This window comes from Bidens hawaiensis, unplaced genomic scaffold (assembly GCF_021521415.1).
Source record: "Bidens hawaiensis isolate Kalapana, Puna unplaced genomic scaffold, B.hawaiensis_p1.1 tig00000055_1, whole genome shotgun sequence".
Taxonomy (NCBI): domain Eukaryota; kingdom Viridiplantae; phylum Streptophyta; class Magnoliopsida; order Asterales; family Asteraceae; genus Bidens; species Bidens hawaiensis.
Window position 1 is genome coordinate 4,802,605 of NW_027491016.1, and position 72,089 is coordinate 4,874,693.

Below are 72,089 nucleotides of genomic sequence, written 5' to 3' on the forward strand. Positions count from 1 at the left end.
TAGGTCAATTAGGGTTCCCAAAGCTTCTTGTACGGCTTACCAAAAACGAGAGATGAAATGGCTATCGCGATCAGAAATAATTGAAACGGGTACGCCGTGTCGGGATACGACTTCATTTATGTAAATGTGAGCAAGTTTTTCGGTTGTGAACGTGGTTCAAATTGGAAGGAAGTGTGCGGATTTTGTTAGTCGATCAACTATCACCCATATTGCATCATTTCCTCGGGAAGTTTTAGGGAGGTGTGTTACAAAATCCATGGTAATTTGTTCCCATTTCCATTGTGGTATTTCCGGTTGGTGCAACATTCCCGAAGGTTTTTGATATTCAGCCTTAACTCTCGCACACGTTAAACATTTACTGACGTACGTGGCTATTTCCTTCTTCATACCGGGCCACCAATAATACTCTTTCAAATCCTTGTACATCTTATCTGTTCCTGGGTGAATGGAATATATGGACTTATGGGCTTCATGATCAAGTCATGTAGATTGCTGAAAGTGGGAATCCAAACTCGATTTTTGTAGTATAGAATTTCGTCAGTTCTTTCTTCAAAATGTTGTTCGGTTCCATGCAAGTTTTCATCTTCCAAGTGATCTCCTTTCAGAGCTTCGTTTTGAGCAATACGAATTTGCTCGGTGAGGCTGGTTTGGACTATCATTCCAAGTGCTCAGACCCGTAGTGGTTTGATCCTGTCTTTTCTACTCAAAGCATCTGACACTATATTAGCCTTGCCCGGGTGGTATCGAATCTCACAGTCATAGTCGTTTAATAGTTCTACCAATCTCCTCTACCTCATGTTTAGTTCTTTCTAATCAAAAATATGTTGTAGGCTCTTGTGGTCGGTGTATACTGTACATTTAGTGCCATACAAATAGTGCCTCCAGATCTTAAGTGCGAAAATAACCGCGCCCAGTTCCAAATCATGGGTGGTATAATTCTTCTCGTGCACCTTTAATTGTCGAGAAGCGTATGCTATGACTTTGTTTCTTTGCATAAGTACACATCCCAACCCTTTCCGGGACGCGTCGCATTAAACAACCAGATCATCAGTTCCCTCTGGAAGACTTAGTATTGGGGCTTGACATAGTTTCTGTTTCAGCAATTGAAAAGCCGCTTCTTGTTCTTCTCCCCAAACATAAGCACGATCTTTTTGAGTCAAAAGAGTTAGAGGTTGGGCTATGCTGGAAAAATTAGCAATAAAGTGTCGGTAATACCCAGCTAAACCTAAAAATTGGCGGATTTCTTTCGGTGACTTTGGAGCTTGCCAATTTTTGATGGCTTCAATCTTACTCAGGTCTACATGGATACCGTGTCGGTTAACAACGTGCCCTAGAAATTGTACTTCTTGTAGCCAAAATTCACACTTTGACAGCTTGGCATACAACTTTTCCTGTCTTAACAGCTCCAAAATAGTTCGTAAATGCTGCTTTTGTTCCTCCTTGGTTTTCGAATATATCAAAATGTAATCAATAAACACGATAACGAATTTTTCGAGATACGGTTTACAAACTCGATTTATAAGATCCATGAAAACTGCGGGAGCATTAGTCAATCCGAACGGCATAACTAAGAATTCGTAGTGGCCATAACGAGTTCAGAAAGCCGTTTTAGACACGTCTTCCTCTTGGATTTTAACTTGATGGTAACCGGATCGAAGGTCAATTTTCGAGAAATAGTTTACCCCTTGGAGTTGGTCAAACAAGTCATATATTCGTGGAAGAGGGTATTGGTTCTTAATGGTAACTTTGTTTAATTCCCGGTAATCGATACACATTCTGAAACTTCCATCTTTCTTCTTTACAAATTATACCGGTGCTCCCCAAGGAGAATAACTGGGACGTATAAAACCCCTATCTAACAACTCCTGTAACTGGTTGGATAGTTCTTGCATTTCAGAGGGCCAGTCGATAAGGTGCCTTAGCTATAGGGGCTGATCCTGGAATTAAGTCTATGCGGAATTCAACCTGTCGATTCGGTGGTAATCCGGGTAAATCGTCAGGAAAGACATCGAGGTATTCACGTACAACGGGAATCTCTTCTATGCTTTTCTCATCAGGGTTCTTTATAGTCACGTTTGCCAAAAATGCCATACAACCTTGGCGTAAACATTTCAACACTTTGAGATGAGACACGAGAGGTAATATCGAACCAGACTTCTCTCCTTGTACTACAATCACCTCACCATTCGAAAAGGGAATTTTAACTGTCTTGTCGTTACACACAATCTCCGCCTTATTCTTGGTTAACCAGTCCATGCCGACAATAACATCAAAACTTCCTAACTCTACCAGGAGTAGGTCAATAAGGAATGGGTGTTCATTAAGAATAATGGAACAGTTTTGGACTATTTGGTTGACAGTTTTAGAGTTACCGTTAGCGAGTTCTATAGCATAAGGATTTGTTAGTTCACTAACTGGCATGTTACCCAAGGATACAAAACTAGTGGAAACAAAGCTTCTATCGGCACCAGTATCAAATAATACAGAAGCATATTGATCAGAAACAACAAATGTACCTGTTACTACGTTCGGGTCTTGTCGGGCTTCTCCAGACCCGATAACAAATGCGCGTCCCCGAGACGCACTTGAAGTCGATGCTTGGTTCGGTCTAGTAACTGCTCTTGGATTCAACTTGGGGCAGTTTCTTCTAATATGTTCTGTACTGCCACATTCATAACAGGCACGGTAGATTGCTGCGGTTGAAGTTTGTTGGATAGGTTGTTGGCGGATTGGCTGAGGTCTGGGTGGCGGTGGACGACGAGGTTGAGTTGTTTGAGTTAGTCGGCTCACAATTTCTGCACCTGCTCTGCAATTAGGGGCATAATGCCTAGTTCGACCACATTTCTGGCATACCGGGAATCTGCATTCTCCCACATGATGGTAATTACATTTATCGCACTTTGGCAAGGGTCCCTTATAACTGTCTTGCTTCGTATCGGAACCAGTTATCGCATAATTTCTTATTGTCGGACATGCACGTTTGCTTGATTGTCCTCCTTGTGCTCTCGTCCCGTAGTCAGTTCGTTTCATACCCATTGATTCTCCGGTCATTCTCAATACTCCGCTTCTTACCAAGTAAAAGGTCACAATTCCGGCTTGAGTCACAGCATTTTCAAATAATGTGTGCCCCACGGAGTTCACCAAGCTCCTCACTTCCGGAGCTAAACCCCAAATATAACGTTCAACTCGTTTATCTTCAGGAGTTACTAACCATGGTACTAAGCGGGCCAATTCATTGAAGCGGTTCGTGTATCCCAAATGATCCGCTCCTTTCATTTCCAAACTCCAAAGTTCGTGTTCTAACCTTTGTATTTCGTTCTTTGGGCAGAAATGTTCCAGCATCAGTGTTTTGAGTTCAGCCCATGTCATGTGATTCACCGTATCTTGGCCTTTTATCTGTACCGTAGTGTTCCACCACATTAATGCGTGATCAGTAAATGTAGAGGCAACATACTTGACTATGTTTTCCGGTGGACAATTACTAATATTGAGGACAGATTCAGTCTTTTCGATCCACTTGATTAACCCGTTTGGCCCTTCAGTGCCCTTGAAATCAATCGGTTTACAGGCCACAAAGTTTTAGATCGAATATTCCCTTCGAGGGGGATTAGGGTTGTTATTGTTATTGTTTGGGTTCAGTGGAGGATTATTGTTGTTGACATTATTTGCATCAGGTGGGGGATTATTTGCATTGGTAGGGGCATTTGTATTAGGTGGGGGATTGTTATTTGTAACTGTTTCATTGTTGGTTGGGGGAGCATTATTGATTTGTTGCTGGTTTGTTTGTATATTGGCATTAACACCAGCAGTTACTTGTGTCACAATAAGCGGAATTACTGCCTGCATTTGCCGAGCAATCATCTCGGCTATTTCTGCCTCAGTCATAGGGTTTGCTTTATTTGGGGCCATTCTATAATGATAAACAATATAAGCCAATTAGTACTAATTCCAGTCTACGGCACTGTGTAATAATAATCACAATAAATGTTGTACAGGTAAATCAGATAACATACTGACATTTCACAAATTGTTCTGCACATTGATATCAAAAGTACATAGACTTAGCCTGATAAAGGCCAGTGGTTGCATGTATATATCAAAATCTGTCACTAAGTGACGGTTAGACTTAACCCTATAAGGGTCAGTGCTTATAATAATGTACAAAATTGTGCTCCACGTTAACATAACATACTGCTATATACATACATGGAGTATCAAAAGATCATGTACACATAATTGTAATATTCCGCATCTATCCATACAGACGATAGGCTAACCACAAACATAAAAATAACAGCACCGTCATCACCTAGTAACAGTTCCACAGCCGAACTGTCACCCTATCCAAACACCAATGGTGGTAGGCATCTAACTGCTACAAGTTCAGTACTATCTGATGTAACGTCGATAAGCACTGGTCACGTCCCTCATTTCCTGGTTAATGTTAGCTATGGCTATCGAGTGGTCTATCACACGGTCAGTCAGGACAGCCATCCAGGAGTTGTTTCCTGCGTTTGGGAGGTCAGGGCGAGGAGTAGGTATACTCAATGAACGGGAAGATGAAGTATCTACCCTAGGGCGTGAAGGTCCTCCCCGGTCGTGGGTAGATCTGAATGGAATCGAAGTAGGGTCAATCGGGGTTACCCGAATACGAGCAGTATGTCGGACTCGCGCAGTAGCTGAAGTCGTCGGCGACAGGTGTATAGGTGGAGTGGGTGATCGGGCTACTCTAGCAGGTGAACGATATTGACTATTAACTTCGTTTTGATCCCTGGGTGGGTAACTATCACATCTGTAGCCGGACAGATCAGGCACATTCCTAGGTAGCTCTCTACAGATAACTTCTTCTTCCACCTCTTCCTCGTCCTCCTCTGGTTCCTCTTCTGGATCCTCCTCTGATTCTTCCTCAGGATCCTCCTCAACAGAGATTACCGGTTCTTCTTTCGGTACGTACTCGTTATTCCTTGACATGACTCTACACAAAGGTTAGTTATAAGAATAATATCTATTGATATCGCTAACTATTGTCGAGGAGATTAATTAATTAAACCAAATTTAATATTAATTATATTAGAATATAATATTAGTTTTATTAAAATTTAATTATTATTATTATTATTATTTAAATCAATATTGAATATAATTGAATATAATATTCATAGTAAAATTCACCATCATCAACAGTATCGTACGTACACATATTCATACATCTTGTTCCAAATAAGCACGTATGAGTGTTACATATATATATACTTTCACATTACCTTTTATACACATATGTTGCCACTTTTACCTAACCACACGTTCCGTGACTTCTCCCCGAATTTCCTCGTACAACCAAGTCTGTTATTATGTTCCGGACCACAATAACTCACTTGCCCTATAAGTTCATCCTGGCATCCATCAGTATATAATATTAATTTATTATTTAAATATTTCCCAGAGTTAATCGAGCCTACGGTTATATCTTAGGTACCCTAAGGGATAACCTAATCATTTATAACCAATGGCTCTGATACCAACTTCTGTCACACCCCGACTAGCATAATGCGGAAGCATAAAACGGGAATGTAACAGACACCTCTGGTATCAACACATTGTTTATAAAGAAACATTACAAACTAATTTACAATATATTACATTTCTTTGTTCTATCATTGTTTTACAGTCTATGCGATACAAACAAAACTGGTTCGTTAACTATACGTTCTTAAGACTAACACCCTTACCTCTATTCACATAGCATCAACCACACACCTTGGGCAAGTAACAGATCACCAAATCATTCCGATTTAGGTACACCTGAAAAGCAGTTTAAAACGGGTCAACTACTAGAGTTGGTGAGTTTCACGAGTTTCAAGAAATCAATAATGAGTATTCACAAGTCAACACTTGTAATCATGAAATAAGTATTTATGTATGTATGTATGTATGTAAATGATGTAATTATGCTAAGCTACAGTAAAGCCTTGACTGTATGTGCTGCGTGCATCCATTTCCCACGCTCAATCAACCACTGTGGCCCCTTTCCGCCCACAACATGCCCCAGTAGCTATGTCTAACACTACATAGCCTGTTTGTATAAATATGGTCATGTGCAAATGGCGCTATGTGACACGGCAACCAGGCCGATTCCGTTTGGGTTTGTCAAACCAATAGTACTATTCACAAGCCACCGGCTCGAAGTTAATCACTGTGATCGTGGGGACTTTCGTGTGTTAGCACTTAGATAATTCACATCAATACATGTTTCAGGTATGTATATGTAATCAAACATGCTTTTCACTCCAAAAGTTCGTAAAACAGTTTTAAAGTGGGGTCATGAAACTCACGGTTTAGTAGATATTCAGTACTGTATCTGCTCGTGGTTTGTTCGGTCCGCTATCAGTAGTTCCTATAATCAATATTATAATAATATTAATATTTTAATATTATTATAATCTCAATACTAATCTGGGCTGTATAACTAATCTGGGTGTAGCTGGAACGCCCAGAAAGTGGCAATAGGCTTAGGTTGTGATGTTGTTCAATGTCTAATACTTAAAACCGACCTTGGCTCAGATTCCCGTTTTCCCAGCTGGGCCAAGTTGTTCGTTTACGCGTTCAGAAAACAGTTATGGGAAAATAAGCTTGGGTAAATGTATTGGTTAATAACATGATTAAGTTATAAAGAAAGATCACATATTGGGGTCCCGGATTAGCCACGGGGCCCGTTTCCGTTTATTCAGTTTGATTTAAGAAGAAACGCGCACAATCCACCCGGATTGTCCAGGTTTTTCATAGAAAAATTCGTTTTTACATAATTAGTCCAAAAGTATGATTTTTGATCACTCTTGGTGTTTTGATATTCCCGCAGATTCGCTAGTCGCAAACTGGCCGGTTTTTATAAAAACTGAATTTGTTTAATAATCATATTAGCATAATAAATTAATCGTTAATCATTAAATTATGAAAATTTAACCACTTATCAATTAAAATATGTAAATTTTAATAAAAATATTTCTAGAATTTAATACTGATTTATTAATTTATAAAAATTCATTTTATCAGCTATATTTCGCCTAAAAATCGTCTGTTTACCCCAAAAAATTTCCAAAATATTCCACAAAAATTCATAAATGCTCAAATAATGTCCCAAATAAACCTGTATAAGTTCGTGCAATATTCTTTTCGGCAGGAATTCGGCTATAAAAATTCACACGAACGCATATAAACAAAACATCTTTAAACTTCTCCAAATGATCCCAAAATTCATATGTGATCAAAATACATAAAATCTGAGTTCCCAGAAAAATTTCATAATTTTTGAAGTATTTTAGCTATTTTTCCCAAATAAACGTCCCAATTCGGTAATACATTCGCCAAATATTCTCGGATGGTTGAAAAATTACCAAATTTAAACAGGGACTCATTGACATGGTCCCTGATGTCCCTAAAAAATTTCAAGTCCTAAAAATATGCACATAACAACCTTAACCTAAATAGCCCGTAAGCGAGTGTTTCGGCATTACCTTAGCGGGTTTGGCTCGTTTCCGACTTTTTAATCAAGTTTTCAGGTTCTTGTGCTTCTAAGCAAGCTAGGTACAAGTCCTATATCATAAACCAAGCAATTTTTCATCAACATAACAACCCTTAACTTAGGGTTTCGGCTAGTGCACAAAAACAAACTTTTGAACCGTAAAAACGTCGTTTCAACCCTTTAATCCGTGTTTATGGTCAAAAAAAACTATCAAAACAGGTTCCTTAACGTGTTTATGATCAAAAAATGTTTATGGACCATTTTTAGGATTTTTACACTGTTAGGAATGATTTTTAGCAATCAAGACATGTTTTTATGGTATTAATTAAGGTTAAACAAGTACAAAAGCTACTTATTTAAGCTCCTTACCTTAGGGTTTGAAGGATTTCTGGAAATTCAGCTTGCAGCTGCTTGGACCTCAACTTTTATAAACCAAAATGAATAACCAAGCTTGTGGGATAAGCTTTATAAAAAAATGGGGGGTGGGTTGGGCTGGCCGATCGGAACCCCTTTATGGCCCATGATGGGCTTTTTTGGCCCAATAATCTGGTTTCTCAAGCCCAAATACGAAAATCCCAGTCCAAATTTAATTCGGGTTCGGTTTTTGGCGCGAAAAACTTATCGGGTTCGTTAAACAGCGCGAAAACGAGTGTTTTTCGGCTAGTTTTGTGTAAAATTATAAAAACATACTATATGTTTGTAAAAATCAAAAATATTTTCACGGATCGCTTAAAACATTTCAAATAAGTGTTTGGTAAGTCTATTTCGGCTTAACGGATGATACAATGCTTGGTTTGTAACTATCTTTCGCGTTTAAATCTATAGCGGGTAGTTAAACGAGCATATTTTCGCCTAACTTGTTTGCTATCAAACTAAGACCATATTTCTAATATTTTAGCTTGTATAGATCGTATATCACTTATAGATGGCCCCCCGAGATATCTGGGTCATAACCCGACCCGTTCGGTTAATCGTTCGTTTGTTACGCAAAAGGCGATTATTTGCTTAATCGGTAAATACGTACCGAGGTATACCTTGTTTTGGCTCAAATGTCACACATACATATGGCGCACTCTGTTCTTCATCTGGAGATACAACTTCAAATTTCCAATCAAAGACTTTGCCAAAGGTAAGCTCGATCAGTATTAGATTGAAATTGGTTGATTTTATGAACAAATACAAATTTTTCCTTTGCTGTTGAAAGACCAAAGTCACCATATGACTTTTTATTAAACAAGAGTTATCTTCTTTTGCTGTTTGAATACCTTGACGCAATAGTTTTTTATATAAAGATGTTTTATTAAACAACAATTAACTGTTTCACAGCCACCGTCTTTTTAACAACCAATATTTGAAGATGAAGTTTAAATATAATTTATTAATATTAGTTTTATTTTTATTTATTTTGTATGTACAATATAGACATGATACTTCAAAGTAAACATGGATTATACAGTTTAAATATATGTACTTATTTTATTCATAGTGAGTATTGGACAATAATTTTTTCTGTCCAATTTCTATAATTTGAAAAACATGAAAATATTAATATTTTAATGTTTATTTATTTTGTTACAGATGTCTGAAACATATGATGCGGCTGAAGAACAAAGGATTGATCATGACAGCAATGATGATGAGACTCCACCAACTCAGCCAACTATGAAGAAACCTAAAATTTATCAAACAAGATCCAAAGTGTGGAATGATTTTGAAAAGTACAAAGATGCAAACGGGGTTCAAAGAGCAAGATGTATGCATTGTAATCATTCATACAAGTGTGCGTAAAAAACTCAAGGTACGAGTAATCTTAGCAACCATTTAACAAAATGTGAACCGTACAAAGCTAAAAACAGTGGTGGTCAAACACAAATTGTATTTGGGGCTGAAAATAAAATGACCACATGGAAGTTTGATCAAAAAACCATTAGGAATGGCCTGGCCTATATGATAATAGTCGATGAATTACCATTTAGTTTTGTGGAAAGGAAGGGTTTTAGGTATTTTATGAGCCTATGTCAACCATCCTTTAAAGTTCCTTGTAGAAGTACAATTACAAAAGACATATATCATATGTTTCAAGAAGAAAAAACAAAAGTCCGTGATTTTATTAAAAAGAATGTTGGTAGGATTTGTTTGACTACAGACACATGGACTTCTAATCAACAATCCAGTTTCATGTGTATCACCGCCCACTTCATAGATAATGAGTGGAAATTAAGGAGCAAAGTCTTGACATTTTGTACCCAAGAGAATCATCGTGGTGTAGATATTGGGAAAACGGTTGAAAATTGTTTTAATGAATGGGGAATAGAAAATATTTTAATGGTTTCGGTTGATAATGATAGCGCAAATGATGCCGCAATAGACTTTTTGAAAGGGTATTCCAAAATTCCAATAAGTGCCTTTTAAATGCTAAATGGACACACATTAGGTGTGTTGCACATACTATAAACCTAGTGGTCCAGGAAGGAATTAAACTGGTTAGCAAGTCGGTTGATAAAGTTAGGTGGGCGGTTAAGTGGATTAGGCAGTCACCATCAAGGATTGACAAATTCGACAAGTTTGCTAAGATTGTTAATGTCGATACAACGAAACACCTAGTTTTAGACGTAGCAACTAAATGGAACTCCACGTACCTTATGTTGGAAGTTGCACAGACTTATGAGAAAACCTTTGAGAGATATGATATTGAGGAGTCTGTCTTTAGAATCGAACTTGAAAAGGCGGGTTATAGGGAACTTACAGCTGAAGATTGGCAAAGTTGTAAAGATTTATGCCATTTTTTGAAACCATTTTATGACATTACTTTGAGAGTCTCGGGGACACATTATGTAACGTCAAACTCGTGCATTGAAGAGATCTATAACATTCGTGGCATATTAGATGAAGCTATTGGTACTGCTAGTCTATGTCAGATTGCAATGGCAATGAAGGCAAAATTTCAAAAGTATTATGGGAATATACAAAAAATTAACTTATTGTTATACTTTGCGTTGGTTTTAGACCCCAGGAACAAAAAACATTACTTGGATTTACTTTTCGTCGATCGTTATGAAAAAAAGTTGTCGGATGAGAACATAAAATTTGTTATGGATTCTATGCATGAGTTATATAATGAGTATATTAGAATTCATTCCCAAAGTTCTAGTACTGCCGAGTCTTCTGGTCCGTCGGTGTTAGGTAAACGTGATAAACCTGAAGGCATGACACCAAGCCAACCATTCAGAAACAAACTAAGAGAGCAGATGATTACACAAAGAGTTGAACCTATTGGTGAGTTAGACAAATTCTTGAAAGAAGATTTTGAAAAGTATTCGGATAACTTCAATCTTTTAGAATGGTGAAAAGTTAATAGCCCAAGATTCCCGATTCTGTCTTTGATGGCTAGAGACTTATTCGCCATTCCAGTATCAACAGTGGCTTCTGAATCAGTTTTTAGCACAAGTGGGAGGGTTTTGGACCCGTATAGGAGTTCTTTGACTCCTAGGACTGTTGAGAGTTTAATCTGCACTCAAAACTGGCTTCGGGATAGTTCTACTTCAAGCGTGCAACTCTTGACCGAAGAAGATTGGAACACAATTCAAGAAATCGATAAAGGTATTTTCATCACTAAATAGTTTTGTAGTGCTTGTTCATGTTATAATATGCAAGTATGGTAATATACTTACTTTAATTTACTTTTATTGATGTAGAATTGGAAAAGGAGGAGCAGAAAACATGAAGTGGGCAATGTCAATTAGAAGAATGAAGAGTGAAGAATGAACACAGAATTTGATATTTATTTAATGCATTGGATTTTTGTTATTTGATTTTGATACGTTTTAGTTTGGGACATGGTATTTCTATTTAACAATTGCTTGTTATGAATTGAGATTTTGGTTTTCTTATTGTTAAGTACTATTATGTTCATATAAGAGGTGTTGTTTCATATTGCTATTTAGTGAAATTGTACACTATGATGACCAAAAAACCCACTTTTTTTTTTCTAAATCATTCCAGCCCTTTCACAACCTTCACCTAACCCGAAACCCGAATCAAACTGACTCGATCTAACCCGACCCAATAAACCGGAAAACCGTAAAACCCGAAACTAGAATGGTTTGGTTTTCGGTTTATATTTTCACACATGAAAACCCGAAAAACCCGAACCGAAAAACACGAAACCCGACAAAGAAACCCGAAGAACACCCCTATTGAAACCTGCAATAAAGCAACTATGTCGACATGGCAGACAAAAATAGAATACAAGTTACACAAAAATGGTATTGCTTGTCCGCATGAGTTGAAAGAGGAGTTAACCATTACCCCTTTAGAAGCTTAAGCTTCCTCAAGAGAAGCTTTCGACTACCTATAAAAGGAACACTTCAGCCAAATGTATCATTCATTTTCATTCACCCTATTTCTCTCTACAGTCTTATTCTTCACACTCTCTAATCAATCCTTGTATCATATCACTGATTCTCACGCCAGAGGTTGATCGTAGGGACCCCTTCCTATGGTGAGACTAACTGGTCATGTTTTCCTTGATCTTAACAGGTTAGGAAGCTCTATTAGTAACATACTCTTAGACCGCCATACTTCCTTTGTTAGCTATGCCCATTGTAGCAACAAGTGGCACCCACCGTGGGGCTGCCGTTACTTAGAACAAAAATTCCGGTAGTTTCAGTCCTATTGTTCTCAAGTACCATTCTTGTATGGTTGAAAAGTGTAATCCTAACAAGAGTGTTCCTTTGAACGATGATCAACCTCAATATAACTCCTCGCCGGATGAGAATATCAGTTGTAGTTCGTCGGAAACAAGCAGGCTGTTGGTCATGTCTTCGTCACAATCCTTCCAGTTCCAAACACCACCTTTGTCCAGAAGTGGAATCTTCTTTCCAATGGATGATTTTCTACACCCCATAGAGGGGATAGACAAGACGTTAGAGGGTGTTAAACAGAACTTCGTCTAGCGCAGGGAGCTGATGAATAACTATGCTCACGAAGACCGAGCTAAATAGGTGAGAATAAGGTTACACTGCACTGAAGAACCTGATGTTACACTCTCCCCGATGCCCAATCCACCAAGCATGAGCACACATTCCCCATTGAGAAGAAACGTTTAAGGACCAAGTAACTAACCTAGTGGGGAATATGAAAACATGAACTCCCCCCGGGAAAGAGTAAGCTTAACAGCTTCACCCATAACTCCCACGGGAATAGGAGAGTACACCATGGAGCAGTTATTCCAAAGCTCACCTGCTTTCATACCTCCCCCAATGAGTACTTCCTTGCTAGAAGCTCTGATATCCTTACCTTTGGAAAGAAGCATGGTCGCACCATCACTGGTAGGAGCTACATGCTCCATGCCTCAAGCTTACCTACAACCAGGTGTCATGCTACCTGATATGACATATCCTCAGATGGATGCACTCATGATGTCCCAGTATGGCCAACCATGACTGGGAAGCTTACAGTGGAAAGCTTCTCAAGGCTTCCCCACTATGAGCCAACCTGTGGTAACTGAGGCTCCAAGTATCGTTACCACCAGCACAGGTAACTTAACACACTTGGAACCTTACCAACCTTACAAGCCTTCCACCTTGTCATGTTTCTCTGAACAAATAGCAAACTTTGAGCTCCAAACAATGGTTAAGATGCCAGCTAATATAAAGACTTTTGATGGAACAGAAGATCCTGAAAATCACTTTCAGATCTTCATGGGAGCAGCTAGAGAGATGGAATAATGCCGAGTGTTGCCATATGTTCATGCAAACCTTGATAGGACCTGTCAGACTTTGGTTCAACACTCTTCCATCAAGAAATATAGCTTCCTTTGACGATCTATACCAAAGCTTCTTAACCAATTTCACTCAGCAAAAAAAGGTGCACCAAGGACGTTTCGGTCCTACACCAAATCAGGCGAAAGGAGCATGAAGATCTTTGAATCTTCATGGAAAGATACAAAAAAGAATGCTTAAACTATAGTGGTGCTTCAAAAACTATGCGTGTTTCAGGTTACATGAATACCCTCAAAGCAAAGAAGCTTGTGAGAAGGTTCCATGAAAACATTCCCCAAACCATGAAGGAAGCTTTCAAAAGAACTGAAGCTTACCGTCGAGGGAAGGAAGCTTTGGATAACTAGGAAACGAGGAAACATGACCATGGAAATTGGAGATTTCACTCCTCAGAAGGAAATAAGCATCGATTTCAATCCTTTGTTTAGAAGCATCCACAAAAGCACTACGAGCATAAAAGGTCAGACGACAGAAGCCACCCTTCTCGACAACAAAGACCTCAAGAGAAGGATAAGATGATCTTCTCTATGTTAACCAAAACTTTACAAGATATATTGGCAACTAAGGAGGTTGAACAAGACTTTCGTCTCCCTCGTCCATTATCTAAGCCAGCAAGCAAACGTGATGCGGGCAAGTTTTGTGCCTTTCACAATGACATTGGCCATCACACCAATGATTGTTTCTGGCTAAAGATGCGTATTAAAGATGTTGTCCAAAGTGGTGAGCTAGCTCACCTACTTAAGGATCCTAAAGAAGGTAAATGAGGTAGAAAGAAAGTGTTTGGAGTAAACATGGTTCAAGTGTGTAGCAAAAGGCAACGAACGCTTTCCTGGAACCAGCAAAGCATATGCTTCCCTCCAACCGATCTTCATAACAAAGTCACAACTCCAGTTATTGTGGAAGCTGAGTTAAATGGCTTCCTCATAGGTGGGTCCTATATGGACTGTGGAGCAGTAGCGGAGGTAATGTACGAAAGATGCTTTCTTCAACTTTCTCAAGAAATCAGGAAAGAACTCCAATGCACTAACAATTCTCTCAAAAGCTTCACTGGGGAGAAGGTGATTCCACTTGGGAAGCTCACCTTAGATGTCCGGTTTAGAGATGGAGATCTCTCTCAAGTAGAGAAGCTTACATTCACAGTGGTCAGGTACCCATCTAATTATAAAATATTCATCGAAAGAACCGGAATTGCTACTTTCGATGCAGTAGTATCTACAGCTCATGGTATGATGAAGTTCCCGACCATAGGAGGAATAGCTACTATGGTACCGACACAAAAAGATTTACTCATAGCTGCTACTAAGGAGTCACTGGAGCTTGATGAAGACATGGAGGATAGCTCTGTACAGTCATGTTTAAAGGACACGGATTGAAGTTTAAAGGACACAGATTGAAGTTTAAAAGACACAGATTGAAGGTTCTTCAAAAAAAATTAGCATCAAGGTCCTCAATCTTAGGCTCAGAAGGGTTCAAGGCAAGCTCATGCTTCCGCCACACCGAAGAAAAAGGTAAGATAAAGTCTGAAACGAAGAAAAACTTATCTTTCCAAGCAGATGTAAGACCAACTGTGCTAGAGATCAACCTAGATTCACAGCGGGTTTTCCAATTGTGAACAAGTTCCCATTCTTGGCAAGTTGAAAGAACCTTCGATACATCGGTATGGTGGGCTCATAACCGAGAGAATTAACGACAAACAACCTCAAAATCTAGTATCCTAGCAACACCTACGGGAGCCAGTTGGCCGAGACAAACACCATGATATTCCAAAACATTGAGAAAAAAATTGGAAAAAGGATAACAGATGTTGAATTGATCGAAGTACCGGGTGTAAAGGGCAACTTTACCTTAAGGGCGATTAGAAACAGGGGCTGAAGGTTTGGGTAATTCGGTTTAAGCTCGACCCCTATTCCATATTCCAAGCAAAAACGATCGAGTTCCGCTTGAGTGAGTTTGGAAAACTGGGTAGCCATGTCTGCTTTAGAACCCATGATGGAAGAAATATGAAGAGGAGAAAGTATTATATCTTTTCTTAAATGAAAAAAGATGGTTAAAAAACCGCCAGAATAACAAGTTATAATCGGAGAAATTAAAGGCGAAGAAAGTGGAGAGTCTTCAAATGATGGTTATTAGGGATTTATAAAGAAATTTTTGAATTTCAAATCCCCAAAGTATAGGGACGGGTGGAAGGCTGGGATCAAATTGGGGCCATCTGTTGCCTTAGATAACATAATGACCTCCTGCCATAAGTGTCAAATCAGTTAGGCACAACAAGAAGCAATCGAAAAACTTAAAGTAACAATAATGATCGAAAGGCCACTACGAGAAGCTTCTAGCTTCCACCCTAAGTTTCAAGCGCGAAAACTTTAGGTCACAAGCTTTTAGCTTCCAGACCACACGACAAGGAAACATTTTCCAGCTCTTGGGCTTCAATATATAAGCCCAAAACAGTAAAATGGGTATATACATTGGTTTATGAAGAGGCATGCTGCTAAGCCCAAAAGCATTAAACACCTAGGGGGGACATCAAGAAGAAAACGAGTTGAGTCACAACCATTCATCATCGCAATCTGAATACTTCTGACTTGGGGGCTGATGACGTGGATACCCTTACCCACTCATAAGTTAGGGAAGCTTAGGAGTCAAAAAGCAACAAGCACAAGCTGCTAGACCAGGAAGCTCGAAGCTTCCCCCAACAAGATTCCTAAGTTAACAAGGGAAGCTCCTTGCTACAGTAAACCTCAGAGAAGTCACCTCTGATGTGACACAAAGTTGAAACCTGCAATAAAGCAACTATGTCGACATGGCAGACAAAAGTAGAATACGAGTTACACGAAAATGGTATTGCTTGTCTGCGTGAGCTGAAAGAGGAGTTGATCCTTACCCCTTTAGAAGCTTAAGCTTCCTCAAGTGAAGCTTCCGACTGCCTATAAAAGGAACACTTCAGCCAAAGGTATCATTCATTCTCATTCACCCTATTTCTCTCTACTCTCTTATTCTTCACACTCTCTTATCAATCCTCATGTCATATCACTAATTCTCAGGCCAGAGGTTGATCGTAGGAGACCCCCTCCTACCGTGAGACTAACCTGTTGTGTTTTCTTTGATCTTAGCAGGTTAGGAAGCTCTGTTAGTAACACACTCTTGGACCGCCATACTTCCTTTGTTAGCTATACCCGTTGTAGCAACAGGGTTCCTTGGGTTGGGTTTCGGGTTTCAGGTAAAAGTAACTGCCCTACTTCGTACGGAGTATCTAGGTAATTCTCAGTTTATTGATTGTTAAAAAATGATTTCATATTTATAGAATGATTATGGTCACATTTTCTTCTTTTTTTGTTTTACATTAAACGTCATATGTACTTAATTATTCGTATATGCTTTCATGAAAGTTAAATGTAAATAATTCTACTTGTATGACGATTGTTTCTTTCAATATAATACTTAGTTGTTTGTATTCTTTTTTTTTTTTAATAATGCAACTACAACCATCTAATGTTTTTTGGTTTAGTCGTGTACCATTAGAGCATACGGAGTGGGTGCTTAGGAGTAGGTGAAAAGAGAGGGAAAAAACAAGGCCGGTCAGGATACGAATACCGTCCTCTGGTTTGTCCTGGCTATTTTTTCATGGAAACAAAGGACTACTCCACGCTCTATCCAGGTTTCATTTTTGAGTGGTTTTGTGTTTTGGGAAGAAATGAGAGAAAGTGAGTGATACCATTGACCATGGTGTTTGAGGAAAAATATGAAAAACCAGAATTTTAGAAAAAAAATAATAATAAAATGATTTAACGCTGATGTGACATACAGGATTAAATATGAAGAAAAATGTGATAAGGTGGGAGAAGTGCATATGCGCTTATACCACATAAAATCGTTTACATAAATGTCTAATACAACATAAAGTGTGTGTTTTTTTTTGTTTCTTTCAAAAAGGCGTTTTAAAAAATAAATAAATAAATTATTTATCAAAAAGTCTTGTTAGAAAATATGTATCAAATAGCCCAATGGGTGTAGTTAAATAATTAACTTAAAAAAAAGTGTTTTATATAGTGTGAAGGTGGCGGGTTCAGAGGTTGATCGGGGTGCAAGGGTACTTCGCTGTAAATCCGGTAAGCTTCCTTTCGTTCACTTGGGTCTGCCAACTGGTGCTAATATGTGTAGAAATCGTAATTGGCAACCTATTTTAGACAAATTTGACATGAAACTATCGAAGTGGAAGGCTAAAGCCTTATTGTTTGGTGGGAGATTGGCACTCGTTAAATCGGTTTTGGGCAGTTTAGGTACATATTATTTCTCAATATTCAAAGCACTGGAAAAAGTTCTTAAACAACTCGAAAGCAAAAGAAGACGCTTTTTATGGGTTGGGTCGGAGGAAAAAGAAAAAATTAGTTGGGTGGCTTGGAGTAGAATTATAAGAGATAAAGAAAGGGGTGGCCTAGGAATAGGTAGTTTGAAGGCAATGTACACGGCTTTGCTTGCAAAATGGTTGTCTCGATTCAAATCCGATAATTGTTCCTTATGGGTTAAGACAATTTCGTCTATCCATAGAGGGACTCACAAATGGGAGACGATACCTGTTAAGTCTTCAATTAGCGGAGCTTGGAAACAAATATGTCGGGCAAATATGGATGAAAATAATGGTGTAAGTAGGGTTATGGAAAGACTAACCACAAGTAGGCAAAGGTGATAAAACCCGTTAAATATTTTATTTCCATCTTTGTTCGCGCTAGAAAAACGAAAGGACGTGTTGCTATCGGATAGTTATGAAGTGGTTGAGAATGAAGTATTGTGAAATGGAGATGGAAAAAGAGGCCCGCATCTGCCGAGTTACAATCGGATTTGCAGAACTGCATCAGGTTGATATCTCCTATGGCTGTCTCATTGAATCCGGATTGTTGGCTTTGGATTGATTCTGATGGTAACCGTTCAATTTTTTCGGTTAATTCGTTGCGGTGGGAGCTGGACAATTTGGAGTATGAGGTACATAACTATAAGTTTTGGAATAAGTGGTTAACTGTTTTATTTGGAGATTATTGTTGGATCGGATCGCGACTAGATGTGCCTTAACTATCAGTGGTATTAATGTTGGGAATGCAAGCTGTCCGATCTGTGGTTCGTGTCCGGAGACGGCACAACACCTGTTCGTATATTGCGAAGGTATCAAGGATATTTGGTCAATTATTATGAATTAGGTAAAGCTACCTAAGTGTGCAAACTTTGTATCGGTGGAAGAAATTTTGGAATACCCAAACAAATTTATCAAGTGTAATAACTCGCGTTTGGCGGTTCAATCTATTTTGGCAGTAACGTGTTGGATTATATGGGTGAGTAGGAACGATCTCATTTTTAATAAAGTACCCATTATCATGTCCAAGATGGTGTATGAGATCAAATCGGCCTCGTTTCTTTGGGTCAAACAAAGAAGCAAAAGTTCATGTCTTGAGTGGGATAAGTGGTGCCGGTTCAACTTTGTGAATTTTTCTTTACAAGTTGGTTGTTTTTTATGTCTTTTCGTTTTCTTTGTTTTGGACTACTTGCCTCTTGTAAGTGGTTCTCTTTTAGTTTTTCAATAAAGTTGGCCGTTAAAAAAAAATAATTTCAACCATAATGGATTATTGGAACCAACCAACATGTTTGAGTTTGAATTATTTCTTCCAGCTATTTAACATTTTAACAGTTTTGATTTCACTTGACAACTAGCCTTTGGAGAAATTAATGTTAAAACAGTTTTGGAGATGGGTTGTAGGCCATTGAATAGAGTACCAACCGTTCATTTATTTGGAAAATTTGATGTTGATGTCTGTCTGTAAAGATGATTTGATTGATGTAGAAGTTGGTATATATCCTAAGAAGCTGTAAGCTGAATGATATATATCCTCCTACGTGTATTAGTGATGAAAATAAATATGTTATTTGCTACTTTATTTTATGGCAAGTTAGTGATATATGGAACCATTTGCGTCATGATTTGATATAAAAAACTACGTTACTGAATGATCAGATTGTTAGTTTTTGATAATACTAAGAACTTCTTATCCTATTCATCACCGCTGCCGCTCATTCAGGTACCGGAAATTCTCAAGCCAACCGTGCTCCCTCTCCATTACGCACATTTTTTCTAGTAACAGAACATTCTTTGGTTGCATACAGTAGAAACTCGATTATTTAATAAACTCTCTAAGATAATATTTTTTGTCGGTCCTGACTCGGGGATAGGGTGCTAAATTAATAATTCGCTAAAATTATAAGATAATACATTTTTGATAATTTCTTTAGACCCCATATAAAATATAAATTAATAATTCCTTATATATAACATATTACATGAATGATTTATGAAGGTTTCTTGAAAAATGACTCAATTGTCTTTTGTTTTTTGTTGAAATCAATTTCCTCTTGAATCTCGTCTCTAATTTTTCCTAGCATGGTAAGAACTTATGGTGTTATTTTCTCATAGCTCAACAAGAAATTGTTCAATGTGATTGCCGCTTTAATAGCTTCATTTCGCGAAGGGGCTCCATTGTAGAACTTTCATCATCTTCTTCATCGATATCATCTTTATTAATTCCAATAACGCTTTCAATAATTTCTTCATCAGTCAACAACTGTGCAACTACATTTTCTTCTGGGTGAATCAGAACATTTTACTATAAATTAATAAAATATTAATATATAAATTAATAATTATTAATTTATCGATTAATTAATAACTCTTTTAATTAATAAATTTTGGTGGTCCCAAATGTATTATTTTATAGAGTTTCTACTGTACTTTGGTTGCATATTCCAAATTATAGTAAATAAACTTTTTTAACTATAATATTAAACAAATATATAAGAAAGATATTTATTTTGTAACACATCCGAATGATAACAATCACAAAAGAATATGAATCTATTATGGTGACTATCACATACCATCTGCCGCCATACCATCTGCCGCCGTCACCAACCTATAGTGAGAGTGGTGGGAGCAAAGGTTGTGACAGCAAAGATCAGTAGCGATTGTTGCAACTTTGCGACGCGGTGATGACAATGAGGTGTGGTGGAGGTAAGAGTGATGCTTGCAGCACTGGTAGTGGCAGTAGTAACAATGCTAGAACTGTGGCAATGAGTATGGTGGCAAGAGAAGGGCACCTATGGCGGTGGTGTAAAAATTGGTGGTGGCGACAACAGAGGTGAGGCACAGGCAATGCGATGACAGTAAAATGTTAAAAAGTATGATGATGTGACATCTTGAGTTGCTTGTTGAACATGTTGCTAACAAAGAACACATGCAGCAAACTAAGTAAAAATTTGAATGAATTAACAAAAGGTTTTTCAAATACATAAAGCACATAAAAAGGTAACAAAACCGATCACATCTGAGTTTGTATTCCTGAATCAAAATTGACCTATCATATTACATCGTTCGCTCCCTTCCATTCCATTTCCATTCAAAACCCTGCCAGCAAGCATCTCGTGTTCTATAGAAACCATTTCGTTAGCCTGTCAGCAGACATCGCTGCTCTTTTGTTGGTTGGCTCTAGAACAAGCGCGTACCTAAAATCTGATACAAACCAACATCTTTTATCATACCATTTTCTGTTATTTTTGATCATTTTCATGATGGTTTTAAAAGTTAAACTACTTCGGTTGATACTAAGTCAAATTAAATTAAAAAGCAAACAAAGTCTACCTTCAATCGCTTCTTTGTAGAATCCAAGCATCTCCCGTGCAGTTCCTCTTCTTAAGTACGCCTTCACATTCTGAAAATTAACAAATCCAACTCAAATTGGTATATACAAAACTCTGCAAACTTGGTTTTATGTTCTGAAAGTGATTATATCATATTGCATTACCAAAACTAAATAATAAACGGCCTGCTATTTCGTTTTTTTACAAATGAGAACTTTTACCTTTTTATCAAGATTGATAGCTTTGGTACAGTCTTCTTCAGCTAGCTTGAAACTGAATGCAAATACAAAATGTCAGAAAACTAACAGCTTATCTTTTGCAAAATGCAAAGAGAATAATACCTTCTCAGTTCCAAATATGCTGCAGCTCGGTTATTAAAATAAGTTGCAGTGTTACTATTGAGTTTGATGGCCTCGGTATAAAACACAATCGCCTTCGGCCAATTTTTTACCTTGAAAGCAGCGTTACCCTATTGGTTCACAAAATAAAACCATGAATTATATATCCATATACTATATAAAGAATTAATTACTGATGATATACTAAAAATATCATTGAATATCTATTACACAACAAGTGTGAATCATTCAACAGTGTCGGTTACCTTTTCTTTGGCGGTTTCAGCAGCGGCTTCCTTGCTGATATCATTGGGCGATTTTGACTTTCCAGCTTCATCAGCTAACTTTTGTAGCAGAGATGCATGCATGGTTTGAAGTGTATCCAATAGAAAACGATCACTCCCGTGTTTTGCCAACAATGACACCGAGACAGGGTAATTATCATACAATCCTAATGGTACTACAACCTGCATTAAAGTGACAATACCACAATAATCAACTTATTGAGCTCATCAACTGAACAATTTTCACAACAGCCCCAAATACAACCAATGCCATATACATAACATCAAATTATATCTATTAAAAATCAAAGGCGTGAGTTGGGAGCTTCGAATGCATGAGGCATTTGGTTTTAAGAAAAATAATAAAAATTGTTGGTGCATGATGTCAGTAGTTCAGTATCAAGTGTCTGTAATCGTGTTAGTTGGATTTGTGTTATGTATGTAAGCGAAGTTCTCACAAGTTCGCTTGATATAGGCGAACTTGTGGAACAAGCGAAGTTAGGGACAACTTCGCCTGAACATGCTAGGCGAAGTTGTCGCCTATATAATCAGCTAGGTTACAGCTGAGTTAATTATTCATTGTTAATCGAGTTGTAACGAGTTTACGAGTTTTTGTAATCAGTGATCATTGTATCACGTGTTTCCAGTTGCAATACAACGTGTCTTTGTTTATTGTAACGTGTGTTCGATCGTGTTAGCTCGTATCGTCTTCTACGCTCGTAACGTCTTACGTAGGGATTCCGCACCTACGTAGAACGAGATATTCCGTGTAGATCCGGCTGGGAACCTACAATTGGTATCAGAGCATTTGCTCGTGATTGTGTGGTTCGGGATTATCACGCGCCCCGCGGGACGAGTTTACCGAGTTTTTGTGTCCTACTCACCTCCCACCATCATAAATAACCCATAACACCTTCGCATACCTCGCAAAATCCAGAAATCAAACCTGCAAAATCATCGTGTTCATCAGGCGAAGTTGCCGTCACTGTTTGTAGGGTTTAGGCGAAGATATAAGGTTAAGCAAAGTTATCCACAACTTCGCCTACCTCTCAAGTTCGTTTATCTCAAGCGAAGTTATCCAGAACTTCGCCTACTTCACAAGTTCGCTTATCTCAAGCGAAGTTATCTACAACTTCGCCGAATATTAAACTTTACACGACAGTTTAATAAGGTTAACCTTAAACAATGTATCACGAAGTTGTGGATAACTTCGCTTAACCTTATATCTTCGCCTAAACCCTACAAACAGTGACGGCAACTTCGCCTGATAAACACGATGATTTTGCAGGTTTGATTTCTGGATTTTGCGAGGTATACGAAGGTGTTATGGGTTGTTTATGATGGTAGGAGGTAAGAAGGACACAAAAACTCGGTAAACTCGTCCCGCGAATAGTCAAACGGAACGATTTCTACACCCGCGTGATAATCCCGAACCACACAATCACGAGCAAATGCTCTGATACAAATTGTAGGTTCCCAGCCGGATCTACACGGAATATCTCGTTCTACGTAGGTGCGGAATCCCTACGTAAGACGTTACGAGCGTAGAAGACGATACGAGCTAACACGATCGAACACACGTTACAATAAACAAAGATACAATGATTACTGATTACACAAACTCTCTGACTCGTTACAACTCGATTAACAACGAAATACTCAACTCAGCCATAACATAGCTGATTATATAGGCGACAACTTCGCCTAGCATGTTCAGGCGAAGTTGTTTCTAACTTCGCTTGTTCCACAAGTTCGCCTATATCAAGCGAACTTGTGAGAACTTCGCTTACATACATAACACAAATCCAACTAACACGATTACAGACGCTTGACACTGAACTACTGACATCATGCACCAACAGACTCCCCATTGGCAGTAGCTTCATATCTCTATCTTCAAGCACGTGTCTCGTAATCTTCAACAATCTTGCGTCTTTCATCTTTAAGCATGAACTCCTTCGCGTACACAAACCGAAACAACTCTTTGTTATTTCCTCGCTTCTTCTTTCTAAGCAGGAATATAAAATATCTTCTTCTCATTCAGCACCTGCAGATCAGCTTGAAACAAGTTCACTAGATGCATCGGATCATAAACTCTCAGCAGCTCTTGTTCATCTTCATCCTCTATTACTGCCTCAGCTGTTTCACAATCTACATACCACCATTTCAGATCTTTGAGCACATCCTTGGGCATTTGTTTCATCGGCACTTCTTTCAAACACCGGATCGGCTTATACTTCATGATCATCCAAGGCTTGCCATCTGCTCTCATCCCTCTATCTTTATCTTCAATAAGTTTTTCTTTCTGTGGTTTCAACAGCTCGAACTTCTTCTCTTTTATACTTTCCTTTCAAACAATCTTCCCAATGACTCCAGCCATGTTATCATCACTCCTGTTTATTAATCCCAATCTGGCTAAGTCCTTCACTTCACATTCTGGCAATGTATTCAACGATCTCAACAGCCTTTTGAAGTACTGAACACCATCATACCTCTTAATCACAAAGAGCCTCAACTGTGTTAGGAACAAAGCGGCGCGCGGAAGCGAAACAGCACACACATGCACAACGATAAACACGCATAAACGAAAATATAAACGACACAAGAATTTAACGTGGTTCGGTCCCCGCGAGGGGACCTACGTCCACGGGCTGCAACTAGGTTTTCTTATTAGCTCAGAACAAAGATTACAATTACATGATGGGATATATATAATAAACAATATTAGGGTTAAACATAATTAGGAACCAAAACTGGGCCTCCTAATAAAACCGGCCCAAAGGCCTTCATAACCCAACAATCTCCCACTTGAAGGCCTTGCGATAAATTCCAGCCTGCCATCCAAGTAAATATAACAATCTCATCCATCCAGTAACTCTAGTAATCTTCAGTAATAGAAATCTACCAAGCCTCCAGTTCCAAGAACAAGCTAAAACTTCAACAAAAGAAGTTCTCCAAGCCTCCAGTTCTCTAGGAACAAACTAAGATTTCTACCAATCCACACCCTGGTTGCATCTGCCCTTCTCATCAGTTACCTGAAAGGCCTATTGAAGCTCCCGAGAACTCCAATCCGGTCATCCCAGACCCAGCCATGACAAAACTCGCCAATGACTCATCCTCAATCTTAACCGGCCCTCACTTACTCACACTACCGGCTCCAAAGACTTCCAGAGGATAATCACTCTCCAAAAAATCAGCAGACTATACCAGGAGAGATTTTCACATTCGGATTTCCCAGTCTTCCGAACTCAACGTCCCTTTGGAAACAAACCTAGAACACACCGCGTGCTCCCACTGTTACCAAAACCCGAACATGTTCAGACCTCCGAATACGCTCAAGCTAACATCACTGTGGCTCCAGGCTTCATGTCTGCAAACTGAAACCCCTTAGCTCTACCTGATTCAGCGAGACAAGACTTTATAACTCGAAAGTTGGTTCACTTCTTCCGACGATACAGAGACCGTATCTTCCAAAGTCTTTAACTAAAAGATTCAACAATGCTTCACTGAAGTGAGTAACAAGAAATAAAGCATACCATAATCTTGAACCCAAGAGTCGTCACCGCCTTCACTGAGTCCCAATGCATCAACCCCAGATACATTCTCAAAAGCAGAATTCCAAACCTTTCGACATCGACCCTTAAATGTCTCACCTCTACGCAACCTACCAAGTCGACTATGCCCAGCTCCCACTGTCTCTGTTATCCCAACCCATGCCACACCAACACTCCATGAGATGAACCCCACTCGTACTATCCCGGCAAATAACTTTACCCAACACGAGATTATGAACCTCTCAAATGGTGTACCACTGATCACCACCAAACAAGATATAACTTCACAATTCCAAACGAACAAGAAGTAATAATCACAGTTTCGAACCAGCTAACAGGCAAACAGCTATAACAACAGTAGAACTTTCATGAAATCAAGCGGTACCAAGGGTTCTATGACCGAACACACAATCAGTTAACTCAAACCCTAACCGAAAGATCATCCAAACGAGCAATAGTTTACATGACTTGCCACTAACCTCATTTTTTTTTCACTTATGCCGTCACCAGCACACCCGCTGGTTCCATTTTCTCCAAGTTTATCCATCACCAGTACTATATCCAAGTTCACATGACAAACCAATCAACCAAAATCCATAACCGTCAACATTCCGATCATAACCACCTCGTCTTCAGTTATAACAATAACAAACGAGAACAAATCGAAAACAGTGAACAGACACAACAAGGGCACGGGCCTAAACTTGACGATTGTTCAACAGAACACTGCCAAATAAACCGATTTGCTCTTGCAATAACCGATAAATCAACTAACTGTAAATAAACTATATAAAGTTACCTCAGACTAATCTCTTGCAAACAAATCTGAACCCGAACCTAAATGGTCTTCACAAAACCCGGTTCCCTAATTTACGGTTGATAATAAATAGTCAAACCCTAACTCAGCCTGACAGCCATCAATCTTGACTGTCGATCACTGATGAACACGAACCAGAAATTAACCCTGCGATCTCCAAGAGTTATTCACGGTGACGGACCTACCCAACCCTAATCACCAAAAAACAGATTCTAACCAAAACCTTCTGCGAAATCGTTACCAGTGCAACGAACCGTGTGTCCAACAAGCCAAAGCTCTGATGCCACTTGTTAGGAACAAAGCGGCGCGCGGAAGCGAAACAGCACACACATGCACAACGATAAACACGCATAAACGAAAATATAAACGACACAAGAATTTAACGTGGTTCGGTCCCCGCGAGGGGACCTACGTCCACGGGCTGCAACTAGGTTTTCTTATTAGCTCAGAACAAAGATTACAATTACATGATGGGATATATATAATAAACAATATTAGGGTTAAACATAATTAGGAACCAAAACTGGGCCTCCTAATAAAACCGGCCCAAAGGCCTTCATAACCCAACAAACTGCTCATCATATATCCAGCATATAATCCCCTTTCTCGATTCAGCATAACCTCTAATGTTGTAACTTTTCTTGAACATAGTAGGGACCGCCGGTTTCTTCGTTTTTACAAACCACTGAGCATAGCCTTCTTTCCATCTTGGCTGCTCTTCCCATTCCGTCTCATCACTTCCCATATCTTTACTCATATCTGCCTTATCAACATCCGGAATCTCATGCTCAATATTCTCCTCTACAATCTCACTATCAATAACAATCTCAGCACCAATCTTTTCTATCTCTTCAACTGGTAATACATCATCATCACCTATAAACTCATCATCCATCTCCTCAACATCCACGACCACCACCTCATCACCTGTACCGCCCGCTGCACTTGTTGACTCCCCCTGAGATGTGGAAGTTCCAAGAGCTAGTTCAATTCTTGGCAACTCTCCACCTGCACCTTTCGATGCATTGGGATCATCGTCTCGATCATTACGCTTCTTAGTCCTCAGCTCATCGCCCTTACAGCTCGTCTCCCCCTGAGATGCCAAGAACTCATTCAAAGCATCAACGATTTTGCCATGTTCTATCAGCAGGGACGACTGCAATAGTCGAGATATAAGTTCGCTTAGGGTTTCAGAAGATAAGTTCGCCGGTTTATGAAAATAATGAACAGTTTGACCTTAAAACTTCTTTATATAGGGTCAGAGTTATACCGGCGAAGTTATGGATAACTTCGCCTATGGCAGGCGAAGTTAGGGACAACTTCGCCGATATTTTACAAAACAAACCCCTATAATTTGAACAATTTGCAATTAAGTTTTAAAAAAACATCCTTTAAAGAATTAAATGATACGATCAAGACCAAGTAACCAGGTATAAAATCATACAACTACATAAGTAGAAAAATTTTAACAATAAAGTACACGGGATCAAATTTCAGTCTCGACAGGGACTACCATGTTTTAGAAGAGATCCGAACAGGAATCATACTAATTACGTGACTGTCACACAGATCCGTGTTCAGCTGTATTATGACATAAAGAAACAGGTTGTAAGCAGGTAAATAACTTAAAAAGGTTTTCATCGATTCTGTGATACGGGTTAGGTTCAATTAAGCTCAAAACTTAAATGCGCAACAACTCAAAGATTATGATGCCTCCTATCTATTCTCAAAGCGTATTTGGCTTTCCCCAAGTCACCCCGAGTTGACCTCGACCCGTAGTGTCTGATTAAATAGTAAGTACTCTTCGATCTTTAGACTTTTCATCCCGTTCTCTTTCTTACATCTTGATTGAGAAGTATGAACATTATGAACTCTAGAATGTCTCAATAACACACCTTTTTTTTTAAGTATTTACACAACTTCAGAGTAGTAAACAACTGCAAGTCCCGAATCTGGATCACTGCAGTTTCTTGTCACGCTATCTTCACGGGAATCAGAACACTCACGGGCTCGTGTATGACTGGGTAATCGCTTTTCTGCCTATCATTCGGAAAGATATATATGGAAACATACACAACTCTTAAGGAGTTTCCACGTAAAATCGAGGAGATTTAGTTAGTATCACTTCTACTTTTACGCACCATAAGAAGCTACCATGACATACAATGACTGTTCTAAAGTCTTTTAGGCCTAATAACTTCACTAATTAAGCACACAGAATCAGTATATCTATCACTTTCCAAGGTTGGATCAATTTTCTGTTAAACATAGTAAAGGAACTTCTTACGAAGTAGTAGACTTGAAAAATAATTTCATCTCCCTAAAAAAAAATTTTAAGTTCTATCGCCCCGATCAAATTGAAGTTTTCAGGTAAACGGCTATCCTGAAGATCCAATGGATCAGCTGGACCGACCACATACAAGTATGTGTCCTTCTAACTAAGTATGATCGACTAATTTTCAGCGAAGGAATAAAAACACATCATAAACCGCCCCGGTCACTTTCAGTCGTCTGGTTAATGGCTATCCTCATAGTCTACACGTAAAAATGAGGACCAAACATATCCGAAGATATGTCCTTCAAACTGAGGCAACCGACATAATTCTAAGCGATAGTGACTCGGTTACTCGGGATTGATCATCCCATTCAGCTCAACAAGGTTTTGAAAACGAGTTTTGTCAAACGCTTTAGTAAACAAGTCAGCGAAATTATCTAACGTATCAACCTTTTCGAGCACAATCAATTTCTTCTCAGCACAATCCCGTATAAAATGATGACGGATGTCAATATGTTTAGTTTTGCTATGCTTTACGGGATTGTTAGTTACTGAGATAGCAGCAGTGTTATCAATGCAAATAGGAGTATGAGTGAAATTCAGACCATAATTGCGCAATTGCTGTTGTATCCAAAGAACCTGGGAGCAGCAGTTTGATGCTGCCATGTATTCTGTTTCACAGGTTGAAATGGCGACTGAGGTCTGCTTCTTGCACTGCCATGACACTAATCTGCCTCCAAGAAACTGACAACCACCTGTTGTTGACTTCCGACTCTGATTGCATCCTCCATAATCAGAATCCGTGTAGGCGACCAACTCCAAGTCTCCTCCTCTCGTGTACGACAACCCCAGCTTAGGTTTGCCTTTGAGATAGCGCAATATCCTCTTCGCACCCTTCAAGTGAGATTTCTTTAGGTTTGCCTGAAAGCGTGCACAAAGACAAACTGCAAACATAATATCAGGTCTAAAAGCAGTTAAGTACATTAAAGAACCTATTATTGCCCGATATTGGGTTGGGTCCACGTCTGCATCGTTGTCTGAATCAGCACCCAATTTATGGTTGACGCAGACTGGAGTATCAAATGGAGTGCTGTCCTCCATCTTGAAGCGTTTGAGAACATCATGGACATACTTGGTCTGATGAATGAACATCTCATCTTTCTTCTGATCAACCTGCAGTCCTAAAAAGAAAGTTAGTTCACCCATAGCACTCATTTCAAACCTCTTTTTCATGACGGCCTCAAACTTCTGACACATAGCGACTTTTGATGCAGCAAAGATGATGTCGTCCACGTAGACTTGCACCAGAAGAAAGTCGCTCCCTTTTCTCTTAAAGAACAGTGTGCTATCAATCTTTCCCCTTTCAAACTCATTCTCAAGCAAGTAATCGGATAGTGTTGAGTACCAGGCACGAGGGGCCTGATTTAGCCCATACAGTGCTTTACTTAGCTTGTATACGTGATCAGGAAAGTCTGGGTCAGGAAAACCCGGAGGTTGCTCAACGTACACAACCTCATCGACTTTACCGTTAAGGAACGCACTCTTCACGTCTAACTGAAATACCTTCATCTCCTTGTGTGCAGCAAATGCCAAAAACAATCGAATGGCTTCCAATCTCGCCACAGGAGCAAACACCTCATTGTAGTCAATCCCCTCTTGCTGATTAAAACCTTTTACAACCAGCCTCACCTTGTTCCTGATAATAATCCCTTTCTCATCTCTCTTGCATTTAAAAACCCATTTGGTGCCAATCGCATGCACATTCTTCGGTTTTGCAACCAAGTTCCATACCTCCATCTTTTTGAACTGGGCTAACTCTTCCTACATGGCTTCGACCCACGAGTTGTCCTTGAGAGCCATTTGATAGTTCTTTGGTTCAATCTGGCTGATGAAGCAGATGTACAAGCATTCGTTAATTATGCATGTATCTTTAATGCTTGTGTAAACACAGGTGTGCTCATTCAAGTTGTGGATAACTTCACTTAACCTTACATCTTCGCCTAAACCCTACAAACAGTGACGGCAACTTCGCCTGATGATTTTGCAGGTTTGATTTCTGGATTTTGCGAGGTATGCGAAGGTGTTATGGGTTGTTTATGATGGTGGGAGGTGAGTAGGACACAAAAACTCGGTAAACTCGTCCCGCGAATAGTCAAACGGAACGATTTCTACACCCGCGTGATAATTCCGAACCACACAATCACGAGCAAATGCTCTGATACCAATTGTAGGTTCCCAGCCGGATCTACACGGAATATCTCGTTCTACGTAGGTACGGAATCCCTACGTAAGACGTTACGAGCGTAGAAGACGATACGAGCTAACACGATCGAACACACGTTACAATAAACAAAGACACGTTGTATTGCAACTGGAAACACGTGATACAATGATCACTGATTACAAAAACTCGTAAACTCGATTAACAATGATTAATTAACTCAGCCGTAACCTAGCTGATTATATAGGCGACAACTTCGCCTAGCATGTTCAGGCGACGTTGTCCCTAACTTCGCTTGTTCCACAAGTTCGCCTATATCAAGCGAACTTGTGAGAACTTCGCTTACATACATAACACAAATCCAACTAACATGATTACAGACACTTGACACTGAACTACTGACATCATGTACCAACAGACTCCCCCTTGGCAGTAGCTTCATCTTTCTATCTTCAAACACGTGTCTCGTAATCTTCAACAATCTTGCGTCTTTCATCTTCAAGCATGAACTCCTTCGCGTACACAAACCGAAACAACTCTTTGATATTTCCTCGCTTATTCTTTCCAAGCAGGAATATAAAATATCTTTTTCTCGTTTAGCACCTGCAGATCAGCTTGAGACAAATTCACCAAGTGCATTGGATCATACACTCTCAGCAGCTCTTGTTCATCTTCATTCTCCATCCTTTCTGTGGTTTCAACAGCTCGAACTTCTTCTCTTTTATACTTTCCTTCCAAACAATCTTCCCAATGACTCCAGCCATGTTATCATCACTCCTGTTTATTAACCACAATCTGGCTAAGTCCTTCACTTCACATTCTGGCAATGTATTCAACGATCTCAACAGCCTTTTGAAGTACTGAACACCATCATACCTCTTAATCACAAAGAGCCTCAACTGCTCATCATATATCCAGCATATAATCCCCTTTCTCGATTCAGCATAACCTCTAATGTTGTAACTTTTCTTGAACATAGTAGGGACCGCCGGTTTCTTCGTTTTTACAAACCACTGAGCATAGCCTTCTTTCCATCTTGGCTGTTCTTCCCATTCCGTCTCATCACTTCCCATATCTTTACTCATATCTGCCTTATCAACATCCGGAATCTCATGCTCAATATTCTCCTCTACAATCTCTCCCTCTTCAATCTCACTATCAATAACAATCTCAGCACCAATCTTCTCTATCTCTTCAACTGGTAATACATCATCATCAACTATAAACTCATCATCCATCTCCTCAACATCCACGACCACCACCTCATCACCTGTACCGCCCGCTGCACTTGTTGACTCCCCCTGAGATGTGGAAGTCCCAAGAGCTTGTTCAGTTCTTGGCAACTCTCCACCTGCACTTTCGATGCATTGGGATCATCGTCTCGATCATTTCGCTTCTTAGTCCTCAGCTCATCTCCCCCTGAGATGCCAAGAACTCCTTCAAAGCATCAATGATTTTGCCATGTTCTATCAGCAGGGACGACTGTATCTGATTCTCTGTAACTAGGCGCTGAATAGCATGGGTCTGGATAAGATTCACCCTTGATTGTTTTGCCACGACCCGTTCAAGTGCTGCTATTCGTTCAAAGTCTGATAGGGTTGCATCGAAATCAAACCCATGCTATCAGACTCTGAACGAATAGCAGCACTTGAACGGGTCGTGGCAAAACAATCAAGGGTGAATCTTATCCAGACCCATGCTATTCAGCGCCTAGTTACAGAGAATCAGATACAGTCGTCCCTGCTGATAGAACATGGCAAAATCATTGATGCTTTGAAGGAGTTCTTGGCATCTCAGGGGGAGATGAGCTGAGGACTAAGAAGCGAAATGATCGAGACGATGATCCCAATGCATCGAAAGTGCAGGTGGAGAGTTGCCAAGAACTGAACAAGCTCTTGGGACTTCCACATCTCAGGGGGAGTCAACAAGTGCAGCGGGCGGTACAGGTGATGAGGTGGTGGTCGTGGATGTTGAGGAGATGGATGATGAGTTTATAGGTGATGATGATGTATTACCAGTTGAAGAGATAGAGAAGATTGGTGCTGAGATTGTTATTAATAGTGAGATTGAAGAGGGAGAGATTGTAGAGGAGAATATTGAGCATGAGATTCCGGATGTTGATAAGGCAGATATGAGTAAAGATATGGGAAGTGATGAGACGGAATGGGAAGAACAGCCAAGATGGAAAGAAGGCTATGCTCAGTGGTTTGTAAAAACGAAGAAACCGGCGGTCCCTACTATGTTCAAGAAAAGTTACAACATTAGAGGTTATGTTGAATCGAGAAAGGGGATTATATGCTGGATATATGATGAGCAGTTGAGGCTCTTTGTGATTAAGAGGTATGATGGTGTTCAGTACTTCAAAAGGCTGTTGAGATCGTTGAATACATTGCCAGAATGTGAAGTGAAGGACTTAGCCAGATTGTGGTTAATAAACAGGAGTGATGATAACATGGCTGGAGTCATTGGGAAGATTGTTTGGAAGGAAAGTATAAAAGAGAAGAAGTTCGAGCTGTTGAAACCACAGAAAGGAAAACTTATTGAAGATAAAGATAGAGGGATGAGAGCAAATGGCAAGCCTTGGATGATCATGAAGTATAAGCCGATCCAGTGTTTGAAAGAAGTGCCGATGAAACAAATGCTCAAGGATGTGCTCAAAGATCTGAAGTGGTGGTATGTAGATTGTGAAACAGCTGAGGCAGTAATGGAGGATGAAGATGAACAAGAGCTGCTGAGAGTTTATGATCCGATGCATCTAGTGAACTTGTCTCAAGCTGATTTGCAGGTGCTGAATGAGAAGAAGATATTTTATATTCCTGCTTGGAAAGAAGAAGCGAGGAAATATCAAAGAGTTGTTTCGGTTTGTGTACGCGAAGGAGTTCATGCTTGAAGATGAAAGACGCAAGATTTTTGAAGATTACGAGACACGTGCTTGAAGATAGAGATATGAAGCTACTGCCAAGGGAGTCTGTTGGTGCATGATGTCAGTAGTTCAGTGTCAAGCGTCTGTAATCGTGTTAGTTGGATTTGTGTTATGTATGTAAGCGAAGTTCTCACAAGTTCGCTTGATATAGGCGAACTTGTGAAACAAGCGAAGTTAGGGACAACTTCGCCTGAACATGCTAGGCAAAGTTGTCGCCTATATAATCAGCTATGTTACGGCTGAGTTGAGTATTTCGTTGTTAATCGAGTTGTAACGAGTCAGAGAGTTTGTGTAATCAGTGATCACTGTATCACGTGTTTCCAGTTGCAATATAACGTGTCTTTGTTTATTGTAACGTGTGTTCGATCGTGTTAGCTCGTATCGTCTTCTACGCTCGTAACGTCTTACGTAGGGATTCCGCACCTATGTAGAACGAGATATTCCGTGTAGATCCGGCTGGGAACCTACAAAAATAAGATACTGGAATACATACATTCAGAAAAGACCTCTAGGTGCAACTAAGAGAGCTGTACAAGTAGTTTATGCAGGAACAAATTAAGAAGCTATAAACCCTAGTTAGAAATAAGAACAAAAAAATAAATGAATTGGGACGAGCTTAAACAAGCTCAAGCCTAAAAATAAGCTTGTTTGAAAAATAAGTGAGAGCACGAGCTTCAGTTATCGAGCCTGAGCTGGATAGTGAGCCTAATCGAGTCTATTTTTTATAATATAATTTTATACAACTATTTAACATTTACCTGCCTACCTACATACATACACACATACAATCATACATGCATATCACACACACACACAGACACACACACACATATCTACATGAATAAAATAATTCTTATTATCGACAAGTATATAATAAATAAAATAAGCGAGCCAAGCTTGAACTTAAATACTACTCACGAGCAAAGCTAATAAAGCTCAAAATGAACCGAATTCAAGCTCAAGCTCTTCTAAGTTAAACTATCTAAGCACGACTGCACGAGACTACTAGCCTAGATGAACCTGGGCTCTGCTCAGTTACACCCCTACTAACATGAACACATTCCCTTATCATTTTGACATTGTTTGTGTGTTTGCATATGTGTGTGTGCGTGTGTGTGTGTGTTTGTGTGTGTGTGTGTGTGTGTGTGAGAGAGAGAGAGAGAGAGAGAGAGAGTTTGACCTGACAGCAACCTGATACACTTGCTAAAGCCGTGAGCGAAAATTCAGTCAGAAGATAGTCTTGTGATGAAAGCTCCTTAGCACCAAGTTTAGGAGGAGAACTAGAAACTGTCGGGATCACAAGAACTCCATCATCCTACCCACAAGTATGTATTATCCAACCAATACCAATGCATAACATTAAAATCAGTCAAAAGAGCATCTGTTATTATTATATAAATCAATCACAGTAAGAATGATTCATTCATATAATAAAACAAAGCCAAAATAACCAAGTAGAAGATACCTTCAAAAGGGCATTTAGAGCTGCACGCAACTCATTTTTAACAGCTATGAAACTTTCAATATCCTTGTCCGATAACTCTGGTCTTTCTTGTACTTGAGCTGATATAAGAGGGTCTAAAGTTGGCTTCACCGTATTAATCCAATCAGAGTGATTATGGCTAAATTCATGCCTGCGTTCAAAGATTTCTATCAATAATTTCAATGAATCCGTTTGTTGCATACTTGCATCATTTATGATTCAAATTTACACTTATAAATTGCAAGTTCAGTTCATTATCGCCGTTTTAATTGGCTTTTTTAATACTTTTTGTCAGTTTTGTGTTCTTATGTCATATTTATTAGTTAGTTACTTTTTCCATTTCGAATTTTGTTTGTTATTGTACGTGATATATTTTATTATATGCATATAGCTTTCTAATTCAGCACTATCATTCAACACTTCACTAGAAATAATTAAAATGGAAAATTTCTTTTTTTAGATATAACAGAGGTGGGTGAAGTTGTGTGTGTGGCTCAGATTGGAAGCCTTAAAAACTTTGCTAGAACTAAAATGAATCAAATTGATTTATTCAAAGAATTAGATGAATAGTATAGTTTATGTAATTATATCTGATGCAGTAACTTCTTACACAAAACAACCTAAATCTACATGATTCGTACATAATTTAAGATGTAGTAATACCGACTAATATCAAATATTCAAATCCTAATAAATATTTTTTGTTCTTCAAAACCCATGCAGAACTCTTGCATGCAAAACTAACTCTACAACGCTGACAAAATTGTCAAATGAAAGAAAATGATGAACATAAATTTTTTTTTTTAAATACTAGATGAACTTACAGCTAGAACTAACAAAACCAAAACTTGCAGAGCAGTACTAAATTTACATTACCTCCTTAGTAGGTGCATAATGTTAGCAAGTGACTTTAGAGACGAAAATTTAGCATCACCATTTGACTTGTTATAATCAAGTGTTTTCAGGCTTGGAACTCTCGAAGCAATGTAATCACTCAGTATCTCATGCTTCAAAACTTGCTCTGCACAACCCAAAAATGGTACGTGTATTAAAAATAAGCAAGCTGTGTAACAGATCAAAACAGATTCAAGTCAAAATGTGTAACTTTCTAAGATCAGATTGGGTTGGCCTAAAACAATCCTTTTACCAATTTTCAATAAATAAGTCATGTATTAGATGTGATTCAGACATCGATTATTTTGATGGTTAATTTTTTTTATGTCACCCACTTGAACGATTAACGATCAAAAGCTAACCCGGATTGCTATAATTATTAGATGGAAGAGGAAGAAAAACATATATTGAAGATAATAAAATAAGAGAATGAACATACTTCCAAATAGATTTTCAGTTGACCTGATTACCACCTGGGTCAACCGATTGATAGGAACTTTTGATAGTTGAAAAAAGTCATCAGCAATAATAACATTCCTAGGGTTCCTTTGGCCTGTAAATGATCCTTGTAGCAGCACTTGTCCTACACGATGCAATATACTGGGATCCGTGGCAAACCATCCTGAGAGCAATTTGTGTAAGTTAGAGATAAAATTTACAGATATTAATACATAATAAATAATGTTACAAATGTTGAAAAAGATGTCAAATTTTTAATTTAAATGTTATAAAGACGTATAAAAGTATCCTTTTTGGCCATTTTATCACTAGTTACTTAGGTAGTGTTTGTTATGGAGGAATGGAAGGTGGAATGTAATAAGCCATTCCAAAGGAATGGAAAAAAACATGTTTGGTTACCATGCATGAATGGAATGGATCATTCCAAATGGAATGAAACTCCTTCCATTTTTAGGATTTTCATTCCTTTGGGTATGGGTGTTTTTTTTTTCATTCCTTCAAGGAATGAAAAAGTCAAAAAGTCAACATCATTATTACTATTGTAAAATTATAATTATATTATTATTATTATTATTTTCTAATTATAGTATTATATTATCATTATCGTTTTGTATATTATAATATAACTATTATTATATTAGAACTATTACTACATTATCACTATATTTTATTTTTAAATTAGATGAGTTAACATTTCACAACGCATATACAGTTTAACGATCTCGTTGCAGCACGAGGTCCTAAAAATACTTATTATGAATATTCATTTATTATTAATATTATTTATTTATTTTTTATTATTATTACTAATAAAAATATTAATAATGATAAAGTGATTAATCATTCCATTCTTATATGGAAACCAAACATGACAATGGAATGGTAATGATCCATTTCATTCCTTTCTCCATTCCATTACCACGTCCATTCCATTCCCTCATCTATTCCATTACCCGTACCAAACATACCCTTAAATACTGAATATATTGAAACGGACAAAACATATAAATTTTCAATTCTCACAATACAATTCTAATTTGAAGGTAGCAAAAAAATGTCAGTTTCAAGACATCACCACACATATCATATAACAATTAAAATGTACAGTATGCAGCGTGTGAAAATGAAATATATACGTCTCTGCGTGTGTGCACGCACGTGTGTGGTGTGTATGTATGTATGTATGTGGGAAGGTTCTACACATAAGACATTTTTCTTGCAAGAACAAAAAAAAAAAAATAGATCACACTTTTTCAATCTTTAAAATACAAGAAAATGGTTAAAATGTAATGTTTGTTCATCTCTTTTTAATATTCTAAACAAATACAAATACAAAAACAAAATCCGCTTACTAATAGAGCCTACACAAGTGTAGGTATATTTTCTACGCTTACATAGGAAAACTTTTATAAGCGAAAAAGAAAATACATATAAATTAGCTTTATGGTGTTTTGTGTATTTTTCATAGACATTTATATGTAAGAGGTAGAAGGTTCTAAAAATGAATCATTGATAAAAAATAAAAACAAATAAATGATTTAGGTTTGTTCTTTTTGTCCTCACAACAATTAGTCTTCTGTAATGAGCCTCTCCCTATATGTGTGTGTGTTGTGTGTATAAGAGTGTGGCTATGATAATGACAGGCTCAAGAACATGTTGAAGGTACATATAAACATTATGTGCATATGTAGGAATAATCAGAGAGTTCATACCAACAGTGTCAAAACTTGTCGAGACAGGAATAACGCCCAAATGAGAAACAGCACCATATGATGGACGAAATCCAAAAACACCACCATATCCGGCCGGTTGCCTGATCCCACCAACAGTGTCAACACCTTTAACAAATGGTTAGAGCCAATAAGTGCACGGACCCTTGAAAAATAATACCATAAATCGCTTAAAACAAAATCTTTGTTTCAAATCATACCCAAAGAAAAATCAACAAGTTTTGCAGCAACAGCAACGGCTGCTCCACTACATGACCCTCCTGGTATCCTTGCAGGAGCAACAACATTGGTAGGTGTACCATAATGTCTATTTTCTCCACTTATACTGTAAAACACATGCCACAAAAAATATGGGTTTAAAAACATAAATTCAGATGTAACAAATAGGTAAACAATTCACAATAACTAACCCAAATGACATGTCATCCACCACAGTTTTTCCAACACATGTTGCACCTCCGTCTACAAGAGCTGAAACAACAGCAGATGTTTGTGAAGCGGCTTCATGTGTCCTTTGCCAATCTGGATTACCAAACCCGGTAACAAACCCGTTGATATCAAATCTGCAAAAGATTACAATTTACAATTGCATGAAGAATAAAACTAAAATACTAACATAAGCTTATAATATGACCTGTTGCATCCTATGCCCAAATATTAGCATATTGTTTCTTATAACCACATGAAACTGAAACGACTAAACCGCTAGGAGTCTTTTTTATGAACGAAAAGAAAGAGCTGATGTGGCAGCAAAAGAACTAGCCAATAGGTTGGGCGTTGGGTCAAAACACATGATTGCCAAGGGTAAAAAGTGGTCGATCACATTGACTGGAACACTTTTTGTCTTAAACTTCTAAATTTTTTATATGCCAAATAAAATTTCTAAATTTATGACTATTTCAACAATAATCTTATAATTACACAGCATCTTGACTGGTTTTTAACCTTCACTTTTTGTCAGCCGACTACAAATTTAACATCAGTATCTCCACTGTTCCTACACACTACTGTTCCACATCATGCTTACCATATTTTACCTATAACAGAAATCCAATACAAATAACAAGTCTACATATACAGGTCATGCATCCAATAGAATAACAGTCACTATTCTGTTATTTTTTGTACCTTTGGTTAACCGAACCGAACCATTCATATTTTCATATAACTCCAGCTTTTATACCTCCATTTCATGTTTTATCCCACCATTTCATGTATAAACATATTTCTATTTCATGTATTTATACATTCATTTCATGTTTTTATGCATCCATTTCATGTACTTTTAAGTAAAAATTTAAGCCAAATTTGACTTCGGTTATTAACCGAAAATTAACCGAACTGAACCGAAAACGAAAAAAATATAACCGCATAAACTGAATCGATTAACCAAAAACCGACTGATTAATTTAACTGTGGCAAATTACCAAACCGAACCGTGCTATGTCCATAATTAATATATTTGTATCGATTTTCAAGTTAAAGAAGCAGCACACCAAAATAAACCAAAAAAACTCCACAAAAACCTAATTAGTTAACCAATTCTGATATAAATTCATATTAGGTCTAACACAAAACACTAGTAGGTTTCACAAATATCACCAGAAGCTAGGTTAACGATAACAGTAACAATCAATAAGCAAAAGCTGTTGGTGTCCAGTTAATAATAATAATAATAATAATAATAATAATAAGGCATACAAGTCGGATACGGCAAAGGTGAGGCCGGTGAGCGGATGCGGTGCTTTAGGCGGAGCCGGTTGCGGCGGAGGAAGAATCTGAAGCTTCTCAACGAAGGCTCCGAAATCGGCTTTGACGGCCTTTTTAAGCTTTTTCGTCATCAACAGTATTCCGGCTAGACTCAGGCCAAGCAACACCCACAGATTAGGCGCTGATGCAAATGTCATCTTTGCTTTGCTTCACCAGTAAATAATAAGATAGATAGATGGATGGCGGATTCTACACAAAAACGGTTCAAGTTTCGTGGAGAATTGGTTTAAGTGGTTTAATATAAAAGAGGATAACAGAAGAAGAGGTGAGTAGAGGGTATAATGATAAACGAGAAGGGTTTTAAGCTTTGGGGACTACTTTTGGGGATTGATTCAAGTTAAAATAGAAAAAATATACATATGTGTGAAAATGAGCTACATTTTACTTTTTCTTTTTTAGACCTAGTAGAACTGTCTGGTTGGGTTAGAACGGGCTAGTTTAAAAAAGATTATTTTGATTTGAGTTAGAATCGGTATGGGTTAAAGTAAAATTCTTGTTACTAAAAAATCAATGCAAATCTGGTAAACTGGTAAACATAAGATACGTGGAAGCGTACACTTCTATATAAAGAAAATGATCTACGGTGCGTACGAAGAAATGTTTTTCCGGGGTACTTACTTTTTCTGACCTACTCAATAATTTGGTCATGATCAGTCGCTTGAGAGCTTCAGGCTAGGTTATGGATGAGAGGCTAGGTACGATTTCCGAGTGAATCAAGGGGAGAGCAATGTTTTTTGTGGTCCGTTGAACTAGGTTGTAAGCTGATATCAACTGATGGACTTGCAGGTTAATTTAGCCTGCAACTAGTGGCTAGGGGTGTTCATGGTTTGGTTCGAAACCGTGAAACCGCCCAAATCGTTCATCGGTTTGGTTTCATGGTTGGTTTTTTCATTAACCATCGGTCGGTTGGTTTCAAAAAATTCAAACCGTAGCGAACGGTTTGGTTTACGGTTTACAACGAAAACAAACCGTATAAATCCGGACCAGACCGTGTGGATTAATTATTTTAAATTTATAAATATTTATATTTTATATGCATATATATGTTCAAATTTATTACTATACATAATTAATATAAAGTATATAAGATATGTATTGTTAAACTGAACAATAATGGCTAAAAAAAAGATGGGCTGGGCCCAAATTCATAGGTTTTCTAATTGATAGTTTGTGGCTTCATCTCATGTTTTGTTTATTTCTTAATGACTTGTTTATGCTTGTTAAATTATACAAACATATGACAACATTACTAAAATATATTATGCATTAATTTGGACATCTTGTATAAAAATCCAACAAGCCCAAACCGCGAAACCAAACTGGAACCAAACCGTTACTAACGGTTTGGTTCGGTTCGGTTTAGAAGTTCTACGGTTCGGTTTTGGTTTACAAAAATCAAAAACCGTATCAACGGTTTGGTTCACGGTTTGACCAAAACACCACGAAAACCGGACCGTGAACACCCCTACTAGTGGCGGACCTAGGAAGACAATAGGTTTTGAAAGTTCAAGAGGGACGATTGCAAAATTTTATGGGGGCGCTCGGATTTTAACGTGTGAATAACATTAAATTAAATATTTTTAGGCTATCCACTATGGTGGGGGGCATCGAAGCCCCTCCACCGTGCCACGTCAACGTCACGTCATCGCCACGTAGAAAATGGGGCATCAAAGCCCGCCCCGCTATGGTTTAATGCCCCTTGGGCACCCCCAATATATATATATAGACAAAATAGCAAAATTAGTCCTTTATGTTTGCACGTTTTTCAGTGGTTGTCCTTTCGCAAACTAAATGGCAGAAAACATCCCTTTTGTTAAAAAATTCTATCACGTTAGGTCCTTTGGCTCTAACCCAGTTTAATTTTTCGTTAAATATAGTCATGTGCAGTGCACATGAGGGTATTTTTGTCATTCACAAACTTATTTAATAATAAGAAATAAAAAAAATATTTAAAACCACACAACATGTTAAACCAACTTCATTTTCACTTCAAAATTAGGGTTTTCTCCTCCAGAGATATGTCAGCCGCCAACCCTGTCTCCGACCAAACCGTGACCTCCGACCATAAATGAGAAGGTCGATTGTGTTGTTATATGTACTTCTGGATCTTTTTCTTCATTATCGCTGGAAAACCCAACTAAGGAAGAAAATCTGTGGCGATTTGAAGTTGTAATCGGGTTCTGGTTTCATCGAACGAGGCACCGACGAAATTAAGGATATGAAGAAGATGCTCGGAGTTTTCGTTAACTGCCATCTCTGATTTGGTCACTCATATTCGATTTGGTCTGACTTTGGATGTGATGTGATTTAGGTCAGATCCCCAATTTTATTTTGAGAATGAGCTAAGTTTAAGAACCTTAAAATTCGATATTTAGGTTATCTGAAAAAGTTTGCCTACAATACTGCCGCCACCAACACTCGCAAGTTTAGGGTTTCTTTCTCCGATAGACAGCAGACGGTGAAGTGACGATAATTGTGCTGATGGTGTGTAGTCGCGAAAACGATGATAACGGTGGCTGTGTGTAGTGGCAGATTTGAAAAAGGAAGGGGGGAAAGAAAGAAGAAAGTGGTGGTCGTGGTGTGGTGGTGGGTGGTGCCGGGAAGGAAGGAGAGAGAGAAAGAGAGAGGGTGTGTGTGTATATATATATATTTAATATTATTTGATTTTAATTTTTCAAGAGTAAAATGACCAAGATACCCTCATGTGCTTTGCACATGACTATATTTAACGAAAAAATTTAACTGGGTTAGAGCTAAAGGACCTAACGTGATAGAATTTTTTAACAAAATGGATGTATTATGCCATTTAGTTTGCGAAAGAACAACCACTGAAAACACGTGCAAACATAAAGGACTAGTTTTGCTATTTTGTCACACATATATATATATATAGATGTGTATGTGAGAGAGGAGAGAGAGAGAGCCTCACCGTACCCATAGTCACAACCACCATTCCCCCTTCCGCGCCCCCACTGACGGCGCCCCGCTGCGGTGTTCCACGCCCTCGGCGCCCCGTTTCTCCCCCTTCCGCGCCCCATAGCGAGGAGCCTTAAGGTGCGCGCATCCCCCTTACCTGCAACTTGACAAGTGTCGTGTCTCTGGAGCTTCCATGTGGGGAATAAGATATAATTCATTGCTTTTGCCACCAACTTAGCCCTTACAAATTACTATGGCTGGCAGATGATTATTCTAAAAGTTAAAGCTCCTTGTGTTATGAAGAAGATCCCACTGAAGGTTATGGAACAAGACTTTCATGGTGAATTTCAATGGTGGCATTACGATGAACGTACTGGGGAAGCTGTAACTATGTTGGGGAAAGGAGCTGAAAGAAGTTCATCAGAGATGTGGCTAATTAACTATTCAAAGAAAAATATAGAGACTTTGTATGATTATTAGATCAAATTGAAGAATAGTCAAGACAATGAGTTGGCCTTGCAATTTCAAAGAGTGTTCGTGTTGTTATGCTTTTGGTATTCATGCGGGAAGTGCTTTTGGGTTTTTTTAGTGGTCACAAATCTTTCTCACGCTTCATGCAAGTAACTAAAATTGATGGTAGTAAAATGGGAGATATGACAAAAGGAGTTATGGGAGATGGTTAGAAGCTTAGTTTCTGGTTAGATATTTGGGTCGGGAATTCAAGATTAAAGGATGTTTGCCCCAATTTATACAAACTAGAAACAAAAAAACAAGTTTTATAAAGTGAGCGACAGGTTTTGGAAGCAAGGGTGGTCTTACGTCCGGGAATGAGAATGGTTGAGACAACCTAGATTGGAGCAAGAAAGATGGGAATAGGAGAAATGCTTCCAGATTGTGTGTCCGACTGAGTGGAAAAGGGGGGCGGATCAGTGGCGGTTGCTGGGAAAAAAGGAGGAGGAGTTTTCGCTGAGTTTGATGAAAAGGTTGTCAAGAAAAAAGAAAGATTTTAACAACACTTAAATTATGAGATGGAGTAAATGGGTTCTGGCGAAATGCAATATACATGCATGGAGAGCAAAAATGAATAGACTCCCGACGAATGTGGCCCTCGTTAGAAAGAATATACCAGCAGAGGATAGTCGATGTGTTCTATGCGATTTGGGAGATTAGTCGGCAGATCAAATTACCATAGGTTGTTTGGTCATGGCAGTGGTGTGGGAACATATAATTCGGTGGTGTAAAGTCCCTCCTATATTTAGGTTTATAGTTAGAGATATGTTAGACCTTCATAAGTAAATTAAGATTAGAAAATGTGAGGAGGTGTTTCACGGGATTGTTATTATTACATGCTGGAGAATACTGAAAGCGAAATATGAAAAATTGTTTAAAGATAAATAGGTGAAGATCGAAGATTTAATTGGAAATATAAAGTCGAATGGGTTTCTTTGGTACAAGTATAGATCGAAATATAGGCATATAGATTGGTCGATATGGTGTAAATTTATGTTCTTGTAGTTTCTTGTCCTTTGTTCGGTAGGTGGCTGGGCTCCGACTGTGAAGGCTGCGGTTTTTGGTGTTTTTAGTTTATAAAAGTTTATGGTTCAGAAAAAAAAAAGCCACGCAATCAAAATTTATCTATATTACATTATAATGCATATAAGCGTCCTTTCACCGCTAGTCTTCTCTCTCCTTCAGACGTCGTTATATTTATAAGGTCTCACCGCCTGCCATTTCAGTACTTCTGTTTCAAGTGACCATCATTTTACTCCGATCTCCATTCATATCCATTAACTGCAATTGTTACAACCACCTGGTTCATTATTTGATATTTCTCAATCATCAATTTTGGGGGTAGAGATATGCTTTACATTTCCCTTTCCTCTAATGATGAAATATCTATTTTTGTTGAAGTTGGATTGGCTCGTGGCTGTACTGAAATTGGTTTTCGGTGAGAAATTGGTGTTTGTTGGATGATTTTGATACTTATATGGTGTTTCTATTAGTAATTTTGTGGGTGGTCATCAAATTTTCGTATTGCAAACTTTGATTAGATACATGTTTCAATAATCTTTTGTTGTGACTATAATTAGTTCAACAATCTTTTGTGCATAACACTGCCCATGATGTATGTGGCAGGTGGCAGGGGGTTGATCATTATGGATATGGGTGTGCATTGCATTGCAGGCGTAAGGTTGGTATTGTATTACTTCAATGGTTTCTATTATAATACGTTTCATTCAATCTATTTAAAAAATATAATGAAAAACTTATTGCTTTTAATTTTGATGATATATCATCTTTTATAATCTTCAGTGGATAAAAATGTGTGTATGTGGAAGCGTCGACATCATGAATGACTTAAAGCCTTTACTCATAAAAACTATGGTGAGTGCTGCTGAGTTATATTTTTTTCTCGGCATCCATATAGTTAATTGTGGGTTAATTTGTTTCATCTGTGCATATGTTTTACTTGTAGTGACATGTGTTGACTTCAATCCCGTGGATTAGTGGTTCGATTGATGGCAAAGTACGAATATGGAATGCATAGTTATAAGGTTATTGATTGGTTGATGCTGGTGATATTGCCACTGCTATGTGTTATTATCTAGATGGTAAGGCTTGTTCTACACTAAAGAAATAATCTTTATTATATTTTTTGCTTTGTTTGGTTTTGTTATGTTTGATTAAAACTAAAAAAAGACAATGTTTATTCGATTAATACAGGGAAGCATTGTGGGAACCTTAGATGGAAAATGCAGTTTGTACGATATTATTTGTATGCTTTTATGTTTAACATTAAAAGAGCTCATTCATACAAGTAAATTTCTTCTTGTTTATGTAAGTTGGTGATCTTATTTGCAAATGAACGGCTGCAACTGCCTCAAGTTTTGTCAATGACTAAAAAGAAGCAGCCAAAGAGGATAACTGGATTTCAGATTTTATCAGGCTTGTTTTGTGTATATTAATATGTTGTAATTTTGTAATGTTTCATTTTTCAGTTTTGCCCGATTGACTCCAAGAAAGTCATTGTTACATTAGCTGATTCACAAGTGAGGACTCTTTGTGAGATCAACATTGTAGGCAAATTCAAGGGTTTGCTCTACTTCATTAGTTTGGAACTAAAAACTATGAATCTTAAAACATGACAGTGGTTAGTAGGGCGGTGAAGTGTAAACTGAACGTTGGTTGAACTGTTTGCGAGTTGTTCGGCAGGAAGTTTGCTTACGTTTTGTTTGTTTAATAAATGAACGAACATGAATATGAAGTTTCGTTCGATTAACTAGATGAAAGAACACAAACAGAGGTCCTGTGTGTACAATTGTGTTTGTTCATTTACGCTCGTTCATGCTTGTTTGTTTATCTTTCTTCAGTAGAGGCTTCCAATATTATCAAATTCTTAATATTGATTAAATGAAAAAGGTTATTAAGGATAAGGCATCAATATATACGTTCAATTATATGGTTTGTTTTTATATAAAATTATTATTTGGTTGTATAAATGCCTAAATGTTTAAAAAAAATTAAAAACAGAACTACTCGTATTTTTGCATCCCACATAAAAAATGCGTGGAAGCAAAAGTGAACTGATCCCTTTTAAAATAGTCTCCTTGAATGAAGAAAGGAGTTGTTTGGGCATGAAATACATGTAATAGACGTGTTGGCTGATGAGCCCTCTGTATAGTTATAGTTGTAATAAGAAGCTTAAATCTATGTTTCAAATTTATTTTTCAAACTAATCTATGTTTATGTTAGTTCGTTTATGAAATTAATGAACGAACACAAACAAGAAATTTCGTTTGGTTATGTGTTCATGATAAAAACGAAACAAACAAAAATGAACAAGGCCTTGCTTCGTTCACATTTTAAAAAAGAGTTTAAATAAACCAACTACTCTAGATAATATGATTATACTTGATTAATTAATTACTACCCAAATAATCTTAATATATGGGTTATGACCAAGTTCATATGGAACCTGCCTATCACAACTTTCTTCTACTTTAGTTTGACTTTGGAAATAATAATTTTGCCTTTAATCTCCATTTGAATTATAAATAGATTCGTCAAAGATTATTTTATAGTTAACCTGTCATAAATATATCACGGGTTAAAACTATTAAGGAACCTTGCATGTCATACGTGATACGACTCGTTGTTTTGCGGATTGTTTACCCATAATAAAGCCACCCATTTTGACCTACTATCTCATTCGTGGATGTCCTTGTTATGAATTTCATTTCCTGTCCAATGGAAGGCAAATTAATGGACTACGTAATTTTGTTTAATTAATTTTTTTTGCTAATGCTATATAAATTTAATGTTTTTGTATAGTAAGTATACCAAATATAACTTTGTTATAGCAAATGCTGGTACCATAAGTAACTGAGTTACTACCGACCAAATACCCGTTGTGTCCTGTCACAATGCACGGACTCTTTTACTAGTATAGTTTATTATAAGAAGTTAAACCAGTTAAACCAAGCTAAATTGGATTAATTAATTATTTTGTATTATAAATTTAATAATTAATTAAATAAGCATTAACAAAACTAAATGTAGTGGGCTGGATAAAAACTTGAAATTGAGTCAATTGTGGATATGGGCCGTAAATACCAGCCCAAAAGTGTAAACATGTCACTAGCACCATGCCGGTGGGGAACCATGTACGTGGACCATGATGCAGGGATGCGATGTTTCACGTTGTCGCTTAGAGCCACCTCATCCTATGCATGCTTCATGGGTTCCACATCCCATTTCTTTTCGAATTGTAAATTTTTATAAACAACCAACGCCAACAAAAGACAAAGCAATCCGCAAGCTACCTCCACAACCTGGAGAGTAGCAAACCAAAATACAAAAAACTACATGAAAACAAATATACACCAATTCAACCATCTAACGATCTATATTTAGTTCTATTTTTGAACCAAAGAAAACCGAGCGATTTAATGTCTCCTATGATCTCTTCAGTTTTAATCGTCTTACCTTCGGACACCTTATCATTTATCGCTTTCCAGATTCTCCAACAAGCAATTATAACAATCCCATGAAACGCCTCTTTCTCGACCACTCTGTGCTTGATGGTTTAATGTAGGTCTAATAAGTCTCTGACCGAGAACCCAAAAATGGGAGGAACTTTTCGCGGATGTAAGGCTCGTGTTGGTTGGGATCCAACACAGGGTGACCAAGGAGGATGCTATGAATTGGTTTCAAGTGATAGTGATATATGAGGGTGTCATTCTTAACAAGTCAACAAACTGGAGCTTAGCTAGATTGTTTTGTTAAAATTTGTACTTGTGGGTTTTTATAGTTTTCCCATTAAGGATATTTCGTAGACATTTCACTTTTGTTTTGAATCCCAGTACCATTGTTAGTTTTTTCTTTTTTTCTTTTTTTTTTTTGTTGCAAAACTTGGTAAGTTATATTACTCTCAAGCTTTCCCTATGAAAGATTTCTGATAGTTGACATTGATTCAGTCAAAACAAAATTGACATATTACAATATCATTTAGAACGTGTTATGTAAAGTATACATATGCATACCATTCCTATTGGCAACCCAACCCAACCCAACCCAACCCAACCCAATCTAAAAAACTAGTTTCTCTCTTATCAGCAAACATAACTCAACTTAATCTAAATTTTCACTCTCATTAGAAATTCAATCTCAACCAACATTTTTGTTATATAAATATAATTTATGATTATTTAAAATATATAAAAAACAAAACTTTAAATAATAAGTTACAAAACAATAATATTATATCGGAAAACTAATAAGAAAAAGAAAATACATATTTCCGAAAGAACTTCGTTTTCAATAAAAATTATATCGAAGTGTTTAGAAAATAAATAAATAAATACAGTTGTGTTTTTAGATTTTTTTTAAAGCTAACAATTTAAGTTATTAAATAAAAGCCAATTTCTATATTATATTAATTGTTAACAAAAGAAGGAAAAAAGATTAAAAAAATATGAACTAGTAATTGCATGAACATGGCATAAAAATGGTTCGCAAACTAGTTAAACTAATTTGTAAGAATTAAATATAAAAAATTAACGTTTTATTTTCTTTAATGTCATGTGGCAACCCAATGGTGGGTTGGGTTGCCACTGGGAATGGTATGCAACACCTCCTACTATATCGATTGGGTGGAAAAGTTAAAATGCAAAGGAGACAAATATGAGAAGTATGAAAATGATATGTGGCAAAACAAAAAAAATAAAACAAAAACCCTAAATAAATAAATAAAATCACAACTCAAAATATAAAAAACACGAAAGCATTTTCCCCGTCATTCCCGTTCCAAAAACAACCCGATGAAAATACACAATACCAAGAAAAAAGACACAATAATGAAAATAAACAAAAAACGCAATGATAAATAAAAAAAAAGACACAATAGATCACAAAATATAACACAATGACAATATCAAGAAAAAAAAAAGACAGAATGTCAATGATAAAAAACACAATCAATGACGAAAATAAACAAAAAAGAGAATGATAAATAAAAAGACACAATGATATTTTTGTTCTCAACATTGTGATTTTTTTAGAACGAGGAAGACAGCGGAAACACTTTTGTATCTTTTTTATTAAATTTTGAGTTATATTTTTTTATTAATTTTTCATTATTTCTAAAGTTTTTTTGTGCTACAAATCCTTCTCATTTTTGTCATAATTTGTAGAATAACCTGACCTATGTGTTGAAATGGATACGCATTAATATAATTGTGTTTGTTTTATATGTTGGATTGAGATGAGATCAAATTGAGTCGGACATAAGCTGGTGATGGGATGAAGTTGGTGTTGAACTGGTGCGGCACTTACGGGCTGAAGCTATTTTTAGGAACTAGTGGGCCGCGTTAAAGATTGTTCAAGGCCGCGCTAAAGATGGTTTTAGGAAAAGTTGCAAGAGGGTTCAAGTTTTTCAGTTCATTCATGATCATCAATCTTTCATTTCATTGATTATCAACGTCTTGCCAAATTAGGGTTTCGGTGTTCTTCGTGTTTGATCAATCTTCTCATTGTTGATTGTGTTGGACTTGTTATGCCCAAGACACATATTTTTATTGATGTGGCTAGTACGTCATGATCCAAGTCGGGTCATACCCAATAACAAGCTAGACGAACACCAATAATATTTGTTTATATATGATGTGATCATAACAAATGAATATTAACACTTGAGTTATTTGGAAAGGGGTTTCTAAATAAAATGTACTTGTGAAATAAATAAATCATGTGGATGATTTATGCTTTGAGAAAGAGCATTCCATATTGTTGTTTAAGAGGGTTAAGTAACAATATGTTGAGCATGTTACCTATAATATGTTATTGTTGTGTATGACACAAAACAAGTTGTATAACACAATGCAATACATATTTGGAAAATTGGAAATAATAATAATAAGAAAGGAAGGAGGCCCCCCTCCCTCTTCTTGTATTATTTTATTATTATTCAAGACTTAGTGGGTATATGCAAGTGGGTTGATTGGTTGCCTTGGGAGGTGCATTTCATAACTCTTTCATCTCTCTCTCTCTCTCTCTCACATTTTTTACACAACACACAAGTAACAAACACAAGAGGAAAAATCCTCTCAACTTCTTCTCTCTTTTCTTCTTGGATTCGGCCAAGATCAAAACAAGGAAGAGGAATGTTTTTCAAGTGAAAATCCTAGCCTTGGATCAAAATAAGAAGTGGTGTATTGTCGGAGGCTTGGGGTATGCAAGCTTGAGGACCTTCCCTTTGAAGTTCTTGCCTTCCAACCATCCTCTCCTTCACCCGGATTTGATTCTCTTGAAAGGTAGCTTGACATGCATGAACTTTTAGTGACATGCATGTGTTTGATAGTTTGTATTTCGTATTTGGATCCGGGCTTGGGTTTTGCATGTGTAAAATAGGTTTTATACATATCAAATTAACAAGATTTAAAACTTATTTCCGCTGCGTTTTTGGTAAAATAGGGATTTTCACTTTGATAATCTTGTTAAAACCCAACAATGGCATCAAGTGCCGCTTATACGGATGCATACTTCATTAGACCCAAAAATTTTCGGGTTTATGGTGGGGTTTTACCATATGGCCGAAAATTTTGGGGGTTTTGGTTACCCCATGGTTTTTCAAGGTTATACTTTACATGCATGTGGTAATCTTGAAAAACTAAGTCATTTGGATGATTATTTGTGCTGATTGGACAAAACCCGAAACTTTCGGTTTTGTCAAGTTTGGGCCGAAAGTTTTAGGGAAAGGGGAACCATTTTTGGGTCTTGTGTTATTGCATATTTGGATATGTAATAGATGTTTATAACCTAGCAATGGCCTTGTGTTTGGTTGAATGTTTGTGTTGATTGTTTGTTCATTCAAATGGTTGTTTGTTCATTCGATATGGTTGTAATATTTATTTGGGTTTGTAATCTATTTATTCATTTCAATTGGTTTGTAATAATAAGTAGATTAGATGCATTTCTTTTACTAGAAAAATGTATTAGGATATATTTTTGTAAAGAAAGATTCAAGGAAGGAAGCCCAAATAAAATGATGGAGACCACAACACGGGGGTGAACACTTGGAGCATTTGGATGCGGGATCAAGTGGGAGTTCACCGACACAAGCACATCTTCTTTTGAGTCCCTTAGGAGAGACCTTTTGACACACTTGTCTTCGGTCAACAAGTGTAGTCAACATTAGGAGGCTATGGTTATGAACTTGTGGTTGTGTATGTTTTATGCTTGCATGGTTGGTTTACTCTTGTTTGTGTTATTGCAATGTGGTTTACTAACAGCTTAAAATCAACTAGCATAAAATTGGTTCCTTAGAAATCGTTAGGTAATAAAAATTGGTTTTATTAAAGGCTAATGATTTCATGATAAAATGGGTTTTATTAATAGGAACTTTGAAAATGGGTTTTTCAAATAAGTATCATACATTTGAATGCATGCAAATGAAAGGTACATAAAAAGTTTTCTAATCTAGTATTTAGAAAACTAAAATCCCTTTTTTTGAAAAATAAGTTGAACACCATCCTTTTATACGACACTCGAATCACTTGGGAACTCGGTGTGGGATAAAGGTCACCTAACCGCATTAGAGGAAACTTGTGAGTTTGAGGTGGGTTTGCCATATTTGTGGGATAAAGGTCACCTAAACACTTGTATGTGTAAACTCACACGTGTGTGTAAGTAGGACGACTTAAATTGGAAACCATGTGAATAGGGTCACCGAAGCATGGCGTACAATGGTGTTGATGGGATTAAACATGCCAACTTAACATGAGATGTTTAACCAATCCCATAAAACTAAAAGTTGCAAAGGGTTGCAATCGTCAAACGTTGACTACCTTGTTAATTTAAATAGTGGGATAAAGGTCACCTAACTACTATTTGAATGTAACGTTGGGTTCTAGATTTTAATCATTTATTGTCTTGGAGACATAAAAGGGTATTAACGATTAAAATAATTGATATCGAAAATACTAAAATTGAGCTTTGTTATATTTGTAGATGGCCGCAATCAACAATCCACCTAACGTTATTATTCCACCCGTCAATAACCTATCACTAAGATCTATTCTTGACAAGGATCGTCTAAACTATACCAACTTTTTGGATTGGTATCGAAACTTGAGAATCGTTCTCAAGCAAGAAAAGAAATACTATGTATTAGAAGATCCAATTCCTGATGAACCTAGCATTGACGATGCCGAGACGGGAATAGGTAAAAAGGTTTTGCCCGTTCTCACGATCAATGAGGGAAGAAATAGTAAGAGGCATCACCCGGAACCCAAGGCAAAGGTTGCCAAAGGTAAGGGACAAGTTAAGGGCAAGTTCAAGGGAAAGGTAAAAGCGAAACCACCCAAACCAAAGAAGCTAAAGGTTAGCTCGGAGATCCATGCTTTGGATGTGGGGAGACTAGGCATTGGATGAGGAATTGTCCAACCCATCTCAAAGAGTTGAAAGCTAAGAGGGATGCGGGGCAAACCTCGGGTACAACTTTCATGATTCATATTGATCTTAATCTTATTTCCTCTAACACATGGGTATTGGATACCGGATGTGGAACTCATATTTGCAATTCATTGCAGGGGTGCAAGGGAAATGAAGGATTCAAGAAAGGAGATATTAGTCTCTTCATGGGCAATGGAGCAAAGGTTTTTGTCGAAGCCCGAGGAGACTACACATTGAACCTTCCAAATGGTTTGGAAGTTATTTTGAAAGATGTTTTGTATGCTCCTAGTTTGACTAGGAACATTATCTCCGTTTCTTTGTTAAGACAATGTGGTTTTGATTTAATGTTTGTGGACAATGGAATTTATGTTTTCATGAATAATGTCTTTTATTTTAAAGCAATGCTGTCTAATGGCATTTATGAATTAGTTCATGATAACACATCCTTTGATAACATGTTGTACCAATCAATCACCAAGAAACTCAAAATGGATTTGAGTAAGACTTATCTTTGGCATTGTCGCCTTGGTCACATAAACAAAGATCGCATACATACACTTCAAAAGAATGGTCTTTTGGAATCATGTGAAGATGATACATTTGATAAGTGTGAGTCTTGTTTACTTGGAAAGATGACCGAGGACCCCTTTAGTGGGACAAACGAAGGGGTAAAAGACTTATTGGGTATCATACATTCGGATGTATGTGGTCCTTTTAAGACAATGACAAGGAATGGTGAAAGATACTTCATTACTTTTATCGACGATTATAGTCGTTATGGGTATGTGTACTTGTTAAGACACAAAGATAAAGCCTTTGAAATGTTCAAAGTCTTCCAAAATGAAGTACAAAATTAACTCGATAAAACCATCAAAGTACTTCGTTCGGATAGAGGAGGTAAATACCTTAGTGATGCTTTCCGAGATCATCTTAGGAGTTGTGGAATCATCTCACAACTTACTCCACCCGGAACACCACAACATAATAGTGTGTCCGAAAGGAGGAATCGAACTCTATTGGATATGGTTCGATCTATAATGGCTAGAAGCACATTGCCTCTATCATTTTGGGGTTTCGCTTTGCTCTCCACGGCCCGTATTCTAAATATGGACCCAACCAAGAAAGTGGACAAAACACCTTATGAAATATGGAATGGAAGGGTTCCATCATTATCATATTTAAAGGTATGGGGTTGTGAGGCGTATGTCAAGAACATCACCCAAAACAAACTTTAAAGTCAATCCACTAAGTGTATCTTTGTAGGATATCCCAAGGACTCTATGGGATATTATTTCTACAACCCAACCGAGCAAAAGGTGTTCGTTGCTCAAAAGGTCGAGTTCATGGAAACTAAGTTCCTTATGGAAGGTACTAGTAGAATGGTGGAACTCGAGGAGGATCGAGAACCACATGCCGATACACGTTTGGTTGAAACTAGCACTCAACAAGAGGTTGTTGAGAATGATCAAATGGTTGATCAAGACACACAAAACGTTCGCAAATCCGGTAGGATTAGTCATCCACCCGAAATATATGGATTTTTCATGGATTGGTGCTATGTGGTAGATTCGGATGAACCCACCACATACCGTGATGCAATGTCACAATCCGATTGTGACAAATGGCTTGAGGCCATGAACGTAGAGATGCAATCCATGCATGACAACCAAGTATGGTATTTGGTTGTACCACCTCTTAATTCCAAACCGGTTGGAAGTAAGTGGGTTTTCAAGAAGAAAACCGATATGCATGGAAACTTGGATACTTATAAAGCAAGACTTCTGTCACACCCCGACTAACACAATGCGAAAGCGTAAAACGGGAATGTAACGGACACCTCTGGTATCAACAACATTGTTTATAACGAAACATTACAAACTAATTTACATTATATTACATTACATTATTCTATCATTGTTTTACAATCTAGGTGATACAAACAAAACTATTCGTTAAACTAGGGGATCTTACTACTAATACCCTTGCTTCTATTTACATAGCATCAACCACACCTTGCACACGTAGCAGATGACCAAGTTATTCCAATTTAGGTACACCTGAAAAGCAGTTTAAAACGGGTCAACTACTAGAGTTGGTGAGTTTCACGAGTTTTAAGAAAATAGTTATGAATATTCACAAGTTAACACTTGTAATCAAGTTATAAGTATGTACGTACGTAAATGATGTATTATGCTAAGCTACAGTGAAGCCTTGACTGTTTGTGTTGCGTGCATCCATTTCCCACGCCCAATCAACCACTGTGGCCCCCTTTCAGCCCACAATATGCCCCAAGTAGCTATGTCTAACACTACATAGCGTGTTTGTGTAATTATGGACATGTGCAAACGGGATAATATCTCAGCAAACCGTGCTGATCCTGCGTGGGTTTGTCAAACCAATAGTACTATTCACAAGCCACTGGCTCGAAGTTAATCACTGTGTTAGTGGGGACTTCGTGTGTTAGCACTTAGATAATTCACATCAATACATATTTCAGGTATGTATATATAATCAAACATGCTTTTCACCCCAAAAGTTCGTAAAACTGTTTAAAAGTGGGGCCATGAAACTCACTGTTTAGTAGATACTCAGCACTATGTCAGCTCGCGGTTTGTTCGGTTTGCTATCACTAGTTCCTATAATCAATATTATAATAATATTAATATTTTAATATTATTATAATCTCAATACTAAACTGGGCTGTATAACTAATCTGGGTATAGCTGGAACGCCCAGAAAGTGGCAATAGGCTTAGGTTGTGATGTTGTTCAACGTCTAATACTTAAAACCGAACTTGGCTCACTTTCCCGTTTTCCCAGCTGGGCCAAGTTGTTCGTTTACGCGTTCAGAAAACAGTTATGGGGAAATAAGCTTGGGTAAATGTATTGGTTAATAAAATGATTAAGTTATAAAGAAAGATCACATATTGGGGTCCCGGATTAGCTACGGGGCCCGTTTCCATTTATTCAGTTTGATTTGAGAAGAAACGTGCACAATCTATCCAGATTGTTCAGGTTTCTCATAAAAAGGTTCGTTTTTTTTACTTAATTAATCCAAAAATATAATTTTTGATCACTCTTTGTGTTTTGATATTCCCGCAAGTTCGTTAATCGCGAACTTGCCGGTTTTTATTAAAATTGAATTTGTTTAATCTTCAAATTAGCATAATTAATTAACCATTAATCATTAAATTATGAAAATTTAGCCACTTATCAAATAAAATATGTAGATTTTTATAAAAACATTTCGCTTATATTTCGTCTGAAAATCGTCCGTTTACCCCAAACGATCTCCAAAAATTCTACAAAAATTTCTGAATACTCAAATTATGTCCCAAAAAAACCTGTATCAATTCCAGAATGCAATAAGCTTGTTTAATATTCTTTTCGACCAAAATTCGGCTATAAAAATTCATACGAACGCATATGCACAAAACACCCTTAAACTTTTCCAAATGATCCCAAATTTTATATGTGATCAAAATATACCAATTATGAGTTCCTCACAAAATTTCATAATTTTTCAAGCATTTTAACTTTTTTTCCCAAATAAACGTCCTAATTCGGTAATAAATTCGCCAAATATTCTCGGATGATCGAAAAATTACCAAATTTGAAAAGGGACTCAATGAGATGGTCCCTGGTTTCCCTATAAAATTTCATGACCTAAAAATATGCACATCACAATCGAATCCAAAACAGCCCGTAATCGAGTGTTTCAGCATTACCTTAGCGGTTTTGGTTCGTTTTCGTCCTTCTAATCAAGTTTTCAGGTTCTTGTGCTTCTATGCAAGCTAGATACAGGTCCTATATCACAAACCAAGCAATTTTCATCAACATAACAGCCTCTCAACTTAGGGTTTCGGTTAGGGTATAAAATCGAAATTTTGAACTGTAAAAACGTCGTTTAAACCCTATAATCCGTGGTTATGGCAAAAAAAAAATATGATTCTGATTCCTAACCATGTGTACAATCAAAAAATGCTTTTGGACTATTTTTTGGATTTTTGCATGGTTAGGAATGATTTTTAGCAATTAAACTATGTTTATATGATATTAAACACACTTTAATATGTTCAAAATTTAATTAAAATGAGCAAATACCTAATTTTCTTGACATATAAACTGAAGTACAGCAGAAGCATCATTTACTTTCTAGAAAAAGTGATATCACAAAATATCTATACCTATTATATAATAAAAGTTTGTTATGTGGGGAGGTAAAACCCTTCTTGCGGACGGAAAGGCATTTTGGGCCCATTTTGGCCCAACTCATGGATTTGCAGGCCTGTACGTGAAAATCCAAGCCCAAAATTATTTCGGGTTCGGATTTTGGCGCGAAAAACATATCGGGTGCGTCAAACAGTGCGAAAACGAGTGTTTTTCGGCTAGTTTTGTGTAAATTTATAAAAACATACTATACATTTGTAAAAGTCGAAAATTATTTTCACGGATCGCTTAAAACATTTCAAATAAGTGTTTGGTAAGTCTTTTTCGGCTTAACGGATGATATAATGCTTGGTTTGTAACTATCTTTTGCGTTTAAATCTATAGCGGGTAGTTAAACGCGCATGTTTTCGTTTAACTTGTTTGCTATCGAACTAAGGCCATAATACTAATATGTTAGCTTATATTAATCGTATATCGCTTATAGATGCCCCCCCCCCCCCCCCCCGGGGATATCTGGGTCATAACCCGACCCGTTCGGTTAATCGTTCGTTTATTACGCAAAAAGCGTTTATTTGCTTAATCGATAAATACGTACTGAGGTGTACCTTGTTTTGGCTCAATTGTCACAACTTGTAGCAAAAGGTTTCACTCAAACTCAAGGGGTTGACTATGATGAAACTTTTTCTCCCGTAGCAATGCTAAAGTCTATTAAGATATTGTTTGCCATAGCCGTATATTATGACTATGAGATATGGCAAATGGATGTCAAAACCGCTTTCCTAAATGGGCATCATGAGGAAGATGGCTATATGTTTCAACCCGAAGGTTTTGTCGATCCACAACATCCTAACAAAGTATGCAAGTTAAAGAAATCAATCTATGGATTGAAACAAGCATCTGGAAGTTGGAATCACCGATTTGATGAAGAAGTTAAGAAATTTGGATTCATCAGGAATAGTGATGAAGCTTGTGTGTATAAGAAAGCTAGTGGGAGCATCATTACCTTCTTAGTATTGTATGTTGATGACATACTACTATTTGGGAATAACATTCCAACCATGGAAGGGGTAAAAGCAAGGCTTGGAAGTTGTTTTTCTATCAAAGATCTTTGTGAAGCTGCCTATATTTTGGGAATAAAGATCTATAGGGATAGATCAAGGCGGTTGATAGGTTTAAACCAAAGTGCATACATTGACAAAATCTTGAAGAGGTTCAAGATGGAGAACTCTAAGAAAGGTTTGGTACCTATTCAAAGAGGAATGATATTGAGTAGGTCTCAATGTCCAAGCTCAAAGGATGAGCAAGAGAAAACGAATGGAATCCCATACGCATCGACTATTGGATCCATCATGTAGGCAATGGTATGCACTAGACCGGATGTGTCATGCGCTTTAAGCATAACAAGTAGATTCCAACATAATCCGGGAAGTAGCCATTGGATGGCGGTCAAGAGTATATTGAAATACCTTAGAAGGACTAAGGATATGTTTCTAATATACGGTTCGGTTGAGGAGGAACTCGTTGTAAAGGGTTACACGGATGCGAGTTTCCTAAACGATCGAGATGATTCTACATCACAATCGGGATATGTTTTCGTTATGAATGGTGGGGGCAATCTCTTGGAAGAGCTCAAAGCAAGACGTGGTAGCATTATCCACCACGGAATTGGAATACATCGCCGCCTCATTGGCAGCTCAAGAAGCTGCGTGGATTAGAAAATTCATTGCCGACCTAGGGGTAGTCTGTACCTTTCAGGACCCTCTAAAGATCTTTTGTGACAACGAATGTGCGATTGCTCAAATCAAGGAACCTCGTGCACATCAAAAGACAAGGCACATCGAGCGGAGGTTCAACTACATAAGGGATGAAGTTGAAAAGGGAAAGATATGTATTCGTAAAGTTCACACCGATCAAAACATTGCGGATCCACTCACGAAGCTCCTTGAAAGGCCAAAGCATGAGGGTCATACTTGTGCCTTAGGACTTCGATATTCTAGCGATTGGATATGATCGAATTTTGTATTTGGATATCGGAACAATTGTTATTTTGACTCATTCATATGATTATGGTTTATGATTATGACATTTTGAGTTATGTTCCATTTTAGCATGTTTAAATCCGTGAATAAGTTACTTATTCTAAATGTCCGTAGTCGCTCATATTTGTGGGAGCAAATATGAAGGTAAGACTATTATGAACTTGGATTGGTGGATATTCATGGGATATGAACATAGAGCAAGGGTTGCTGCTAAGGTTCATAAATATTTATGGGTAGTAAATATTGGACTGACCCGCTCTCAAATGTTACTACATGGAATCCTTGTGATTGATCATAAGTGAATTTGAGTAAAGGAGAATATCATAGTATCCTCCGACCTGAGATACATATTGGGTCTTGATATTCATCGAATATTGTGCTTTGACTTAGTTCTTCGCTGCTCTGAAACATGACAGTACTTAAGGCTAAGATCAGGTATGGTACAAGGTGATTGTGAGAGACGTATATAGTCAAGAGGGGATTTGTCCCTCTTATTCGTTGAGAGTGAGATGTCTAAGGCCTGAAAGTTAAATCAACAGAGAATGATCACTCTGTGTCTCTGAATTTGACATGACAGTACGTATTTACCGATTAAGCAAATAAACACCTTTTGCGTAACAAAACGAACGATTAACCGAACGGCTTGGGTTATGACCCAGATATCTCGGGGGCCATCTATAAGTGATATACGATCTATACAAGCTAAAACATTAGAAATATGGCCTTAGTTTGATAGCAAACAAGTTAAACGAAAATATGCCCGTTTAACTACCCGCTATAGATTTAAACGCAAAAGATAGTTACAAACCAAGCATTGTATCATCCGTTAAGCCGAAAAAGACTTACCAAACACTTATTTGAAATGTTCTAAGCGATCCATGAAAATATTTTTGATTTTTACAAACATATAGTATGTTTTTATAATTTTACACAAAACTAGCCAAAAAACACTCGTTTTCGCGCTGTTTAACGCACCCGATAAGTTTTTCGCAACAAAAACCGAACCCAAACTAAATTTGGACTGGGCTTTTCGTTTTTGGGCTTGAGAAACCAGATTATTGGGCCAAAACAGCCCAAGGGGGAGGCCCATGATGTTCCGATCGGCCAGCCCACCCCACCCCCCATTTTTTTATAAAACTTATTCCACAAGCTTGGTTATTCAATTTGGTTTATAAAAGTTGAGGTCCAAGCAGCTGCAAGCTGAATTTCCAGAAATCCTTCAAACCCTAAGGTAAGGGGCTTAAATAAGTAGCTTTTGTACTTGTTTAATCTTGATTAATACCATAAAAACATGTCTTGATTACTAAAAATCATTCCTAACCATGAAAAAAATCCCAAAAATGGTCCATAAACATGTTTTGATCATACACATGGTAAGGAACCTGTTTTGATAGTTTTTTTGGCCATAAACACGGATGAAAGGGTTGAAAAGGCGTTTTTACGGTTCAAAATTTTGTTTTTGTGCACTAGCCGAAACCCTAAGTTAAGGGCTATTATGTTGATGAAAAATTGCTTGGTTTGTGATATAGGACTTGTACCTAGCTTGCTTAGAAGCACAAGAACCTGAAAACTTGATTAAAAAGTCAGAAACGAGCCAAACCCGCCAAGGTAATGCCTAAACACTTGCTTACGGGCTATTTAGGTTAAGGTTGTTATGTGCATATTTTTAGGACTTGAAATTTTTCAGGGACATCAGGGACCATGTCAATGAGTCCCTGTTCAAATTTGGTAATTTTTCAACCATCCGAGAATATTTGGCGAATTTATTACCGAATTGGGACGTTTATTTGGGAAAAATAGCTAACACACTTTCAAAAATTATGAAATTTTTCTGGGAACTCAAATTTGATGTATTTTGATCACATATGATTTTTGGGATCATTTGGAAAATTTTAAAGGTGTTTTTGTTCTTTGCGTTCGTGTGAATTTTTATAGCCGAATTTGGGCCGAAAGGAATATCGCACGAGCTTTTTACATTCTGAAATTGCTACAAGTTTATTTGAGACATGATTTGAGTATTCAAGAATTTTTGTGGAATTTTTGGAAATTGTTTGGGGTAAACGGACGATTTTTAGGCAAAATATAGCCGATAAAATGAATTTTTTTAAATTAATAAATCAGTAAATAATTCCAAAAATATTTTTATAAAAATCAATATATTTTAATTGATAAGTGGTTAAATTTTCATAAATTAATGATTAACGGTTAATTAATTATGCTAATTTGAATATTAAACAAATTCAATTTTTATAAAAACCGGCAAGTTTGCGACTAGCGAATCTGCGGGAATATCAAACACCAAGAGTGATCAAAAATCATATTTTTGGACTAATTAAGTAAAAACGAACTTTTCTATGAAAATCCTGGACAATCCGGATGGATTGTACGCGTTTCTTCTTAAATCAAACTGAGTAAACGGAAACGGGCCCCGTGGCTAATCCGGACCCCAGTATGTGATCTTTCTTTATAACTTAATCATTTTGTTAACCAATACATTTACCCAAGCTTATTTTCCCGTAACTGTTTTCTGAACGCGTAAACGAACAACTTGGCCCAACTGGGAAAACGGGAATCTGAGCCAAATTCGGTTTTAAGTATTAGACATTGAACAACATCACAACCTAAGCCTATTGCCACTTTTTGGGCGTTCCGGCTACACCCAGATTAGTTATACAGCCCAGGTTAGTATTGAGATTATAATAATATATTAATATTAATATTATTATAATATTGATTATAGGAACTACTGATAGCGGACTGAACAAACCACGAGCTGATACAGTACTGAATATCTACTAAACCGTGAGTTTCATGACCCCACTCTTTAAACAGTTTTACGAACTTTTGGGGTGAAAAGCATGTTTAATTACATATGATGTGAATTATCTAAGTGCTAACACACGAAAGTCCCCACGATCACAGTGATTAACTTCGAGCCGGTGGCTTGTGAATAGTACTATTGGTTTGACAAACCCAAACGGAATCGGCCTGGTTGCCGTGTCACATAGAGCCGTTTGCACATGACCATATTTATACAAACAGGCTATGTAGTGTTAGACATATCTACCGGGGCATGTTGTGGACGGAAAGGGGCCACGGTGGTTGATGGAGCATGGGAAATGGATGCACGCAGCACATACCGTCAAGGCTTCATTGTAGCTTAGCATAATTACATCATTTACATACATACATACTTATTTCATGATTACAAGTGTTGACTTTTGAATACTCATTACTGATTTCTTGAAACTCGTGAAACTCACCAACTCTAGTAGTTGACCCGTTTTAAACTGCTTTTCAGGTGTACCTAAATTGGAATGATTTGGTGATCTGTTATTTGCCCAAGGTGTGCGGTTGATGCTATGTGAATAGAGGCAAGGGTGTTAGTAGTAAGAACGTTTATTTAATGAACTGGTTTGTTTGTACCACCTATACTGTAAAAAAATGATAGAACAAAGAAATGTAATATATTGTAAATTAGTTTGTAATGTTTCTTTATAAACAATGTGTTGATACCAGAGGTGTCTGTTACATTCCCGTTTTACGCTTCCGCATTATGCTAGTCAGGGTGTGACATGATGTTATTGAATGGCACTTCGTCATGAGTATTAGGGGTAGTAAACCGTAGTTAGGCGGTATTTGCTACTTGCATCAATCTTCTATGTATCTTGTGCAAGTAGGAGATTGTTGGACTCGTTATGCCCAAGACACATATTTTTATTGACGTGGCTAGTACGTCATGATCCAAGTCGGGTCATACACAATAACAAGCTAGACAAACACCAATAATATTTGTTTATGATGTGATCATAACAAATAAATATTAACACTTGAGTAATTTGGAAAAGGGTTTCTAAATAAAATGTACTTGTGAAATAAATAAATCATATGGATGATTTATGCTTTGAGAAAGAGTATTCCATATTGTTGTTTAAGAGGGTTAAGTAACGATATGTTGAGCAGGTTACCTATAATATGTTATTGTTATGTATGACACAAAACAAGTTGTATAACACAATGCAATACATATTTGGAAAGTTGGAAATAATAATAATAAATAAGAAAGGAAGGAGGGGCCGCCCCCCCCCCCTCTCCCTCTTCTTGTGTTATTTTATTATTATTCAAGACTTAGTGGGTACATGCAAATGGGTTAATTAGTTGACTTGGGAGGTGTCTTTCATAACTCTTTCATCTCTCTCTCTCTCACATTTTTTACACAACACACAAGTAACAAACACAAGAGGAAAAATCCTCTCAACTTCTTCTTTCTTTTCTTTTTGGATTTGGCCAAGATCAAAACAAGGAAGAGGAGTGTTTTCAAGTGAAAATCCTAGCTAGAAGTGGTATATTTTCGGAGGCTTGGGGTATGCAAGCTTGAGGACCTTCCCTTTGAAGTTCTTGCCTTCCAACCATCCTCTCCTTCACCCGGATTTGATTCTCTTGAAAGGTAGCTTGACATGCATGAACTTTTAGCGACATGCATGTGTTTGATAGTATATATTTTGTATTTGGATCCAGGCTTGAGTTTTGCATGTGTAAAATAAGGGTTATACATATCAAGTTAACAAGATTTAAAATTTATTTCCACTGCATTTTTGGTAAAATAGGGATTTTATCACTTTGATAATCTTGTTAAAACCCAACAGATTGATCTTCTTTGTATCAAAGATTGTTGTGTTGACAATCTGCTAGTATCGCTGTTTCTGGATGTGATATGTATTTTTATTCTTTGTAATATTTGGTTCATAAGTATTGTATTCTGGATTGTTGCAAATTTAATAAGATCATCATTTCCTGACATTATGTATTAACACATTGCACCAAATATGATATTGGACCATCGGGAAAAGCCAACATATTGAAGAACACCAACAATCTATACTATATAATAAATAAAAGTTTTTCAATGCCACATGACATCACATAAGATGATTCTTACAAAATTTTCCCACCTCTCTTTCTTATTAAATGCATTTATCTTTCTTATCAATAGTTTTATATTCAACTTTTTTTCTTTTTAATATATTATTTTCTCTTTTTAATAATTATTTTTTTATTTAAAAAACTTAATACCAACATAAATATATTATTTAGTTTTATATAAATATAGTATATTAGTTATTAATATTAAGTTTTTATAAGTAATGATTTTTCACGTTAATTTAGATAAAATAATTAATTTCAATGAAGAAAATTTTCCACTTTATGTTTGTTTTGAAATGAAGATAGCTAAGGCCGATCACTATAGATGGTTGATTTGTTTTTAAGACAACCCGGTTTAACGCATTATAAGTTATGTGTTTCATTATCTAAAGTTGAAAGCAAAAAAAAAGTGAAACTACTAATTTTGTTATGGAGGTTAAATTGCAAATTTTGTATACAAAAAAATTCAGAGATTTACGAATTTTCAACAACCTTTTGTTTCCGTATTATGTAATGTGTAATTTATTTAACCATATATTATATCTTTTGAACATAATTTTTGTAATTTACACTGTCTTATTATTTAAATAAATTTACTTATTATAACATGTGTTCTACACGGTTTCTTAATGCCATATGTCATCACACATGAATGATCCTTACAAAAATTTCTCACCTCTTTCTCATATTAAATATATATTTCTTTTTCTTATTAATAGTTTTATATTTTTTTTTCTTTTTAATCTATTATTTTCTCTTTTTAATAGTTATTTTCTGGTTTAAAAAATTTAACACAAACATAAATATATTATTTTGTTTTATACAAGTATAATATTAGTTATTAATATTAAGCTTTTATAAGAACGAATTTTCACGTTGATTTAGATTAAATAATTAATTTCAAAGAAGGAAATTTTCACTTTATGTTTGTTTTGAAATAGTGATTAATAAAAGTTAAGACCAATTGCTTTAGAGAGTTTGTTTTTAAACAACCAGTTTTAATAGATGGTCAGTTATATGTGTTCTGTTACCTAGAGTTAAAACAAAAAACAAAATGAAACTACTAATTTCAATATGATGGATAAATTTACAAATATTATATACAAAGAAACATTTAAATATTTACGAATTTTTAACCTTTTGTTTTCATATTGTGTGTTGTGTAATTTATTCTATTATATATTTATTATATATGTAACATATTTTTTATATTTCACGTTGTGTTATTATTTAAATAAATTTATTTATTTTAACCCGTGTTCTACACGGGTACCTAACATAGTCTACCTATATATTAAAGCAACACAATTTTTTCACTTGTCATTCAATTAGACTCTTCACATAGGCTCCAAGTGTATAAGTTTCTATTTTTACAATTTTTCTTTCATGAATGATAAAATGAAAAATAATGTTTTTGGTGGGAATTGAACTCAATACCTTACTTTTAAAATGTTTATGGCTTACCAACTCAACTAGGATTAACTGATGTTAGTCTTCTCTTTTTCTTAATTGGTATAAATTCACAACCTTCCATTTTATTACTTTTAAAATACAAATAAAAAGTATTCTTACTAATCTATGTATTTTAGTAAATTATTTATATCTTATGAATCCATAAGATATGTTAATATGCATATTATTAATTTAATTTTTTTATTTTACTTTTTAATAACTCGTATATCACACGGGCTCTATCCTATTTTGTTTATATTCAATTAGAGTAAAAAAAAGACAAGAATGCTAGTGAAAGAGTATCATGGTTTAGTTTGCAATGTTTATTTGCTCAAACTAGGAGAGGTGTCCTAGCATTTCTGTGTTTCATTTAGCCCTTAGCCCTATATAGATAAAAACATCATTCAATGAATGTTTTAATCTTTAAAAGTACGAAAATTAGATTTTAATTATCAAAACTATTGTGCATTGGCCAACAACAAACCTATCTAACATTATTGTGAGTAGCAACCATAATTCCTAACTTTCAGTTTTGTTATCAATAACAATTTCAATCTAACTGACTGTTAACTTTGTTAAATTTTTAATGAGGTGGCGTGTTATGTGTCAGTATTTGATTATTTAAAAAATTAAATTTTATTATAATAAAATCTCATCACCTTGAGTGTTGATGCGGTGTTCATAATTTTAAGTCTGAAAGTCTCATGGTTAAGTGTGTGTGACTTTCTAGGTTACAAAAAGGAAGGGTACAAAATTGTCAAGTTATCCATAGTTGAAGGGTTCTTATACAAGGGTCACCCACTAATAATAGTGTATGGTAACAACACTCAAAAATGTCCCCTAAATTGGTTGTTTTGATGATGGCTTATGCCAATCAAAACGGCCCCATCCATCCTTGAGCCCTGTCCACTTATCCAAAGTAGGTGTAGATTTAATTAGACTATATTTCATGTCGTCTTAACTATTGATACTTAAATGCGACAAAACCATAGTTTTTATGCTCTTTACTCTTTTATAAAAAACGTTATCAAAAGTATCTAAATTTTATGTAGAAAGACCACTATACCCTTTTATTAAAAATAACTAAGAATATATTAATATGTTCGTTTAGGGTTCTTTTATATTTTTTTCACATCTTTAAAAGCATAACATCCTAAGCGTTCGTGTCAACAAATCCTAGTGATCATCATAACTAAGCAAGATAAATCATAACAAGTGTCTAATTTTTCGAAATCATAACACAAGGTGACAGGGATATATATACTTAAGCAAATATTATAAGCATTCAAGATTTCCATCAACCATTCCGAGTCTAAAGGCCATAAATTACATAAACATCATACAACTTCTTGAATAAATGATAAGGCTAGAGTTTTTCAACATATATAACAAGAAATTTAACATTCACAAATTTGAACTACCTAACCAAGTGCTTGAGCATGCAATTTCATCAGAGTATAATAATGTATATGCCATTACTTCAACATAATCAATACCCCTATATATATATATATACTATATAATAAATAAGCATTTCAAATGCCACACGGCATCACCAAAGTGTTTCTTACAAAATTTTCCCTCCTATCTCTCATATTAAATGACATTCTTTCTTATTAATAGTTTTGCATTTCATTTTTTTTTCTTTTTAATCTTTTGTTTTCTCTTTTTAATAATTCTTTTCTGACTTAAAAAATTAAATATCAACATAAATATGTTATTTTGTTTATCTAAATATATTATATTAGTTATTAATATTAGCTTTTATAAGTAACCAATTTTCACATTGATTGTGAATAATGATTGTAAAAATTAAGGTTTTAAATATATTATATTAGTTAATTAATATTAAGGTTTTATAAGAAATGATATTATTAGATGAAGAGCCAAGGTTAACTTAAATTTAAAATTTCAGTAAACTTTAACTTAATATTAAGCTAAACTGCATATGAGAATACAAGATGATAATCGTGCTATAGAAGCCGAAATTATATCCAGAAGTAATATTGGAACTCACACTTTTATTCTAAAGAAAAATTTCTACACCTTTAGATAAAATAATTAATTTCAAAAAATAAAATTTTCACTTTATTTTTGTTTCGCAATAAATATTAATAAAAGCCAAGGCCAATTAATATAGATGGTTGGTAGTTGGGTTGTTTTTAGACAATTTATGTTAACTCATAGTCAGTTATATGTTGCATTATCTAGAGTTAAAAACAGAAACAATGTGAAACTATTAAGTTTTGGTATAAAAAGTAAAATTACAAATAAACTACAAATATTGTGTACAAAGAAATATTTAGAGATTTATGAATTTTCTAACAACTTTTTATTTCTATACTGTATAATGTATAATTTATTAAACCATATAATATATCTTTATATTTGTTGGACATATTTTTTGTATTTCACATTATGTTATTATTTAAATAAATTTATTTATTCTAACACACGGGTAACTAACCTATCTAAACTCTATAATAAAGGAAACCAAAATGAGACAGATGTCTCATTATCAATCACTCATAATTTTATTTTCCCGCCCATTTATTTTCCACCGGTGACTGATATTACAAAATTTTACGGTTCATCATTTTCATATTCTTCATCCATGTTTCCTAATAGCCGGCCCCTCATTCTTAATAGTTGGATTCAATCAATGCTCAATAATATACGGGGAATCTTCTAACGATTTGAATGTGGATATACAATTGGGTTAGGAGTTTAATTTGGCAACCATGTTCAATCGATGAAGGTTTGTTCGATTTCATCAATATTATGAACCCTAAAAATTTGATTTAATATGATGTTTTGTATTAACACTATATCGATTCGGATATTAAGATTAATAGATTATGAGCCCTACATAATCGACTTCGATTTCTAAATATTACTGTAGTTTTATTTTTAGTTTAGGTTTGTGTCATAGCTTCATTTTTGTCTGCTGATTTTCTTTTCATCTGTAATTTTGCAGCTATGGACTCATATTTTCAGTTATATAATTTAAAAATGTTTTTGTGTTTATCTGCACACAAGCTGCTCGATGAATTGCCTCAATGAGATTTAATTTCATGTTAGTTTTACTTTCAGTTATCATCTTTGTAGGTATATTGTTAGACATCATTTTTAGTTTTTTTTTTCTGAAGACCATAATCAGTTTTGTTGAATTTTGGTTATGAACTAACACACACAATCACATGTGTTAATGTCCCTGGATATACTTACAACAGATAGCTTTTAGTGCATATGATTGATCAAGAATATACAGTTAATGTTTCATCTTTATGAACTGCAAATTTATTTTTATGATGTTTGTTCTTTCTGATTATGTGAAGCAGATTGTTTGATTATGGATTTTAAATTTTAACCTGATTAGACCGTTTCACTTACTACTTTTTAACGAAGAACCTATTACAGTTACACATGGGTTTGAAGGATACTTGAAATTTGATTAATATTTTGTTGCTTATTTAGATAATTAGATGACCCAAACCAAGTTTTACCTTCATTAAACCAACTTTTGCCTTCATTGCCTTGCTTTATGATCTTGCCTCCTTTATCTTAAAACAGAAATCAATAAACACATCTACACTCATTGACTTATTGTATGAAACTTTTTGTGTACAAACCTATATGTGATTAAGTTGCACCCTCAGAACTTGAGGACTTGAATAAAGTCACAAACTACTCAAGCAATCTAAACTTTTCGTTTATACATTATTTGTCATATTGTCAATTTAACGAGACACCAATTTTATATCTTGAATCACCAATTTTCTTTGTCACATTTAATTCTACTCTCTTTGGTTCTCTTAATCTTAGCCTCTATCATTCAATTATGTTGAAATGTCCACCTATTCTTGATCCTTGATTCAAAGCTTTAGCAATACGTATGAACCTAAACTTACTATAGCATGATTAAATTGTTGTTGTATAACTATTCTAACGTTTTAAAATATGTGGGCAGATTTATATTCTATGACAAGATACGCTAATGATAAAGACTGAACAGTTGGAGCAAACGATAAGGAATCTCAGCTTAGGTAAACACAGCTTCAGGACTAACTTCCTGCTAATGAACTAGGTCAGGTAAAATTAATGCTAAAAATTAAACTGAGTTTGAACAAGCCTGTTTAATAAACGACTTTGAACCTAAACGATCCTATTATTTATATATGAATGTTATAGTTAAAATATATACAAAAAATAAATATAAATTATAAGAAAATAGATAATAAATAGTAAACAACAAGTTCGTCGAGCTCGAGCCTAGCTCAAGCTTTAGAAATAGAGCATGAAACAAGCCTGGCGTTTTTCAAGTCGAGCCGAGCTCATGTTTATAAACGTTTAGAGATTGTCTTTTAGTTGCTATTTGCAGTATGACAAAGTTCGGTGTTTTTCAAATGGTTAAAATAGTTAAAATTTGTTTATGATTTATAACTTATGCAACTAATTGATATGTAATTTTAGGATCAGACCATCTCTAAGTTCAAGGATTTTGTCAAAAAACTCAACTCACTACTATAAATGATTGTATGTCTCTTTGAGTCAAACGAGTCATTTTAAAAGCATTAATAATGCAACCTCTTATTTTCATGTATTTCTCATTCCTTATACAACTCACTCATATGTAATCTTTAGATCTGGAAAATTGTGCGGGGCCGGTTTGTGTTACAGGTTAGAATGTGTTTGGATCAGTATGAGTTCAAAGCAAAGTGAGTTGGGCCAAAACGGTTCATTATTAAAGTCATCAATATGATTTGGGTCAATACGGGCTTTCTTTCATATGGACCATAAACTATATTATGTGATTCATGACTGAAGCTAAAAATTTGATGCAACTATTAATAAATGAGGGTAATTCAGTCTTCATCATAAGTGCCATCATTCTTGACATATCCAATTGTTCGATTATTGATAGTTTGTTTCTTTATATCTGGCATGATCAAGCTTCATAGATTTTTGCAAGGTTGACTGCACTATTTGCAAGATCGGTTCACAAAGAATAATGTCATAAACATGATCACACATGGTTAACAGTCTTTTAAAGTGGTGAAACAAGTGGGTTGAATAAGATTGGCTAATGTTAAAAGTTAAAACATAGGTTGTGGATAACATGTCGAGACGGGTTGCATTTTTTAAACTTGGATCAGTCATGGAGGACCAACTTGGGTTGAACCCTTAGATATTTTCTATGTACAACTTGGGTCGACTCGGTGCGTAAAAAATTCTGTAATTTTTTTACGTGTATGTAACCTACATATATTACGCATGTGTAAAAGAAATTTCGAAAAAAAAAAATCGTTACACTGAGTTCTTTCGAGTTCTTAAAACTCAAAGGGGTCCTCATTTGAAATCTCACATATATATATATATATATATATTACCATCATTATAAGGAGCCAAGTTTTATCGTGGATTAATGTCATCATCGTCGTACTCAGTATATCCTACCAATAGCAAAGCTATGGTAGGGTCTGAGGAGGGTAAGATGTAGACAGCCTTACCTCTACTCCATAGGAATAGAGAGGCTGCTTCCAGTGAGACCCTCGGCTCGATGGTAGTTTTGCATCAAGCCTTGGACATAAGGCACGTAACACTCAACTATCAGGACCCCAGCCGAATGGTGCATGTACCCTTGTCTTTCGGCTATCAGCGCCACCATATGATGCCTGATTAACCTTCCGCCACTTTTAACGCTATTTTCACGAAATTAGTAAAATAATGTGCAATTTCACTTTGCCCACCCAAAGGCCCACACATATACACATTATATACATGCACCGCAAAAGGGCCCAATAAACAAGTCGTGGATTAATGTGATATAAAGAATTTAGTTCATAATGAGCATGCACAATAAACAAGCAAGAAAACATGTATTTCATGATAAAACCAAAATGATCTAATCAAAATTCTAAGCTATATAGATATGATGATGTTAGAGCTTCTTTGTGGTGATGAAAAGACCTCTAAGAGGGTCCAAACAACTTAATATAGTTGGTTTCCTAGAGAAAACTATAGATAGGTTTCTCTTAAAATGGCCGAACTCCCAAGGAATAGTTAAGTATGCAACATATAGTCTCTCTGAGAGGTGGGGAGCGACGTGCTTGGTGAGGCACGGCCCCGTACCAATACAAGAGATGAATCCACTAGCTTAAACTATTGATATTTGTCTAGTTTTATTTAATGATATAGTAACTATTCTTCTGTGCTATTAAGAAACATAAGTACATAAAAGTCATGTTCAGTTATCTACTAAACGTGTATTCAAACCTAATAAATTGACAACTGACTAGTCTGATTATATAAGATCACTTTCATTTACATATTATAAATATTAGTGTGTTTCATGATCATTATTATTCTATTAAAACTCACCCCACTCATTACATATTTATGTATATAAATAACATATATTAATTATATTAGAAAGTGTCATGATCTACTAATGCGTGAAAGAAATTGGGAAGATGATAGAAGCGCCGTCAAGTGGATGCCCACCATGTGCGGGGTTGGTGTCGTCAAGTGATGACTGATGAGCTCCTTTATCTAAACTGTTAGATAATTACGTGTTATATATATAAAAAATCTAAATTGTTGCAAGAAATCACTATAATATAATACTAGAATATAGGCCGTGTAATACACTGACGGTAAAAAAATTACAAAAAAAAATTTAAATTTAATGATCAGGGCCGTCTCCGATAATTCAAATACCTAGGCCGAACATGGAAAAAAAGGCCCGTAGACCCTAACGAGTAACGAAATAGATAAGATAACTTTTTTAACTATCATTAACGTTATAACAATAAAAATAGCAAAAATATAGAAATAAACTCAAATACAATAATAGCTAACGGCTAATCGATGACATTCTTAACGTACAACAAATTGTTTGATCACCTCTTCACAGCT

The 72,089-nt window shown here is 36.4% G+C and overlaps 1 protein-coding gene across 1 annotated transcript; it reads right to left on the minus strand.

Annotated features, from left to right (window-relative positions):
* Nucleotides 1-20,591: 20,591 nt before the first annotated feature.
* On the minus strand, nt 20,592-39,907 carry LOC143553563 (translocon at the outer membrane of chloroplasts 64-like). The gene is made up of 13 exons (XM_077043563.1): nt 39,653-39,907; nt 38,362-38,514; nt 38,152-38,276; nt 37,934-38,059; nt 36,202-36,384; nt 35,745-35,889; nt 34,851-35,019; nt 34,566-34,700; nt 21,578-21,778; nt 21,315-21,442; nt 21,195-21,246; nt 20,975-21,044; nt 20,592-20,845 (listed from the first exon to the last, which is right to left on the minus strand). The coding sequence occupies exons 1-13, from the start codon at nt 39,856-39,858 to the stop codon at nt 20,763-20,765; spliced, it is 1,776 nt and encodes a 591-aa protein (XP_076899678.1). The 5' UTR covers nt 39,859-39,907; the 3' UTR covers nt 20,592-20,762.
* Nucleotides 39,908-72,089: the final 32,182 nt, after the last annotated feature.

Excerpts from the sequence above, each read along its gene's own strand:
- LOC143553563 (XM_077043563.1), bottom strand. The coding sequence starts at position 39,858 with ATGACATTTGCATCAGCGCCTAATCTGTGGGTGTTGCTTGGCCTGAGT. Across the intron at positions 38,277-38,361 it reads GTGGATGACATGTCATTTGG|TATAAGTGGAGAAAATAGAC; the intron begins GTTAGTTATTGT and ends TGTGTTTTACAG. Across the intron at positions 38,060-38,151 it reads ACTTGTTGATTTTTCTTTGG|GTGTTGACACTGTTGGTGGG; the intron begins GTATGATTTGAA and ends CATTTGTTAAAG.